Here is a 70,775-nt window from a genome sequence, read left to right as displayed (position 1 = left end):
TAAAACTTGGTAGCGGTGAACTAATCTCAAACAAGAATAATAGACCAAGGATAGCAGATATCTGTTTTCAAACGAAGTTAGGAGTAACAATGACTACTCATTTACCTTACTGTAGTTTCTTCTTTTTTGACATTTTGTATACAAGACCTGTCTTATTTCTCAAAAGGTGAGCTAGCTTTGTGAATTATCACCTAGTATCCTTTTCTGCATGAAACTGGAACAAAGCAAACTATCTCGACGTTGCTTATTGTTTTTTGCACACCAGGTAAAGAACCTGGATTTGGGACATCATAAAACTCCCTCTAGATCACGCGGGAGGATGTGGGTGTCCACCCAAAAAAAGCAAGCAGTATCTCCAAGTTACACAGGACACAGGAAACCAGCAAGCAGGACTGCGACCGTATGTGCTGCTCCATGGACTGAAGCACACTTAGGAAGGCTTCAGCTTCAAAGCTCGTGGTCACACCAGCCGGCCCCCGGATGGGAATTCACAGATTGCATTCGGTTGAAAGGGACCCTCAAAAGTCATCTTATCCAACGCCCCTGCAGTAAGCAGGGATACATTCAAACAGCTCAGGCTGCCCAGTGCCACAGGCTCGGCAGCGGGAACGCGGCACTGCACCGCCAGAGCCGAGTGACAAGGCCATGTCATGGCGGCCCTCCAGGCATGAATCGGTACAGCCCTGGGTGCGGGGAAACCCTGGCTAAGGCTCAACCTGGCGACCGCCTCACTGTGCCGAAGGCGGACGGACCAGTGTATGGCCAGCAGCGGCCAGGATCTCGGAGAGATTCCCCTCGGTCACGTCCCCCGGGACGACGCGCACCAGCGCCTCTATCGTCCCCCCCCCGGCTTCTCCGTCCCCCGTCCCGTTCCTACCTCACGATGAAGTTTGACCTGCGACCCCCGCCGTACCTCTGCACGCCCTCCCTCCTCCGCGCTCACTGTAGAGCAAAAGGGCGCAAGGATGCCCTGTGCGCCCCCTGCGGTGCGCGAGAACGCGCTGCAGCCCTGGCACCGGGCAAGCGCGGGTGCCGAGGGGCCCGGGTCCGGAGGGAGGCAGCTTAGGGTCAGGGCTGGGGCCAAGTACAAACCTGCTGGCGGGGACGCCAGGCTCCGCCGGCAGCCCAGACCCGAGCGCAGGCGGGCGGTGGGACGATGCACAAGCGCCCTGCATTTGGGAGTAGTCTTTCTTCCCAAGCAGCGCCCGCTCAGCTGCCTTTAAAGCGCCGTGCTGCCGCCCCGTAGATGGGGAAATCAAGAGACTACCGGGATTTGGTCAAAGGCAGGAGGCTGAGGTGAGGAGAAGCAGCAAACGAATTGAGCACATATACGTAATTCAGATTTATAATTAAATTAAAAATCAGGTCCTGTGCTGGGAGGTACAGCACAGCCAGTACTTCTATGAGTGTCAGTGTGATTTTTATAAGTATGGAGTTCTTTGCTCATAGCAGATGACAATACTCCAAGAGCACTTTGCCAGCAACAGGTCAGTGTACCCCAAAGTAGCAGTAATGGCCATATAAAGCAAAGTTCAATTAACATCCCATAGGGATAGGATGTTATCCAGAGGGACCTGGAAGTTCAACAAGACTAAGAGCAACATCCTACAGCTGGGCTGGAACAAACCCCATGATCAATACAGGCTGGGGGAGGATGACATAGAACACAGCTCTGTAGAAAAGGATTTCAGGGTACTGGTGAATGAAAAGCTGGACATGAGCCAACAATATGCACTTGCAGCCCAGAAGGCAGAATGCATCCTGGGCTGCATCAAAAGAAGTGTGGCCAGTGGAGGGAGGCCACTCTTCTCTGGTGAGACCTCACCTGGAGTATGATATCCAGATCAGGCACCCTCAACACAAGAAAGACATGGACCTGGTGGAGAGGATCCCAAGGACAGCCACAAAAAGTGATCAGAGGGCTAGAGCACCTCTCCTACTACAACAAGCTGAGTTAGGGCTGTTCAGCCTGGAGAAAAGAAGGCTCCAGGGAGACCTTCTACTACCTGAAGGGAGCCTACCAGAAAGGTGGGAAGGGATTATTTACAAAGGCATGTAGCAATAGGACAAGGGACAATGTCTTATACTAGAAAAGGGTAGACATATTGAACATTAGGAAGAAGTTCTTTACTATGACGGTGGTGGAACACTGGAACAGGTTGCCCAGGAGAGTGGTGGAGGCCCTATCCCTGGACACAAAGTCAGGCTTGATAAGGCTCTAATCAACTTGATGTCCCTGTTTACTGCAAGGGGGTCAGACTAGATGACCTGTAAAGGTCCCTTCCAACCCAATGCATTCTATGATTCTATTTCACCTCTTCCTAAATTTTGCTGCCCGTGACATACATTTACTGCTATGTATCTGACCGACTTAAGACATATGCCATGTGGAGTACAGGCTTGTGGATATATTGCTTACAAAGTACCTTGCACACTGTAAATAATCATGTACCTGACATTTATCAAAAAAACCCAGAGCGTTCAAAATGCAAAAGAAAACCCAACATGAGGTTTAATTTAACCTACCTTCACAAGCCAATGCAGGCCAGATTTTATTAACTATTACCCAGATCTTTTTAATGCTGTAGACTGATACACCCACAATAAAGAAGAGCTATGTGGCAAAGAGACTGCTCCCCTCCCATATGATTTTATTTTGTAACAGATGACTTAATACTCCTCCCAGGACTTGGAATGAGCAAATGAGCATTGGTTGCATGCCCATTCACTTCTCAGCTACAAAGCTAGCCTAGACAAGCCTTAAATTCAGAAACATCAACCTTGTAATTATAGATGTAAAAATCTCTGAAAGCAGTTGTCTGCTTGGATGCATTTTCTGTGCTCCTAGCCAGGACTCTACTATCAGCTCAACCATCCTCAAATTCTATGGCATCATGTCCAAGGCTCGATTACTTGGCTCAGTCCAAATGTTTTCATGAGTAGGCTGCTTTGCCTGGACCTGAAGTCACAACATACACATTTTACCCTGTTTTTCAAGGGGAAAAGTAATGATTCTGTTATAAAAACACATTAATTGTTTTTGTTCTTATTAGTAGCCTAGCCATTTAATATTAGAGGGAATGCTGCATGGTTATCCTATGCCCCTGGATCTAGCCTTGACTCAGAGGTAAGATAAAGTATTTTTCTGTTAACTGCACTGCCTTTCAATCTAAACTAACTTCAATTCTGATTCCTATTTTTTCATACTGAGCTACTTCTAACTTAACTCTATTTTCTTAATGTTGTAGTCTTCAAAAGAGGGTCCGGGTCCTTTGCCTGATGTGAAAAGGCAGTTAACACACAGAGTTGAGATAGCTGCTTTATTTTGGATCTGCAGAATTATGCCCTAGGCAATGAAATCGCAAATCCAGCACACTGTTAGCTCAAACAGCAGTGGTTTATACGCAGTAAATAAATTACGTATTATTGATTGCATGATTTCACATCACAAATCTCTGTATGCACACTCCATGAATTACCTAATTCATTATACTATTACCTTATTCGTTAGATTAAGCTGGACCTACATTTACATTTAAATTCTCCTCCTAGAGGTGTGAGTTTTTAGTACTAAAATTACCACAGGTTATTAAGGGGACACCTCTATCTTCATTCAAATCTTTCTCTGGTTTATGTAATGAAGCCATAATGAGGCATTATCTACAAAAGCAGACAGAATCTTACTGTCTTTAGATACTGCTCTTAATTATTGTGTCTTGTTTATGATTATTTAAACATTCACAGTCATCCCATCTTTTAGTATTAAGGGCCTTTCCATTCTTGTTATCCTGATTTTAGGTCATTCTAAATTTATTCAGCCCAAGCGTTTAACGCTATCCTTCCAACAGCAGCTTGGTCCCATGATTTGGAGGCCTAATGAGAAGCCAGAGACACCTTACTACTCCCAAAACTACCCTCAGCATCCAATTAGCTAAAATCTCTCCAAGCAGCAGCTAATGGTAAGATCAAATACAAGCTCTGAAATTCCAAAGAGGAGTTTTCAACCTGAACTAGTAGCAGAGCAGACTGACTGGCACCTCCTTGGTCCAGCGAGTCTGAAGTACCAGTTACAGGAGTATTACAAAAATCTCTGCAAAGCCTGACTTTTTCAATTCCCTAAGACAAACTGTAGTCTTCTCTCTTGCAGACATGAAACTTCTCAATTTGCTTGGCATTACTGGACCCAAATTTCAGTACTGATTTTAGGAATAATTTAATTGAATCTCATTATAGGTGCTCAGTTCCTTAAAAAATTTAACTCAGTAAGGTATTGATAAATGCAGTTGAAAATGACACTACAGATAATACAGAACAAGTTTATAAATTGTAATTGTGAAGTGATGCTCAGTAAGATAACAGGGTGCTCCAGAATGATAATGTGTGCTAGTCAGTCTAGTATTTTTTTCCAATAAATGGAAGTTGGTTTTAATTCTAAACTCTTAAACACCACAACATATAGGTTCTTTGCTCTCTTTTTTGCCATTCCTCCCTTGAACAGTTTTACTTACTCGTGTAGACAGCAGTTTTAATTAATGATTAGTTATTGGTATCTCGATTCTTCCTTCTTACAAATGCCACTGAAATCTATCACCAGAAACCACCAGGACATCTCCTGTAGACCTCCTTTGAATACAAGGCAAAAAGAAGTTAGACAATATGCTCACATTCTGGCCATTTGCAAAGCTTTTACATATATGCATAACTTCATTAAAAAAATTGCTGTGTTTCTTGGGTTTATGGCTTTTTGAAATCTATCTGGTTTAAAATAATTTTTAAAAACTGATCTAAAGAAAGCAGCAGAATGGAAATGATGTCTAAACCTAAATATGTCTCTTTTCTCTTACTAGGCTGGTAAATAAATAAATTTCAGTTGGTAAAACCAAGTGCTTCACACAAAAACCTGACACTAATGCAAAAAAATGTGGGATTCCTTTTAAATAAGAGGCACAACATATTTGGGCAATAGTATATTCCTCATGGTGATAAATTATTTGGATTTCAACTATGATACAAAACTAGAGGGGAATTTCCTATATACGCACCAATGTTGTAGTTATAAAGTAGAGCACTGTGCCTCTCTGAGTGTCACCCAGTCCGCTGCTTAGGGAACAGGTTGACTATCCATTTTCTCCGCAGTCATTATGTTTTGCTCCCACCAGAAGCAGAAACACGTTTTGCTAGGCATTTTCAAAGAGCAAATTCTTATCACAGTATACTTATTATTGAATTAAGGTCACTGCCAAACCTGATCAACCTTAGGAAAGAAGGAGGAGGAATGGACAACAGTAATGGAAACCAAGACAGTCTTTATACAGCCAATGCTTATTTTGATGACTAGCATAACTGAGCATATTTCCTGAGCCTGTTTAATGGTGCAATCACTCAGAAAATGTCAAGGTGTGGCAGTTAGTTTTAATACACAATTGTACCAAATCACTCCCAGCAGAAATATGTCACTATAGCATCAGTCAGACCTCCTCCCAACCAGCTACTCTTGGTGGCCACTGCTCTAAGTACTATGCGTCAAATGGTGTGTTACCATCTAGCAAATACTTTTCTCAAAAACACAGGCAAAATTTCATCCGAGTATGCAAAAACTGACTGGGTCTTCACATACAAGCCTTTTGATATCATCTAGCCAATAATAAAAAAACACATCTAATGCACGAAACTTCTCCCAGTTTCTAAACAAAATATAAAGGCACAGAAATTTGAGAAATGGAGAATCTTATGAGAACTTTAATTTTTCTGCATTTATTTATTCCTGCATGGATAAGCAAGGGACTCTTAGTAAAACTCAAAAACAAAAAGGAGATTTACAATATGTGGAAAAAAGAACTGGTCAATTGGGAGGATTATAGAGATGTATCCAGAGAATGTAGAGATGCAACAAGGAAAGCCAAGGCCCTCCTGGAACTGAACCTCGCCAGAGGGATGAAAGAGAAGAAGAAGAGTTTTTTCAAATATATCAATGCTAAAAGGAAGAGCAGGCAAAAGGTGGGCACACTGCTGAATGAGAGGGGAGATACAGTAACTGATGATGCAGAGATGGCAGAGTTGATGAATGCCTTCTTTGCCTCATCTTCACTCCTAGGACCAGCCCTCAGGAACCTCAGTCTCCAGAAGCAAGGGAGCAGAACTGGAGAGATATGTATGTTCTGCTGGTCAGTCAGGACAGGGTTAGAGATCTCCTATACCTTCTGAAGACACACAAATCCATGGGGCCTGATGGGATGCATCCATGAGTGCTGAGAGAGCTGGCTGATAGTGTTGCTGAACCTCTCTCCATCATCTTTGAAAAGTCATGGAGAACAGCCTGATGAATGGATGTATTAGTTTGGGGTTAAATTAACAAGGTGGGAATTATAAAAATATAGTTATTTTTATTTTCCCAAAACTACGTACAAAACTGAAAAAATTATTTACAGGTTCTATTCGGTCGTGAATTCTTCCAGGATGCTTACAGCAATTTTGGACACAATTTAGAGAGTTGAGAGACTGGAAAAGGCTGTGACACAAATAGCTTCACCCACGTATAAACCAAAGGCCAACCAATAACCCGCCGGGTTTACTCAGGAGAATCAGAGTAGGAATTTGGAGACAGTCTCTAGCCCTCTCTCTCTGCTGACAGGCTCCAGAAATGGTCAATTTGTGATCCAATTCGAGGCTCAGGCTTTACACAGTCGGTCCCAGGGAGAGGTGAAATGGCAGGCAGGTCCCAGGCAGGTAGGTCCCAGGCAGGCAGACTCAACGGCTTTGCTGTCAGGCTCCCGAGCAGGATCGGTCCCAGGCTGGCGGTGGCAGCCAGGTCCCACGGCTGGTGGGCCGTTCCAGGGAGAAGTGAGCAAGAACGGCGAGAGATGAGCGTCCAAAAATGACAGAGCCGAAATGAGCAGACCCCAAAACACGGGTGAGCCGTGTGAAATTGAGAGCGGCAGAAAGTGAGAGCCCCGACTGCTCTCTGCCCACCCTTTTATATATTCCTAGACAATCTGTTCGAGGCAAAATGTGAAATATCCCCCTTATCACGTTTCCAAATCCCAGCGGGCTTCTCCCCACCGGTAAATACCCGTGGGGCCTCCACCCAGCAGGGACAATAGGTGGTTATTACTGTCATCAGGGCAGGGGAAGAGCGTTTCACACCTTTGTCTCCTCTATTCAGACCTCTGCTGATAAACAATGAGGGAAGGTGGGGGATTTGGAGAACCCTGCAACACTGGAAAAAAGCAAATGTCACTCCAGTCTTCAAAAAAGGCAAGAAGGAGGACCCAGGCAACTACAGACCAGTCAGCCTCACCTCCATCCCTGGAAAGATGATGGAGCAGCTCATCCTGGAGGTCATCTCTAACCACATGGAAGACAAGGAGGTTATCAGGAGTAGCCAACATGGATTTACCAACGGGAAATCTTGTCTAACTAACCTGATAGCCTTCTATGAAGTTATGACCAAGTGGGTAGATGAGGGAAGAGCAGTGGATGTCATGTATCTTGACTTCAGTAAAACTTTTAATACTGTCTCCCATAACATCCTCATAGAAAAGCTCAGGAGATGTGGCATAGATGGTTGGTCAGTGAGGTGGATTGAAAACTGGCTCCACAACAGAATTCAGAAGGTCATCATCAATGGCACAGAGTCAACTTGGAGGCCTGTGGCAAGTGGTGTCCCCCAGGGATTGGTGCTGGGTCCAGTTTTGTTCAATATCTTTATCAATGACCTGGATGAGGACATTGAGAGTACCCTCAGCAAGTTCACTGATGATACAAAACTGGGGGGTTGGCTGACACCCCCTCAGGCTGTGCAGCCATCCAATGTGACCTGGACAGGCTGGAGAGCTGGGTGAAGGCAAACCTCATGAAGTTTAATTAGGACAAGTACAGGGTCCTACATCTGGGGAGGAATAACAACAGGCACCAGTACAGGTTAGGGGCTGCCCTGCTGGAAAGCAGCTCCACAGAGAAAGACCTTGGGGTGCTGGTGGACAGCAAGTTCTCCATGGAACAACAATGTGCTCTTGTGGCCAAGAGAGCCAATGGGATCCTGGGGTGTATCAAGAAAGCTGTGTCCAGCAGGTCTAGGGAAGTTCTTCTGCCTCTCTACTCTGCCCTGGTGAGACCACACCTGCAATACTGTGTCCAGTTTTGGGCTCCCCAGTTCAAGAGAGACAGAGACCTGCTGGAGAGAATCCAACAGACAGCCACGAGGATGGTTAGGGGACTTGAGCATCTCCCCTATGAAGAGAGACTGAGAGCCCTGGGGCTGTTTAGTCTTGAGAAGAGAAGACCGAGAGGGAATCTGATCAATGTCTATAAATATCTGAGGGGTGGGTGTCAAGTGGAGGGGGCCAGGCTCTTTTTGGTGGTACACAACGATAGGACAAGGAACAACGGGTTCAAACTAGAACATAGAATATTTCACCCCAACATGAGGAGAAACTTCTTCACAGTGAGGATGACAGAGCCCTGGAACAGGCTCCCCAGGGGGGTTGTGGAGTCTCCTTCTCTAGAGACTTTTAAAACCCACCTGGATGCGTGCCTGTGCGGACTATCCTAGGTGATCCTGCTCTGGCAGGGGGGTTAGACTTGATGATCTCTTGAGGTCCCTTCCAACCTCTGATATACTGTGATATTTCTACTGCTAGCTCATTTCAGTTAACTGGAAACACTCTTCCTCCTCAATGGAGACAGCCCCCAACAAGAAATGAGAAATGTTTCAAGCTTCACTGTTACCAAAAAACTGGAGTCAAGTAAACTCTCCAAATCAAATGATAGTATAGAAAGCTGACATTGGGTTATTACAGCACTGGGTATGTGGGGAATTTATCCTCCTAACATGTACACCAAAATTTGCTATTTTAATACAATCAAGAAACATACATATTCAACGATTTCCACGATTTCCAAAATACCCATCCATTTCCAAGCCTAATTACTATGTAAATATCTGCCACAATTATCTTAGCTCATGCTCAGGTTTATCTATAAGGGTTTTATGGTGGTCATTTAGGGGAACATACTCTAACTCTTATTTTCCCTTTAGTAATGAGTGTCTGATGGACACAACTCGTGGCTTGGCACCTTTCAGTTCTTTCTTTTCTACCCAAAGTTCTAGCCATACGGCTACAACATCTGGCTATTTCAACCAAAATTCTTGTTTACAGGGACTCCTCGTTTCCTGATAAACCCTGCTGAGTCAGCTAACATGCTGTTTTAGTTCAAATTCCCACTTGATCAAATCCTTGCTTTTTTGCTTAGGTCCACTGAAGCAGTTGATTCACCAGTTTGCTGCTGAACCAATATTGTAAAGTATAGCTATAAAGAAAAAACCCTCTAACGCTTAGCTTTGTGGGGATAGCTTTGAAAACTCAAATCATCACAGCAGCCAGAATTCTTGGTGGATACTCATACAGTAATGTATGTATCAGCTACCCCTCATGCCAACACCTACTAAATATCCATTGGCCAGTTTCTCGCTCATTTTGCATTAAAGGTCCATTACAATCATTGTGCATGCTGACAGGGTGAGGCATTTATTTTGGGCAAGGGTCTTCCTGCCAGGAGGTGTCTTTTCTGACATTATAATGAAGTTACTGTAGTCTAGGGCACTATTTTTGAGCCAAAAGCTGACTACACTATTTAGTAACACTTTTAACATGCTTGTCTAGGATGTTTCCCCTATCAAGGACATCCCGATCAGAAGTCCATATGTTTATTGTTCCAGTTTGTCGTCTAGAAGAGTTTAATCCCAAACATGCATGCTTCTTTAGTACAATTCCTCACTTTGAGGCTTTCAATAATTTCTTTCTTGCCAGTCTCATCTTTGTGCTCTTTATTACTATTATTATCCTCCTCACTGGGGTTTCTGCATAGCTTTGTTAGACACTGATCATTTGAAAACGTTTAATTATAAGATACACACAGCTGTTGTTATTATTACAATGGCCTCGAACATTTCTTTGAGCCACTGCAGGTTTGGCAACCAAGATGCCAATTTCACCAGAATTTGTCTTTTCCCATTCTTGCATTGCCTTCTCAATAGATGATACTGTTGGATCTTAAAACCATCTTCTATGTATGTGCAACATTCTTTTCCAGTTATAGCACACGTACCCCCTTGGCTCGCTAATAAGTAATCTAAGGCTGCTTAGAGGATGTAATAAATCTTTCTACCTATAGTCTGCAGCACCAGAAACAACTGATTTGCGATTCTACTGGTATCATCATCACTTACAGTAGCAGGTACTCAGGTGAGGATAAGAGGCAGATAACAATTCTTCCTTATAGGGTCATCCCAGCTTCCGTCAGCCAAAGCAAGGAAACTTGTTCGGAATTTTCCGAGCTGGAGGCTCACACCAGCATGGCTTCATCGAGCGTCCAAGCATTGTCCTTAAACACATTTCTGCTTAAGGACAACATCCATACCGGAAAGCTCCACAGAACAGTGAGGGAAAATAAACCAACCGAAAAAAGCTCTTCTGCTTTTGGGCTCAACCTAGAGGGTGCCGCCGTCGCCGCAAGCACAACAAGCTGCGGCAAGTCCCGCCCCTCGGCTTCGGCGCTCAGCCTCCGGGAGCCAGAGGACTCCCACGGCCTCCTCAGCTGCTCAGGCGGTACTCCCCCCCTCCTCACCGCCCTCGCCCCGTCCGTTCTAACAAACGGGCGGGCTGAGATAGCACAGCGGGAAGCCTCAGAGTCCAAGCAAACAGGATGGCGCTGCCGAGCGTGTCCCACTCACGCCCACGGGAACCACGCGCGTCTAGAGAGGAAACGACAGCACAACGCTCCTCATGTGACCGCGGCACACAAGCCGCCATTTTGTGCGAGCGTCCCCAAGCAACGCCCCCCGCCCCTCCCCCTCCCGGCCTGGGCTCACCCCGCCCCCCCGTCGGGCCCCGGCGTGCCAGGGTCGGGAGCGCGCGCAGGGCAGCCGGCGGCGCGCACGCGCGGTGGGGTGCAGGGTTGGGGGGTAGCCCCGAGGTGGGGGGCGGGCCAGAGGCGCTGGGGTACCCGCGCAGGCCACCGGGACCCCCGCGCTGCTGGCGCCATCATGTACCGCTCCAGTAGCGGCCGCTCGGGTCCCTCGTTCTCATCTTCCTACCACCGGCTGAAAGAGAGCAGCTCGTCGGGATCTCGCTCCTCCCGTTCCAGTACGTCGGGTCCGGGGCCAGGCCGTGGCCGGCCTCCCCTGCCGCCAACCGCGGCTCCTGTCTCCGCCGCTTCTTCCTCGCCTCCGCGCTCCGCTTCGCCCCGTCCCCCGCCGCGTCGCCACCGCTCTCCGTCAGGCCACCGCGGCGCCTCCCGCCGATCCCCGTCGCCGCACCGCAGCAGAAGGTTACCATCGCCGCCCGGAGGACCGGGACCCGGGGGCACCCGGTGCCGCCGGGGGAGCGAGCACGGAGACGGCAGCAGCAGCCGGGTAACTACTGCCGTGCTCTGAGGCGTCTTGATGCGGGCCTTACCCCCTCCCTCATGAGCTGTCAGGCCGCAGGGGTCCCCGGCGCCTCCGCGGCTCCCGGCGATGGCCGCCGCCGAGTCCCGCGGTTTGACGGAGGGTGTCTTTTCCGGCACGTGCGGTACCCAAACCCCCTGGCTGTGCCCAGGGGTCGACCCGTATCCCCGCCGGCGGAAGAGTGGGAGGCAGTGGGGCCAGGGGTCCTTGCAGAATTGCACCGGCCCCGAGCTCTGCCCGTACAGAGGGAGAAGTTCCGTAGAGAGAGAAATTAAACAATTAATTTTCATGTTAATTAATGTTTTTCCTCTAATTTCCATTACATCTTATTTGTGTTTTATCGGTTACAGCCATTTTAGATAAGGCTCAAAGATATCTTTTGCTAAGGCAAAGGGGTGGAACTAGTCACTTTCCTCCATTTGACACTGATTTGTGTTATTCAATAATTATCACTTACTTTGTGGGAAATTAACTTTTTAAATAGGCTATTTGACGAGTACTTTGAATTCTTCCTGCTGTTACGAGTGTGCAAAGACTGTTAGAGATCTTGTATCTTTGAGAGGTAGGCAGTGTTTTGTGCTGGAGCTGTGCATGAGGTATTACAGTCTTCTCGCTCAGCCTTGGCAAAAATCTGATTTGGGCATGTGAAACTCTAGTTTGACATCTGAACTAATAACATCTTGGATGCAGACACCATTGCACTAAACCAGCGTGTATAACTACTACGTTTTTGAGCAAGTGCCATTCATTGATCTAAATTTTCTCTTGTAACTCCTTAGTGCAATGATTATCTTGCCTGGTAACTGTTACCCATAGTATGTAGTAGGTTCTCTGTGCATTGTATTGCACTGAAAGAAGAAATTTTTATATGGGGATGTTTTAGGCTGTGGTGCCATGGTCACTCAATTCAGCATGTGCACAAATGAAAAGAGTGGTACACTCTTTCCTCTCACTCTGCAGTATACTGTGGCCCCTTCCTTGTGCTCACGCTTTTATTTGTGAAATTGCAAGGTGAGCTGATATGAGAAAATGGTGTGGCAGAAAGTTGATCAAAAATATAGCCTGCTACAATTCATTGCCTGGTGGGACCCCAAGAGAGAATGGGGTCTTTCTTATGGAGATATAGGTTTTCATTAGATTTCTTCGGTACTGTAGCCACAGAGGAGCTCAAAGATGAGTTCAGTGGGGTTAAAATTCAGTTACTGTCACTATTTATTTTTTAAAGGTGAGCTGTCATGAAGGTATGCGAAGATCATGTTATATTTGATAGTTAACCCAAGCCAAGCTGAGAAACTTTCCTCTGACCATTTGTTTTTAGGCTGTATTCCACCAATATCTCAGTCATGTAAGTTGTCTGTGGAGTAGCCCTGCAAATTGCATGCTAGTAAGACAAGGATGAAAATAATTAATTATGTAAAAGGAGATAATTTTAAATCTGATTCATCTCAGTTTGTGTTGTAGCTCAATGGATGGTCACATGGTCACAACTGAGGGGATGACAAACTGGGATACAGGAGCAGAACTTTCTTAAACTGACATCAGTCAGTCTGCCATTTCACTGTATCCATGACAGGGTGTAAAATTGTGCCAGTTGTAATCAATAGAATCATAAAATGACTTAGGTTGGAAAAGGCCATACTTGGCTGCTCAAGGCCTCATCCAACCTGGCCTTGAACACCCCCAGGGAGGAAGCGTCCACAACCTCCCTGGGCCACCTATTCCAGAGTTGTACCACCCTCACATGGAAGAACTTCTTCCAAAGATTCAGTCTAAATCTACTCACCCTCAGCTTAAAACCATTCCCCACCCGCATCAAAGGTCCCTCTCCGGCCTTCCTGTAGGATCTCTTCAGGTATTGGAAGGCAGCTATAAGGTTCCTCTGGAGCCTTCTCTAGGATGGCCAACCCTCAGCCTGTCTTCACAGCAGAGGTGTTCCAGCCCTAGGATCATCTTTGTGACCCTTCTCTGGACTCACTCCAACAGTTCTCTGTCCTTCTTATGAACAACCTTTCAATGCCAAATGTGTTGATGGTTCAGACTTGGAGAAATCTGACCTAGGAATATTTGTCTGGAAGCCTCTGACTCTCCTTTTAGGAGGTAAAATCCCGAACCACCAAAAGCTTCTACTTTACACAGATGTTATTCTTGACAAATGTTATTCTTCCAGTGTTATTTTGCAGCCTTCTGGCTCAAGGTATAGTAGTCATCTAAGCAAATTGTTGCAGATTCTTGGTGTGTTTCTTCCTTATTCTAATTTCAGAGAAGAAAATTACTAATCCTGGAAATAAGGCTTTGGCAAGTTAGATAGTGCTGAAAACTGAGCCAAACAGACTATTTGTTTATTTGCAAGAATACTGCATTGAAGGAAAACCTTTCTGTGGGAAGCAGGTTTCACAAGAGGGATCTTGAGACAAATAGAGCTGTTTAACATGTAGTATACTATGCCATCTCTTGTATGTGTGTAATTCTTAAGAGTGTACATTGTGAACATTTTTTTCATGGAAATTTTTGTCCACCAAAAGGTGTTTGACCAATACTACTACTTCTTTAAAAGTGATGCTATAAATCATAAGCATGTACAGGTTGATTTTACCTTTTAGAAATTTACAAAATTAGAAAAAGGTAAAAGCTGGGATTATGCTGATGTTTTCTAAACAGTGGAACAAAGTGTTACCAAAACAAAGCAGACGACAGATATATTGGTCAACATGATCAGGTAAAGTTTTAAGATTTTTTTTTTTTCAGATTTATATGGTTTAAGACTTCAGCAGAATTTTGAGGATACAGAATGTGGAGAGTTACACAATTTTAGTAAGTGGCACTTTGGATTCAGACACAGGAGTGTAGAAGAGGAATTTAAGCTGCAGCAAGGAAGGAGGACTTGGAAGAAGGGAGCGTGTGTGTAAGGTTGGAAGATGTAGGATGTGGAATGAAGATGCTGATGGAATAAGGGCATGGGTCTAGAATGTAAAAAACTTTTGAGTACAAGCTTTAAGTTATTGTCCCTACCCTTCATATGAATGGGAGTATGGAAAGGAGCAGCCTTAAAAAGTTCTTAGTCCGTTTTTTTTATTCTGAGAGTTGCTTTTTTTGTTGTTCTGTGTTTTATTGGTTTGGTGTGCATGCGTTCCCAAGTTATCAGCATTGTTACCTGTTTTCTCATGCATAAGTGGGATGCTGGTTGTCACTGGAGCTTGACATTGCAAGTATGGATGGTGTTAGTTTCTTAGTAGCTGGGGAAAACTTTGCTGGAATTGGAAGAGCATGAAGTGAGTAATAGAGGAGAGGTGGATCAGGATTATGCAGTAAGAGATTTTGGTGGACTTCATTTGTTCTTGCAAGCCTGACACCTGTTGCTTTTATTTGTTCCTGCTGACCTGGATGCTTGTTCTTTTTTTAGTTTCTCTCAGGTTCTTTGTGGTACTCTGTGAAAATAGTCAGAGCATGAAGGAACGAAAATGCTGTACAATGTTCATAGATAGGAATGACTAGTGGTGCTGCTCAGTAGTCCAAATGAAAAAGCTGTTCAAAGTGGAATTTCTGGAACTGAAAGCAAAAGATTTGTGAAGTTCAAAGGTGTACCACTGTAACTGCTATCTCTGGGCAATCTCTATAGCAGTCATAAGCAAGCTTAACATCCCAAACTTTCTAAAGGTAAACTATTTCTTTCCTTTGCCCAGAGGTTTGTTCTGAGATGTAATCATCACTTCTCTGTCTCCAGTTGCTGGAGATGGTTGTAATTTGTGTGTCCAGCTTGCTGACAGTCTCTTTGGCAAGAAGATGCCCTTTAAGATAATCACTTTTTGAGGCAGCCCTCAAAATTCAGTATTCCAGTGGGCACATGTGAGCCTTCAGAGTGTATTTGTATGAGACACATACACATTGTGTATGTTCTACCTCAGACAGGTTGTTGCGGGATTATATTGTGCTATACAACATAGGTCTTAGAAAGTAATTAAATGTTCTGATAAATGCTGGGATTCAGATTAACGGAGCAAAGCAGAAATAGCTAATAGGTTATCTTAGGACATGGTTATGTACACAATGTACAAAGCAACAACAAATTACTGCAGATTTGTGCTGCAGTTAAGTTTTGTTCAGGCAAAATTTTGAGGGAGTTCTTTTCCTTTGTTAAGGATTATTCTTAGGGTTCTTTTGGTCTGTTGGAGGATTGAGCTGAATCTGTGGCATCTTACAGTGGATGTAGACAACACTGCACCTGCTGCTTGCTACTGCAGTTCTCAACAGTGACAGCAATATGCAGTGTGACTGGTTTGACAGAACTGAAGATAGTTCATTGTTTCATGTTAAGCAGAATCTAAATTGCATTGGGTTAAAATAAACAAATAAGTCTTCAGGCAGTCTCCTCTGTTTCTTATGGAATTCCCCTTTGACGATTTCTATAGTCTAATGCCCTATTATAGAATGATATGAGGTGTAACTACTTGAGCATAATTTCAGTAATGACATTTTCTGTATTGAGTTAGCTTAGGCCTGCTCTGCTGTAGTTTTTTCAAAGGCAACTTTACTTATCTCTGATTTTGCTTTACCAATAATAAATAATGATAATAATTCTATTATAGAAGATGTTTCTATAGTCATTGGTGTGTTTTGTACTGTGTTGTGCTTCTCAGCTGAAAGCAGCAAAAGATGAGAAAAAATAGAAAACACCACTACTAGGAAAATCTTATTTTACACTGGTTCATGTTATTGCAAAAGTTGGAAAAATACAGAAATCCAAATGCTTTTATTAAGAAATCCCTGGCACTATTTTTAATGCAATATTTATTTAGCTGCTTTTCCTCTACAAAGAAGGGAGGACAGCGGCAAATCTGGGACTTCTTGAACTTCTCTTGTTTTTCCACTTTGCTGAATGATGCTTTATGAAATGCATTTATGAGTTGAAAATTTCTGTTCTAGGTAATGTAACTACAGACTGTGTTAATGGCAGCTGGGATGAGATATGAAATGCAGTCAATATCCTCCCACTTCTTTAGTAGCTAAAGACAATTGAAATATTTTGAACAATTGTTCTTCTGGTTTATTTTTTTAATTGATCCATCCACCCCAAGTTTTATATGTTAAGCACAGCTGTCACTTGCCTTTCTGTGAATGAGATTCAAATTCCCTGGTTGATGGGCTTCCACTCTTTCTTCAATTTACAGAGACGTTCACCAAGTCTCCGTTCGGAATCTTCACTGGAACAGAGTTTGCGGATCACAGTGGGTAATGACCGGTACTGCGTTGGCACACCAGAGCGAAGGAGGCTGTCTGATAGACTGGGCTCACCAGTTGATAACCTAAGTGACAGGTATGGTCCTCTGCAGATGGGAATTGAAGTGTTTGAAACAGTAAGAACATGGGAATGGTTGTACTGGGTGAGACCGAACATCTCATTAGCCCAATGAATGCCCAGGGAATGAGGGTAAGAGGGCAAGTATGTAGTGATGCTTCCCTGGAATACTCCTTAGCCTCCAGCAAGTTGTGATGCAGGGGATTCCTGAACAAAAGTCACTGCATGTGTTCATAGTAACTAAGCATATTTCTTTGACTTTTGTCAGCTGCTTCTAAAACCCATATAAACTAAAAGCACCCAGGGAATATTACAGGAAGCAGCTGCTGCTTTTGCCATTTCACAGTTTCAGCTATCTTCTTCTCTTTCTTACAAAGTTGTTTATGGATGGCGTAAAGCTTCAACTTCCTCATTTAATGGGAGGGAAAATCTACTTTCCTGATTTTTGAGAATATTCCATAAGAAAGCTCTAGTGTAGATTGAAGAAAATTTACTACTTTTACAACCTTGCAGAAAAGAAGGGAACATAAGTCAGACAGTTTTATACATGATTAAATAAGTGTTAGAATTCTTCAGGTCCCTTGATGGGAATTTGGGCAACATAGTTAATGAAGAGATGTCTTTTATGTTAAAAACACTACTGTGAACAGCAAAGTATAAGTAATAGTAGATACTGTTTGGAAATCTTTGCCTTCAATAAGGAGAACAGGTATGATCTGTCAAAAGAAATAAAATCAGAAGGCTTCATGGAAATAAAATGGTTCTTATGTCTTGAATTGCAGTTAAAGATGGCATAGTTTGTGTTCCAGAGCATTCAATTTCAGGTTCAGGTCAGAGTTAAGCATCCAGCACCAAAAGAAAGCATTGTAACTTCCATTCGTGATACAAGTATCTCCAGCAGTTAAATGAAGAGGAGTTGAAAAAGAGGGAAGTGAGCTGAGTAAGTCAATTTCTGGTCTTTCTCAACTGTAGAACTGTTAAGCTTTAGCAGGTGCAGAAAACCAAATGACAGTTTAGTTTTCAGTACTGTCACTTCTACACCCTTCCCTCAGTTCTCTTGGGATCATAGAGTCATAGAATCATAGAATGGTCTTGGTTGGAAGGTCTGGAGGTCATCTAGTCCAACCCCCTCTGCAGTAAGCAGGGGCATCCTCAACTAGATCAGGCTGCCCAGAGCCCTGTTGAGCCTCACTCTGAATATCTGCAGGGATGGTGCCTGAACTACTTCTCTGGGCAAACTGTTCCAGTGTTCCACTACCCTCATAGTAAAGAACTTTTTCCAAACATCCAATCTAAATCTGCCTTTCTCCAGTTTGAAGCCATTGCCCCTTGTGCTATCACTACAGGCCTCTGTGAACAGTCTCTCTCCATCCTTCCTGTAGGCCTGCTTCAGGTACTGCAAGGCTGCTATTAAGTCTCTCTGGAGCCTCCTCTTCTCCAGGCTGAACAGCCCCAGCTCCTTCAGCCTGTTTTTGTAGCAGAGGTATTCCAGTCCTCTGATCATTTTCATGGCCCTCCTCTGGACCCTCTCCATCAGGTCCATGTCCTTCCATGCTCCAGACCTGGGTGCAATACTCCAGGTGAGGTCTCACCAGAGCAAAGTGGCAGAATCTCCTCTCTGGATCTGCTGGCCACACATCTTTTGATGCAGCCCAGGATGTGATTGGCCGCCTGGGCTGCAAGCACCTGTGCCTGCTCATGTCCAGCTTCTCTTCCATCAGCACATCCAAGTCCTTTTCCACAGGGCTGCTTTCTATCATCTCATCCCCCAGTCTGTATTGATAGTAATGTTCTGGCCCAGGTGCAAGACCCTGCACTTGCTCTTGTTGAACCTCATGAGGTTCACCTGGACCCACCTCTACAGCTTGTCCAGGTCCCTCTGGATGACATCCCATTCCTCTGGTGTATCAATAGCACCACTCAGCTTGGTGTCATCTGCAAACTTGCTGATGGTGCATTCAGTCCCACTGTCTATATCACTGATAAAAGTATTCAACAGTACAGGTCCCACTTGTCACTGCTCTCCATCTGGACTTCAAGCCATTGAACACTACCCTCTGGACGTAACCATCCAGCCAGTTCCTTATCCACGGAACAGTCCAACCATCAAATTCCTATCTCTCCAACTCAGCAAGTAGGATATTATGGGGGACTGTGTCAAAGGTCTTGCAGAAGTCCAACTAGATCACAACCATAGGTCATACCTTACCTACTGATATAGTCACTTTATCATAGAAAGCCACTAGGTTGGTGAGGCAGGATTTGGCCCTAGCAAAGCCATGTTGGCTGTCTTGAATCACCTCCCTGTCCTCCATGTGCCTCAGCATGGGATCTAGCAGGATCTGTTCCATGATCTTTCCAGACATGGACGTGAGGCTGACAGGTCAGCAGTTCCCAGGGTCCTCCTTTCTACCCTTTTTTGAAATGGCTGTAATGTTCCTTTCTTCCAGTCCCCACGGACTTCACCTGGCTGCCAGGACTTTTCAAATATCATGGAGAGTGGTGTAGCAACTACATCTGCTAATTTCCTCAGGACTCTGGGATGCATTTCGTCAGGTCCCATGGACTTGTATATCTTCAGGTTCCTCAGATGATCATGCACCTTGTCTTCACTTATGGAGGGAGGGATTTTGTCTCCCTGGTCTCCATCTTGTGGGCCATCAACGAGAGAGCCATGAGGAGAGGGGTTGCCAGTGAAGACTGAGGCAAAAAAATTGCTGAGAATCTCAGCCTTCTCCTCGTCCATTGATACAAGTTCCTCACTGTTGCTCATCAGGGCTTTCTTTAACCTTCTTTTTCTAGTTAGTATACCTGTAGAAGCCTTTGTTGTTTTTCTTCACCTCCCTTGCCAAGTTCAGTTCCAGCTGTGCCTTGGCCTTCCTGACCTCATCCCTACACAACTGGGCAACATCCCTCTACTCTTCCCAGGATGCCTGTCCCTTCTTCCATTTCCTGTGTAGTGCCAATTTGCCCTTAAGTTTGACCAGCAGGTCTCAACTTAGCCATGGTGGTCTCTTGCCCTTCTTGCCCAATTTCTTGCATGTGGGGATTGAGATCTCTTGTGCTCTATAGAAAGCATCTTTAAAGATCTGCCAACTGTTTTCCACTCCCTTGTCCCTGAGGACCATTTCCCACATGGTACTATTTACTAACTCCTTGAAGAGCTGGAATTTTGCTGTCCTACAATTTAGAGTCCCAACTGTGCTTCTCAGGGGCTTCGTACCCCTTAGGTCAGTGAACTGCACTAGTGCGTGATCACTGCAGCCCAGGCTGCCTTCGGCTTTGACTTCACTTGCATTTGTGACCAACAGGCCCAACAATGATCTCCTCCTGTTAATTTCTTGTCTTAAGGAGTTGTCATCTACACACTCTAGGAGCCTCCTGGATTGCCTACAACTAGCCATGCTACTTTTCCAACAGATGTCAGGGTGGTTAAAATCCCCTATAAGGATGAGAACCGGTGATCTCAATGTCTCCTCAAGCTAGAGTAAGAAGGCTTCATCAATAGGCTCCGCTTGGTCAGACAGCCTGTATTAGACTCCTAACATAAGGCTCTCTTTGTTGTCCTGATCCAGAATACCTACCCATAAGCTTTTGACGTGCTTCTAACTATTCTTTAGTGACAACTCTTCACACTCTATCCACTTCTTTACATAGAGGACAATACCTCCACCCCTTCTTCCTCCCCTGCCCCTTCTGAACAGCTTGTAGCCATCAGCAGCCAAACTCCAGTCACAGGATTCATCCCACCAGGTTTCCGTAACTGCCACTATGTCACAGTTTTCCTGTAGCAGGGTAGCTTCCAACTTTCCCTGTTTGTGGCCCATGCTGTGTGCATTGGTGTAGAGGTACTTCAGCTGGGCTGTCGGCCATGTCACCTTAGAGGGACACCCCACGGCTCCCAAGGCATTTATGGGAGCTACCTTCCTGTCTCCTATTACCTCAGAGGCCCCTGGCTCAGCTCTGTGAGACCTTGCCTTGCTGCAGAGTTCACAGCATGCTTCAGGGCAACAGGTCAGGATCAGTGTTCAATTTCTAAATCCCCTGTAAGTCTGCAGTCTTCTGAATGAAATGAGTGCATATGCCTGTGGAGAGTAGTGGTTTTAAATAGTATGTAGGAAAACTGGCACTGCTCTGGGAAATTAAGAACATGTGGGATGAGGGGCTGTTTGTCCCATTGCTTCCTTTTCTCCAGTGTGGTTTTATATTTAACCTGGTTTTGTTTATGATGCATGGTTAAGAAGTAATATCAGCTACAGTGAAGTTTATGTTAATGTAAGAATGAAAGTGACAAAGAGCTTCCACTTTGTCTCTGTTACAGGACCCATAGATGTAAAACCAAACGGTCAGAATAGACTCCTGAGAAGGTGTAAAAGGGACAGATTAATCAGAATGAGAGAAAGTGAGACTGTATAGACCACAGTTTTCAAGTGACTTTCCATATATTTGTAGTGTACATATGTGAGAATTTTTTTGAAGGCTTTTTTTTATCCAGTTTGGTTTTGCTGGATGCATTTGTCTGAGTGGTGCACACTCTGTGGAAGCTTAAAGTGTGTAACTAAGCTTTTCCTAAATTTTCGAGGTCCTTCTTCTGGCTTGTAATGTTTAGCTATTTTGATTATTTTTAAAAGACATTTTGTATTTGATCAAGAACATGTATTTGTGTATTTTTCATCTTTTTTTTTTTTTTTTTCCTTTCTCTGAAAGACTACTCTGGTACTAGAACATTGATTATATACCTGCCACTGGGCTTTATAGTAGTCCTTACTGTGAGTCATGATTTGGTTTAATACCGAGCATATCACATTCTTATTTGGCATGTGTTCTCATTCAAGAAAAAAAAATGAAAGAATAATGTTTTCTGAAGATATGTCTTCAAATTTTGAAGTAATTGGAACAAATAATTCTGAATGTAGTCATTGTCAGCTATTTTTGCTTACTAGTCAGAGGTTTCAAGCAATCACTTTTACACATTATTCTCTGTAATTTTCAAGGTCTTGGGATGGTAGAGAGGTTTGTTAGCATATAAAGAAAAAAATACCGAAGGATGAAAATCTGGGATGCGTTTGGATCCTTCTACAGTAGTGGATTTTCAGGATGCCTGTTACAGTTTGAAGGTGGAACTTTAGCCTAGTTCCTAACTGCAAAGATTCTGAGTAAAAAAAAGGTAACTAAATTACTATTGGACACAGAACAATGACGACTGATAAGTATATATCATTCCATTTTTTCATTGAATAGCTCATACTTGGTTGCATGGATAGTTCTTTCTCTTTTTTCTCCTTCTGTTGCTTCTGCTTGCAACTTCTCTCTCTCCTCATGGCTTTGCCAGGATAATCTCTGTTTTGACTACAGTGTGAGGTATTGGGAAGGAGGGAGGGAGGGGAGGAGGTTGTGAACAATGCCCTTGGACTGTCCAGGGGGGTGATTCTGTACAAGGGGATCCTTGTATTTGTGTTTCTCTGAATTGTAAATATATATAAATATGTTTTGTACATATTCATTGCATTTTACACTTCTAGATTTTGCTTGCTTTGTAAATATAGCTTCATTATATTTCCAAACCAACTGAGCTAGTCTGGTGATTTATTTTGGGGGTAATTCTCCATTTTTTGGGGGGGTAATTTCAACCCACCACAATGCCCCAGGTGAACTTCTTAGGGTGTGTGTCCCTGTGCAGGTCCATCATAAAACATCTGTAAGAACTTGCCCTGAGTTTCTTGGGCAGCTGGCCTCCTGCCCTTGTCTTAGTAAGCATACTGAATGCTGCTGGCCTGTGACTGCAAGGTTGCCTAGGCAACTTTAGTGTTCAACAGATTAGTGGGTTTTTGTCTTCCAGAATTTGTCTATCAAAATGAAGAATATATCTTACTCCTCTCCCTGTCTTCTCTTTCCCTCTGTCAGTTTTTTTAAGACATTCCACTATCTGAGCTGGCATAAACTATACAAACCATCTCACCAATTCTTTCATCTGAAGTTAATCCCAATCCCAAAGTCCAGACAATATTTCTGCAGAGACCCTGTGTTAGGGTGATGTCTGTGTAGTCTGTGTTCTGTTCTCTGAAACTGCAGATTCCAGTAATTCATGGGTTCTGTATTGGTGAAAGAATTGGGATGGTCCTTGTGGTACCACGTTGTACCCTCTCTCAAGGACGCAATAGTCTGTAGTGGACATTGCTTGCTAAATGCACCCAAACCAGTTAAGAGGGACGTATCTCTGTTGGACTGTATTGACAAAAAACGTGTTTCAAAGAATCACACTTTCTGTAAGGCAAGTAATCCTTTTCATCACACCTGCATTTAATTTTTAGATTTTTGAATTCTGGTCTTAGCTCTTCAGAGTGTATTTGGATCATATTTTCAGTCATAAATATTGTAGGTTTTCTGTTCCTTTCTTTCCAAAGTACGATTAAATATTCCTTCTGCTTTGTGACTGCAGTCAGAACATTTGAATTGTAGGCGACAACTGGCAAGCATGCATGCAAGTTACTTGCACAAAAATCAGATGGAGGTGTATGGTGAAATACATCCCTTACTCCACCAGGTGTGTTCAGGTAACGTCTATAGGTTTAGCAGGTGAAATTGGAGATAAATGTTACCTTATGTAGGCTGTGAACAGCAACGTTCGTGTATGACATTTAATTCTAACTACTTTTTGGATACATTTGTGCTTTTGAACCGGGTAGATGTGTGTAGTTAGCTGGAAACTTACAAGATCTTTTCAACTGATAACGCATCTAATGTTATTACATGAAATCATTTGCAGTGATGCAGGTTAGAAATAAACTGAGGTTTTGTGTTGGTTTTGTTCTTAAATATGCATGTGTAAACTGAAAATACTCAAGAAAAAGACTGTGTGTGTTTGTGTCTGTAAAAATGGAGACTGTAATTTATCTGTACAATTCTTAAAGATGTTGCCTGGCATAACTTGATTTGTCCCTTCTCAGATCTGTGGAGGGAATTTCTGAGTAGGAGAAGGTGATTTTAGGGGACTCAGACAAATATACAGAATCTGTCTCAAGTCAACATCTTGATGACTCAGGAAAGACATTTCTCTAGGTATTTCTGTCCCATTGATTTCACTTAAGAATACATTTGCTTCCAATTCTTGGAGGATCTTACTACATTTTTTAAATACCTGTGAGTAAAAAAAAAAAAAAAAAAAAGGCAGCTTGTAATTTTAAAGTGGTTTGGTTTGTTTCTGCCTCATCTGGAGAACGGTCCTAGAAAAGCTTTTAGGGATGGGGAAAAAGGCCTTAGTTAAGAGTACTCCTAATTGGAAATGTGCACAGGAATTGGTACAAAAGAAGATACTCCAAGAGATATGTAGCTAGTCATTCTGGTGTTGTGCCAGATGCACATCCACTGTGTGTAATAATGCAGGGGCTGGCACAAAGAAATGATACTGTTACTAGCCATGGTTTGTAAATATAATAAAACATGTACTTTTTGGGTATAGCAGTTCATGTGATTACTGACAGTCCTGTCTACAGATCTGTTGCAATAGAAAATGTTGCTAGAATTTGTCCACAGTGGAAGATTAAAAGAGCATCTGATTGCATTTACCAGTGTGAAACTAAATTGTCCTTTGAATAATTCATAGGAAATGTGACCTTGGTGTCTTGCTGGGAGAGGTGAGATAAAAAGGGATTGTGATCTGAAATATGATATTAAGGTGTTTTTTTTTCTTTTAAATGTTCAATCTATTTCCTTCACAGAAATAAACCAAATCAGTTTTTCAAGGCTCTCCTTCTGCAGTCATCGTTCATGTCGCTGTGTTTGCAGGTGACTTCCTAGAAGGGATGTATCGTACCGTTAGGAATAAGTCTCTCTCTACTTTGTCTTTAAGTACATAAAATATATCCGTTTAGTGATGCAGGTGTTATTTTGAAACTAATTTGGAAATTTCTTACTCTTGAGTGGGAATCAGACTTAGTTTATGCGGGCTTAAGTACTTATGTTTATTCTGTGCTTCTCTTACACAGGGATGATATGGCTGATGGTCCAATATTCAATAGAGGCCTCTCATGTCCTCGAGGCCTTGAGAGATACCCATCGCATGAAGATCCACCGTCAAGTCCCTTCATCATGAGACATGATGAAGACTACCGCAACCGAGATGTCTTCCTTCATCGTTCAGATTACAGTCCACATTATGGTCGTCGAGAAGAGCTGCCTCACAGTTCTGATAGAGATAGTGACAAACTCAGGAAACCCTCCTACCCATCAAGGCCAGAAGAGAGGGGACGAGAAATTAAGCGTCCACGATATGAAAAGGATGAGAAGATGCATGTTACAAGTGGAGAGCATCAGGGTTTCTCATCAGGAACACGAAACTATCGCAGGCGTAGCCACAGCAGAAGCCAGAGCCCATCCTACCTGAATGAAGAATTCCGAGAGCTTGACCGTGCAAGGAGGAAAAGAGAAGAGGAAGAGCGTAGTAGAAATTTGAATCACGATATTTCAGAAAGTGGTTATATGATCCCTGGCCTGACTAACACATTACAGACTTCTGAGCCTCGGTATACATATAGGCCTGAGGAAATCCCATCCATGCCCAAAAAATCTATTTTGAAGAAAAGAGTGGAGATGGAAGTAGAGTCTCCTATTCAGGTTTGATCTCCATCTGTCTATGTGTTTCTGCTTTTCAAACCAGTGTTTTAGTGGTACAGAATGTTAGTTTGATTTCCAAAATAGAAATGACAATTCTCCATTTTCCTGTATTTGAGAGTGCAGATGTCTTTTTGCAAGCCTATACAAGTAAGGATTGCATGAGAAACTTTAAATGGTGAAGCTGTTTAATCAAGAATCATGTATACATGTAAATCTGAATCAGAATAAAATATCCTTGTTGAATTTGAGCCCGAGATGCTGAGATCTTGGTCAGCTTTTATAGGAAAGCTGAGTCTTTCTGTACCACAGGCAGTCAGGACATTGATCAGGAGTAAGTGCTCTGCTGGTCAGAGTGCCCCTTTCTTGTTTCTTAATAGACCTTGAGAGCTGTCCAATCCTGAATACCTGTGGCTGAAAACATGTTCAAGTTTCTTCATTTTTTCCCTTTGGACTGTAGGCTGGGTGTTAACCCTACTTAAGTGCTATCCAAGCTGTACCAACTGAGTCTCAAAATTAGAGCAATAGAAAGATGAATATTTGCAATCATGGTGATAAATTGACTTTCCTCATGTTTCAGTGCATCACTTTTGATCTTCCTATGTTGTACTGATCAGTGTTGATTTGACAGTGACGCTTAATCTCAGGAGCTGCTCTAATACTGAGATCCTTTTCCATACCTATTATTGGAAATCTTATTTAACATGGCATTAATTATGCCTGTCTGAAGAAGTGACTGGGAATAATCTCAGTGCAGTTGGTCTTACTTGTCTTAAGGTGTTGAAATTCTTTGATTAAGCTCAAAGAATAGCCAAAACTATGTTATGGTGTTTCACTTTAAACGCTGTTATGGTTGTAAAAAGGAATTAAATGTAACTGTGATTTTGTGTGTTCTCTGAAATAACCATTCATTGCTGGGTGTGACATTTCAAAATCATTAGGCAACTTGTTTTGTAATTTTCTGTGTTCTCTTTCAAGTTTATATTTTTTTTCTAACTCTTTTTCAGCTGTGAACTCAAGGAGAAATTAACATGTTCCTTTGTTCAATAAGGTGCATAGTTGCCTCAGAAGGTGCTGTAGTAAATAGTAACCTCTCTCTCTCTTTCAGCCTGAGGGCTTTTCAAGCAGTCTGGATCCCAGCAAGGATCTTCCTCTTCTTTCTAGTCATTCATCTTTGCCCCAGAGCAACAACACTGCTCCTTTCGCCTCTGAAGTGGAGAACTTTCTCAAACGGTTTAACAAAGATTCTGTTGTGGAATCTGTGAACAAGGGATTGCATGACAGTTTATATGAGTGGAGTCCGCTTTCTGGGGCTCCCAAAGACAGTTTCACATTTGAAGAGAAGTTTGGGAGCTTCTTAAGTCACAAGGAAAAGGTAGAACCCAAATCAGAGCTTGGTGATCGCCATACTGACTTCCTGCTGCCTCATGAGAGGGCCAGTCAGGATGGCAGTGGTTTCTCCCGAATTCTGGGCATGATGGCTGATTCTGTCAGTGCGCAGGAGAAGAGGAGACGTAGTTTTCCTGACATTGAGGATGAAGAGAAATTTCTTTATGGTGATGAGGATGAAGACACCAAAATTGAATCTTTTCCCCTTCAGAAACCCCCGGTGAGTTGTGACAATGAGATAATAAATCAGAAATTGAGCCCACCTCCTTCTGCTCCAGCTGTCAAGCTGGATCCTTTAGAAGAGCCTAATGCTGAGTATGCGAAGATCCATGACCTACTCAAAACCATTGGACTTGACATTGGTGTTGCTGAAATTGGGAAACTGGCTGTTCGTACCCAGGAGCGCCTTCATGGCAAAAAGTTGGCGTCATCTTCTCCTGATCGTCGCTCTTCAGATCCTCGCAGGCTGGACCCCTGGGACTTACGTCGCAGCCGGAGTGACACGCGTTCTCCTGAGTCAGGCCAACAATGTTCAGCATCACCTCCTGTCTCTTTCCAGCAGTCTAAAGATGTATCTTCTCTTCAGAAATCTGAATATACTACGAACCAGCCAGTGGGACAGGATATGCCTCCACATGCACCAGAACAGCCTCTTCCTTCTGTCTCTTCTGTCTCTCTCATTCCTTCAGTTCCACCAGCTCCTGCGAGTTTGCCACCTACACCGACTTCTGTCTCCCAATACCAAATTCCCAGCTATTCACAGTTCACTGCCGCTCAAATGGCTCAGAACTATCCGCCTCCCACAATGGCTCCTCCAGGATACGATGCATATGGGCACTATATGGCATATGCAGCACCTAGTTGGCCTATGTACCCCCCTGCTCAGCAGCCTAATCCTACACTGCCAGAAGCTCACGGTCTTCTTACAATGGCCATGCCAGCAAACCCCACGCGTCCCAACCTCCGGGTGATTGAGACAGTCTCTATGAGGAAAGATGTTCCTGATTTAAAAAGAGATGGTTCTGTGCTTGTTCATGTCCCTACTACTCCTACTCATTCCAAAGTGCCCCCTCGTCTGTCTTCACATTCTCTCAAAAATACCACAGAAAAGATATCAGATGAAAAAAATCGTGCAACTCAAAAGCAGAAGGTATGTTACCTATTCTGGTACATCAAAATATGTTGGACTGTTTGATTGCTGGGGTAAAAGCTTTTCCTCTTCAGATGTTGTGGTGGTTTGGCCCTGGCTGGGGGACAGATTCCTACCAAAGCTACTCTATCACTCCCCTTCTTAGATGAACAGGGAAGAGAAAAAAATATCACAAGAGGCCTGTGGGTCAAGATAGAAGCAGTTTAATAAGGCAAAAGCAAAGGCTGTGCATGGAAACAATAGCAAACAAAAACATTATTCTGGAGCCACTCGCCGAGAAGCAGAACTTCAGTATGTGTAGCGGTTGCTCCAGAGGATGATTGGCATTAATGAATGGCCTCCACTTCTTTCTTTCTTTCTCTTAGCTTTCATATCTGAGCTGATGTCATATGGTATGGAATACCCCTTTGGTCAGTTTGGGTCAGCTGGCCTGGCCATGTCCCCTCCCAAGATCTAGCCCACCCCTCAGCTTACTGTTGTGGGCAATGTTGGAAAAGCACAGCCTTGGTGCTGTGCGAGCACAGCTCAGCAGCAGCCAAAACACTGGTGTATTATCAACACCCAGCTACCACTACAAAACACTATGAAAGATGGTATGCATAGAATTAACTCCATCTCAGCCAAACCCAGTACAGATATGCATCGTTTTTTTCTTCCTCAGTGGATTCAGTTTAAAAGCAGTTAGACTCAATTTACTTTAGTTAAAGATTTCTAGGCATTCATCTGTATTACTCTGAGACAGTTTTAAAAAATGCATTTTAAATCCCTCAAAGTTGTATGCCCATAGGTTACCAATAAAATCAAGCATGAAATAGAAATTATTTGGGCCAGACAAAATCTTACAGAAAAAATACACCTCTTGGCCACAGATGTAATTTATTCTGCTGAGCTTTAGATATTGAAATACCTGAATATATAAACATGTGAACATATGTGAAGGGACAGAATAAAAATGAAGCTGGGCTTTTGTCAATGGAGTCTATTGGCTGGACAAGAGGCTCCATCTGAACGTGGTACAGTAGTACCATGCTTATATTGGACATTCTTAAATACATACGAAATGGTGTCATCATACACAGTTGCATATAATTTTCTCTCTACTTTTGTCATAGTTATGTCTTAAATCACAAAATCAGAAGAACTTGAGGGAAACAGTTATTTACTTGGTGCTTCTGACACCAGTTTAGGTTATGGATGTTAGCTTACTCCTTTTCTGATTACCTTGATACTTGGAGAGTAGTGGTAAAGAACATATTTTGAAATAGGAAACTGTTGTTATGTAACTGTCAAAGGACTGGACAGTTCCTGAAAGTTGTTTGGGTTTTTGAAGTGGTGTCCAGTCAATCTTTGTTGTTAAAATAAGGTCGTAAAACCATAGAACAATTTGGGTTGGAGGAGATCACCTGATTCCAAGGCCCCTGCTGTGGGCAGGCATGCCTTCCACTAGGCTGCTCAAATCCCCGTCCAGTCTGGCCTTGAACACCTCAAGGGAGAGAGGGCATCTAGTTCCTATGGGCAATCTGTTCCAGTGTCTCACCACCCTTACTGTAAAAAATTTTCTTCATTATGTCCAGTTTAAATCTAGCCTCGTTTAGCTTAAAACTGCTGCTCCTTGTCCTGTCATTATAGTCCCTCTCCATCTTTCTTACAGGCTCCCCTTGAGTACTAAAAGGCCACAGTAAGGTCTCCCCCAGAGCCTTCTCTTCTCCAGACCAAGCAACCACAACTCTCCCAGTCTTCAGAGGAGAGGTGCTTCTAGCTCTCTAATAATTCTCATGACCCCAACAGGTCTATGTCTTGTGCTAGGGCCTCCAGAGCTGGATGTAGTACTCCACATGAGATCTCACCAGAACAGAAGAGGCTGAGAATCACCTCCGTGGACCTGCTGTCCAGGATTTAATTGGCTTTCCGAGCTGCTAGTGAATGTTGTCAGTTTGTAACTACATACCGCTGTTTGCATTATAGACATGCTTTCAGTGTAGTGATAATGATACTTTGTGTCAGTAGGTCTGATACTAGAAGAGCAGCACTTGGCATAGGTTGGGATCTTTTTGCCTACATTACATTCCGTAGAACAAATCAGGCCACTGATGGAAAATAGAAAGGCCACTGAATCCAAGAAAGACTCAGAAGAAGTCACTGTAGAGTTTTAGTCTGAAATAAGCTCTCTGATTTTTTGTTTGAAGTGATGTAAAGAGGAGTACTTGCACAAAGTTCTACATCAACAGATAAGTGAGCTTGCAAATATTGATAATTTCTTCAGTTGACATGGTTGAAATTTTGTTTTTAATGAAACTTGCCAGTTCTGGAATAGGTCTCTTCTTCTGCTTTGACATACGCTCATAGCTCACCTATGCATCTTAGCAGAACTTTTAGGGCTCTGTCTGCACTGCAGATGTCCTTGTCCTGGGCTTAGTGTGCAGGGTTGGGTTTTTTTTGGTGGTTTGTTTGTTTGTTTGTTCGTTTGTTGGGATGGCTTGTAGTATAAAAACTTGCATGTTTCAGTTGATGGTTCTGTGCTGGAAGAAAACCCAGAATGAGAGACTGGCAGATTTGTGAGCTGCCTAAAAGAAAAAAAAGGCATTTATATAGGGTTGAAGTGTGAGCATATGGTATAGCTACCTGCAGATGCAGAGGAAGTGTTGTATTTCTTGTGTTAAAATTCTCAAGAACGTTATGAGAATAGTGAGCAGTGTTCTGTGACTGACAAACTGAGGTCTTGCTGTCATTCTTGCGAGACTGATTAACTTGTGTTGCGAGGAGAAGTAAATCTGGTCTCCTTCCAATTTGTTTAGGTTATAGAAGAGAGAGAAAAACTGAAGAATGAACGAGAAGCACGGCAAAAGAAACTTTATTACCTCAAGACGGAGCTGGACAGGCTTCGTAAACAGCAAGGTACAGTGCATTCCTCACTCCTGGATAATTCTTTTTTCCAGTGGGTTGTATCACAAGTTCTAGTACATGGTAGGAGAAGTGAAGACCAAAATAATAATAGTCTATAGTTTAATATTTTAATACTCTGGGAAATGCAGAATATGAGAAAACACTGACGTAAGTCCTGTATTAAAATTAATTATGTCAAAATGTGACTGTTATGCTGAAGCAAGCAGTTGCTCTTGCATCTTCTTTGGAAGCTTGATAAGTTAAATCTATTGCAATTTGTGCATTTTAGTGCTTTTTAAAAGAAGTGAGAAATAGAAACTGAAGACATGTCATTGTGCCTTTCAATTTTTCATAGATGAATCTTACTTGGAGAAGGAAAAGTCCTCTCTAGACAGAGCTAACTTATTTTTAAAACTTCTGTTCCATACAAGAAAATAGTAATTTATCTCAGCTTTGGAAAATGATACTTTCAGGTTGGAATGCATGATTAATTTTTGCTTGTTTAGTCATACAAGGAAATAGCGATCATTAAATGTGCCTTTGTTAGGGGTGTGTGTTAAAGCAATCCTTACAGAGGTGGATTAGTGCTGCTGTAGCTACAGTCATCTTTACAACTACCTAGTCAAAATTTACGTATAATATTGATATTTTACTAGTTGCTGGAATACTTGTGCAGATCTTGATACTATTTTCCTGTTGCATTTCAACTCTTCTACTTCCTTGAATTGGCTCAGGAGAGATGTTGAGGAAAAAACGTCGTGAGAAGGATGGACACAAAGACCCCTTGTTGGTTGAGGTGAATAGACTGCAAGAGAACATTGTGAAGGAGATTGCAGAGCTGCATAAAGAATCTGATGCAGCTGATAAGAAGCAGTCTGAGCTTGACAAAGTAGCACAAATCCTGGGGATTAACATATTTGAAAAACCCCGGAAACCACCTGTAGAAACCAAAGATTCCTCGGAAAAGAACAACAAGTCAGAAAATGCAAAAGGTCCAGAGAAAACATCTTCCTCCAACAAGGTAAAGTCTCACTTGTGTGCTAATGATTTTCCCACTAAGAGAACAGGGCATTGCAGAGACAACTACTCCCAAACATTAACTAGAGGATTATTTTGGTGTCATTTGTTATCACATCTCATACACTGTTTTTGATGGTGCATGCAGGTGAGAGTCAGTGTATTAATGTTTATAATTTCCCTCAGGGTTTGTGCAGTTCAGTACCACGTGCTGGTTTTGATCTTGGTTTTGATGAGATGACAGTTGAATTGAACAGCATCATGAGTGGTTGTAGCTGTTCAGTCTCAATGCTGTACCATGAGGACAGACTTCTCTGCAATGTTCTTGGCATAGCCTGTCAAAGAGGAATGTTTGTAGCAGCAAACCTTAACACAAGTTTGGAGTGTGTTGATCTCACTGGGTGATAGTATTGACAAATCACAATATTTATGATTGTAATCACCTTAACATGATTATTATGTACATGTTACATGTTCTCACTTAGGAAGTGTCAGTATGTATCAGTATGGTGTCTCTGACCTGGTCTATAGTACTGAGTGCTGGGTATACCAAAACAAGCTTATGGTGTTCCTGAAGATAGTTTTTACTTTGGAAGTAGGGTATGATAGCAACATCTGAATGGTTTTACATGTATTCAGGAGATTAATTATCTTGTTTTTCAGATGTTTATTCAAATATGTAATAGAAATTGCTGATGGGAGATGGTGGATGCTCTTTGTGTATTACTGTGGGTTTTTTTGCAGAGAAGAAAATGTCTCCTACAAGGTCACTCAAATTTGTGTATCCTGTAAACTTTTTCTTATGCTTCATCATGGTCTGGTTCAGAAAACACATTAGATGTCTTTGATTTTAAGTCTTGCTTTTGTGTTTTGTTTTTGTTGTTTCTTAAAACATCACTGAAATTTAGTATTCACTTTTACAAATCATTTGTTTCAGTCACCACATCATGAAACTAAAGTTGGCAACAATGTCTGTTAAACCCTACATTGCATTAAATTATATTGCTTTCCTTTCTTGAGATATGGCATATGTGAATTTATTTTTCATTATTTTACCTTTTGTTGCTTGTATCAACCAAACTCATAGTGATTTGATCCCCTTTTCATAGTTCCGTAATTAACATGGAGAATTCTGAGTTCTGGCCAAGAACGTTTAGTATTTTCTGATACCTATAGGTATGTAGAACACTGCCTTTAGTCTTTTAAGATTCACCTTTTAATTCTGATTGTTAACTTTTCAAAATTAAAAGAAAGGTGGTACAGGTCTTCTGACACTGAGATAGGTTGAGCCTGCCAACCTAAGTGCAGAAATGCCTGTCTTTCTGCTTACGTGCAAACTACCTTGTGGTGCCCTGCTGCTGAACCTAGGTCTGTGTGTTGTAGTGACACAGCGAGTGCAGAGGTAAAGCTAGCCTGGTACCAGGCAGCCAGATTGTCCCTTCTGCGGTCTTAAGTAGTCACAAATTATAAAAGGATTTTTGAGTTGGGGTTGAGCATAAACTGAGGTTAAAGGCTGGCTATCACCTGTCTGTGTATGAAGCATTGTCTTTTTAAAGTTCTGATTGAGAGAGTATTTTTATAGAATATAGTGGGTGCGTGTATGTGTGTAAATAGCATAAACAATGACACTTCTCAGTCATTATGAACATCCTTCCATGCACTTCCTACAGATCATAAGTTGATCTTTTTAAGAGAATGCCAGCTTTGCTATGTTCTTGCAGACAGAATATATACAAATATTCACTGGGTCACTTCCTACTCTGCTACAAAGAACTAGATTGTATTGGGCTATGGGTATCTGTGGCATGTATAGTGGACTAAGTGTCTCTTCATTGTTTGATTTACAATGTATGCTGTGTGGGGTGGTGTTAATAGAAGAGAATTTGTCTCGGTTTATCAAAAGGAATTTCAAGTAACACAGATGTTATTTAACAATACTGAATCTGCTGAAGTAAATTTATTCAGTGCCGATAGTGAATAACTTGGAAATCATGCAACCAATTCAGGACTGCTAAGTTTATATGCACTTCTTTCCAGGCTGCCAGGAAGATTAGAAATGATACCATAAGGGGCTTTCAGCTGTTGAAAATGTAATTCAAAACTCAAAATACATGTAGTACTATTGTAATTTAAAGTAGCAGGGTTCATTCATAATCTATTTCAGGGATTATTTGCTACTCTGCAGTGTTAGTTTAGTATTCATTTTAGCTAGAATTCTGAAATGTCTGTATCACTGCATGGCGTCATTCTGTACAAATCAGTATAAGTGCAAATATCACGTGCTTAAATCACAAGATGCTTACTTAGGTAATTAACACCATCTTTGTATTACTGCTGAGCAACAAGTCTTGTGGAGCAACTCTCAAATAATCTGATAAAGCTGATTGAGTTAAATACTTTTAGTCAACTAATTTTTACTTCCTTTTTCACTCTGCTTTCACTCAAGCTACTTTTACAGTAAATTCTGAATGCTTCTAGGGGACCCATTCTGGGCACTGTTTGGCTAGTATGGTAACGATTCAGATCTTTATGTGAAACCCATAAAGATAAAAGGGTGCATGTCATAGGGAATGTGTTCATTTGGTTCCTTGATAACCTACAACCATCCAGCCATTACATCTGGGAGCCTTATTGGAAGCTCTTCACTGCGGCCACGTAGCGTCTTAGTCGGCAATACCAGCTCTCTGAAACAGTGGAATTAGCCTGGGCGCTGAAAAGCAGGTGATGTATTTTATTTTATTTTTTGTTGTGTGTGGCTTCTTCTGGAGGCAGGTTCTGAGTTCTAGAGCATTATCTCTGTCCTGCTTTGTCTTAGAGAAGTGTTTCCTTTTGTTCAATTTAGGAATCAAAACCTACTAATGAAAAATCCAGAGGTAGAAGCCCGAAGCCAGCAGAGTCATCTTCACAGTCTTCCAAACATCCTTTCCAGCTGGCCAATATTTATGAATATTATGATGCAGGAAACCACTGGTGCAAAGACTGCAACACCATCTGCGGGACCATGTTTGACTTTTTCACACACATGCATAATAAGAAACATAGACAGGTATGTTGCAGGCTTCCTTCACTAAGTGCATTTCATATTGCTAGAAATATTGGCACTAGAACATACACCGGAGAACTACGTTTTACAAGAAAATCTGAAGTAATAACCCAAGAAGTTGCTTATCGAATGCCTTTTCCGTAATGTTGGACTTGAGTAGTTTGTACATCTACCGGTGTGTTCTGACTAGTGTAAATGGGGCCTGTGTTCAGTTTGCTCAGGAACTAGCATTTGATATTTGTGTTTCATATGTTTACCTGTTCTTTGCTGTGATTTACATTTTACACTTCTCACAGGTTATTTTCTCATTGTAAATTGCAAAATGGGAGGGGAAAGAGAGAAAAATGTATTTCCTGTAAATATTTGCACATCAATTTTGATGTTCAGTGTTCTGAAAAGATGTTAAAAAGGGAAAAAACAAGTGTATTTGCCTTGCTAGTGTAATACATGAGCCTGTATGCCTCTGTCACTGTGCAAATAGACCCTGGATCCTTACAACAGACCTTGGGCTTCGAAGACCCAGAGTGAGACCAAACAAGACTCCATAAAACGCATTGATAAGATAACTGTTCCTGCCAAAGGTATGTTAATTCTTTTTAACTTTGGTATCTTCATCCTTTGCCCTTCAGCAGGTTCCAATTGCTTAGAGAAAGGAATTTCAAAATTTTACCTTCTTATAGATATTATATTATTAGGTAAAAGGCAAACAGTTAAATTTCCTCTTTGTTCTTGTGGAAAAAGATCATGAAGCCAGAGTGCAGGAAAACATAGCATGGTTCCTTCTCTTCTTTTTAGAGTTTATTTTTTTATTTTTACTTCTTTACCTAGTGTCATTCTGTGGTGATTTTTGCTAACATACTAGAATTCAGAAAATGACTACAAAAGCTTGGAGTGTCTGGGCAGATTTATGCAGTACTCTGCACACTCCTGCAACAGAGTCTTCCATTCAATACCTTTTTAATAGAGGTGCCCCTGAAAATCACTGATGAGTACCTGACAGAGCATGGATACACATAATCTGAGAAAGTTATTAGTAGGGGGTTGCAAAGTGATTTGAAAGGTAATATAATATTTAAAATCTGAATGTCCAGAAAGGCCTGCCAGCGGTCAATCTCAGTTTATATGTTACATACTTTTAGTAGTTCTCACTAAAAAAGAATCTGCAGTGCTGGATAACTGCAGATGTTTGTGTAGGCACAAAAATGTAGACTTGCTGAACTTCAGTGAAAGTACATGTGTTTTTCTTATAAACTAGATGTTTAGTATTTGAGCAGACAGCACCACAAAGATGTAAAATACATTAAGACTGTAGAAAATGTTAACCTACTTGAATAGAGGTTATCCTTAATGTGATGGAGAGCACTAAAATAATTTTTCGAGTCATAGTAATTGAGTTTTTCACTTTATGTGTTTGTTTCTGGTAGTGGTGTTTCCCATACTGTAAATGTAAGGAAAGCAGCATTAACTGTTCCAAAAGGAACACTGCTGGAGATACTGCTGTTGTTTTTGATATGTTATCTGGCTTTGTTTGGAACTTGGTCTTTATTAAGTTTTGTCTTTCTGATCGTTTTCTTCGGCCTTTTCAGGCTCTGAATTTCTGATTCCCATCACTGGATATTATTGCCAGCTCTGTCATGAATTTTTTGGAGATCAAATCTCAGCAGAGCAGCATGTGAAAAGTCATCCCCACAATGAGAAATATAAGGTTGGTAACTGGTGTACTAGCAGTGAGTCATTCCTTATGTTAGCTTCTATTTGTTTTGCCTTCTTTTCCCGAAGAATGACATTTGACTCCTCAGAGTATATGTATTTGGTTATCTTCAGTACATTCTACAGAACTAAATAAGCAGAACTTTCCATTACAGAGAGACTAATCTTTCATCTGCGTGAGGTTGAAAAGGTGTTTAAGACCCAGTGCTGATTTTCAGACTCTTCGTAAAGTGAAACCACTGCTGCAAGCCACCACTCAATTCACATTAAATTACAGTGTGGAGTTTGTAGCACCTCCTTTTCTTGGTAGGATGAAATTCTCTGCTCTTTTAGCATTGAGGTAGCCTTACTGAACAAGTCAAGAATTTATTTATTTATTTTAACAGAAAAATTGGCTAAAATTGTGCCATTTATTTCCACAGAAATACATAGATGAAAACCCGCTCTATGAAGAGAGGAGAAATCTAGACCGTCAAGCTGGATTGGCTGTAGTTCTGGAAACAGAGCGCAGGCGGCAGAATGAGCTGAAACGGAAGCTCGTTGAGAAACAGAAAGAAGTGAAGGATGAGAAGAAACCAAAAATAATAAAGAAAGATGAAGCAAATTGCACCCCAGAACTGGGAGAAGGGACTAGTGAAACTCAAGGCAAAACAGATTCTTCTGGACAAAAAATGGGTATCAAGCTTAAGCTGAAGAAGGAAGATAAGGAGGAGAAAAAAGAAGAAAAGAAGGAGGAATCCAAAAAGGAATCACCAAGCCAGACTTCCTTTGGGAAATTCAGCTGGAAAAAGACGGAGAGAGAGGATAAAACCCCGGGGGGTGCTATTCCAAAGGAAGAGGCTACAGAAGGAAACAAAGAAGAGAACAAGTGTCAGTCTGGGAAACTGCATGTCAAGCCCATTGAAATCAAGCTGTCTGGGAAAACTGTTATTCCACACACTAGCTCATGGACACCAGTGGTTTCCACATCAACATCAACAAAAATTCTACCCAATCTACCAGTCCCCACCATGATTTTCAGGAAGACTACTGCTACAACAGTTAGCAAACCAGCACCATTGAACACCTTTCTATCCATAAAATCCTCTGGAGCTATCACCAAACCACTACCTGTTGTAAAAGAAACCAATGCAGATCTGCTGCTGCCTCCAGATATCATCTCAAAAGCTTTTGGAGGAGAAGAAGTAATCTTAAAAGGGGCAGAGGAGGATCTGAAAGAAGCAGAGAACAGTAGGTCTTCTCAGACCTCTGATATACCTCCTCCCCCTCCTCATCCACCAGCAGTCCAGCAGGTAGCTGTCATTCCTGCAGATGAAGTAGCGCCAGGTGTATCTGAAAGTGAACAGACAATGCTGGCAACGCCTGTGAGACCTCCTCCACTCCCACCTTCAACTGCTTTCAGTGACCAGGCAAAAAAAGTAGAGAAACGAAACTCTTGCTTGGCCACAGCCAATGCTAAAGATCTCTATGATATTTTCTACAGTAGTGGTGGAAAGAGTTCGGCTGACAGCAAGCTTGCAAGTTCTGTACTTCCGAATGGAGACAACTCTAACCTAACAAAACCTGCAGACTTATCTGCGAACTCTAGAAGAAATAATAGCTCATCCTCCTTGAAAGAGGATTCTCAGAATCTGGTCACTGAAGTTAGCCAAGTCGACTCAGCTGAGAATAGCTCAGAACCGGAGAAAACTGGTATTTCAGAGACTTTAATATGTCATAATGGGATGAACTGTGACACTGAAAATGGTATTCAAAAACATGTAGATAAAAAATTTGAGATTCCTCTTTCAATAGATGTTCAGACTGAATTGAAGGAAGGTTCCTCCCAGTGTAGTAATCAAGGTACAGAAAGTTGTGTTCTTGGTGAGAATCAGGCTGAAATGAACAAGAAATCACTTCAGCCTCAGCTATCAGAAATGTTGGTCACAGAATTTCCAGAAACAAAAACTGTTTCTGATATTGGACTTGTGGATATAGGAGATAGACAGCAAGCAGACATTCAAGAACTCTGTGATTTACAGAAAACAGAGGTCCAAAAGAAAGTTGGACAGGAAGATGCAAATAAAACTGCAGTTGCTAACACAAGTGTTCCTGATTCCTTGAATAAAGATAAAGAGATGAAAGAGTGGGAAGTACAAGCAGTAAAGCCTGAGCTTACCTTACACCCAAAGACTTTGTTACCTGAAACACAGAATGAAATTAAAAATTTGGGAAATGCACATTTGGAGAAGGAAAGGCTAAGTAGAACTCACTTGGAAACTGATAGTCCAGACTTGCTTTGTGATTCTCAAAATGTTTCAAAAGAAAAAGCTTTAGTAGCAGTAATGACAGAGCATAATTCTGTTGATGCCTCCTTAAAAGATGTAAAACTGGAAAGTGTATCTCAGCCAGGAGTCCTTGACAAAACTCCCCGAATTTCAGAAACACAAAATAAGATTTTAGAATTGGCAAGACGTGAATGGGACACTTCCAGAACTAGTAATGGAGAAAACCAGATCATCACAACCTGTTCTTGTTCTGAAAGTAGCTGTGATCTACCAGATACTACAAATGCTGAAATAAAAACTGATTCTAATGAAGTTAGTGCTTCAGAATTGACAGAAGTACAGCCAGACACATATCTTGCCAACACAGAAACTAGAAGCAGTATATTAGAAGCTCAAGAAGCAGTTCAACCTGAACCCTCAGACCATGTACTATTGGATAGCCAAACCCAAAGGCAGGAAGCTGCACAGTTGGGCAATGCCTGCTCTGCAAACATTGTTGAACTCAGATCCAGTGTAGAATTAGAAGTTGAAGTTGATAAAAAATCATTAGGCTGCACTGGATCTGGTGCAACATTAGATAGTGCGTTTATCAAGAGAGATGCAAAAGAGGTAGGGACTGGAGGCTTTCCTAGGATTCACTCTGATCTTGTCCAAGAGCCAGTAGTTGCTTTATCAGCAAATTTCCATAGGAAGCATCTTTCAGAAGAAGCTGTCCACTCCTCAGAAACAAAGCATGAGACTCACGCAGCCAACGACTTTCTTCTGAATACCACTCACTTGGGATTAAACACTGAACAATCTGAAAGTCTCTCTGAAAATGTTCATGTGGATAACAAGAAAGTTTCTTTGACATCAGAAGATGTAAAACGCAGTAAGATTCCTTCCCAGAAAGCAAAGCTTGAGTTTAGAAGCACTGATTTCAGTTTGGAAGATACTGAGGTCAAACAGGAATGTTTCAACATCCTTACAGTGGGACTTGTAAATGAGAATGCAGAAGTTTCAAAACTAGAAACTATTGCATCCGTTAGACTGGAGTCTGATAAACTTAAGAAGTTGGGCACTGGGAAAAAAGTAGATGAAACAGAGATTACTGATTTTGCTACACTGACTTCTGATAGTCAGGAAGATAAATTTTGCACACAGATTTCTCAGACAGCTCTGCCGCAGCTTGGGTTGCAGTCCTCAAATAGTAACACTACAGAAACGGCCATGCCAGTTCTAGAAATGCAGGGCATTTCTCCTGTGTCTGAGATCCTTCTGCAAGTAGAAGAGAACAAAGGTGGTGCTGAACAAATGCCGTCACTGAGTTGTGATGGAGGCGGCACAGAAAGTCAGGCTTCTGGATGTGTGGAAACTGTCCTTCCTGGAGGTAAAGAAACACAGGGAAAGGAAGGTGGCTCAGGAGCCAAGGGAGTATGCACCATCCAGAGCAAGAAGAATGAGCAAACAGAAACTGCTGACAGTAGCTTGGAAGCTACAACAGATTCAGAAATCACTGAAAGCATAGCAGAAAGCCCAGTGGGTTGAGTGGTTAAAGTGAACCCAGCCAGTCCCAATATTTGAGGAGCCTGAGCTGGGATTATGTTTATGTTTAGGGAGGGGGGTGGTTTCCTTTTTTTTTTTTTTTGGGGGGGTGGGGGGGTGGTTTGTTTTGGTTTGGGTTTGGTTTGTTTCGGTTTGTTTTTTCTTGTTTTGTTCTAGTTGAGGGATTTGGGTGTATTTTGCATCCTGTAGTAGGACTTGACTGAAGTCAAACTTACATCATTGGAAGCAGATACATACTTTATTCTGTACATAATTAATCGTGTAAAATGTTTTCTTGTGTGAATTTTTTTGCCAATTTCTTTTCTACACTCTGCTATTAAAATGGAATCTCTCATTTATAATGTGTGCGTCTTTGTTGTTTATTTTGGAAACTTTTATTCTTTCACCGTTCTTGAACAGTTTCCACTCAGTTTGTGTCCATAGCACCACGTAGCCCAGCTCCTGTGACAAGCTCAAGAACAGCAATTTATAACTTGGGAAAATGGAGACTTGCAGAAGAGCTAAAACTGAAAATTTCTTTAAACTGTAATGCATGGTTTTGTTTACTTCCATTGTTTGAAATGCAAGAATGTGATTAGAGTTTATTTTGTTTGTTTATCTGTCTGTGATTTGTAATTACTGTTGTATGACAACTGTACTTAAGCTGTTCCATTGTATTGTATAAGCACATGTATGGATGCCACATCACTAAGCAAGGGGAGAAAATCTGTCCGACTGACTGGAGAAGAAGACTAATCGGTAAGGCTCTGTGGCCTGACACCTGGACCAGACACATTGAGGTCACTTAAATTATTTGAAATAGGCTTTCTTTCATTGTATTGTGATCCAGTAACTATTTGTGTTAAATCATTTAGCAGCTGACCAGCTCTGAAGAAGCAGAAGATCAGAATCTTGGTGTCAGGAATTGGACTCACTTCATGTGATATAGACACATGCATGCCTACCCTGAATGGTCCTTGAGCAATCAAAAGCTCTAATGTGGTGATTCTCATTTGTATAGCTTGTTAAAGACTGAAGTATTAAATGTGTTTGCTTGGATAAATATAACATTTTTATTTGTAAATTGTTAAAAAAATAAACATGGTGGTCAACAAGACTTTATTCTTGATTTTCTTTTTTTTTTTTTGTTAAGGAAAGTGTTTTACTTCAATTAGTTTCTAACTCCTCTAGCACTAATAAAATTGAGAAACTGTAGATGATGAAGATATTCAACAGTTAGCATGATCAGTAAAAAATTGATTTATTCCCAGCTGAAGTCAATGGAAGAACTACTGTCAACATCATCAGTGGAAGTTTGGATCCTCAGTCCTGTGTAAAGTTCAAGGTGGGACATTGGGGGGAAAGAATACAAGCAGAGTTTATATTCTGTAATCATTACCAGCATGTGGACCTCCAGAGAGGGGAAAAAAACTCCACCATTTTTCTTCCATCACTATGCCTCTATCTGAAGAAGGTATGAAACATTTTTCAGAGTCATTATGGTGGTTTTAATATTAGAAATATAAGAACTAAGCTGAATTGGAAATACAGTCTATATGGTCAAGTCACTAAAAAGCTAATTAAGAAGGGAAGAGGGGTTTGAGAAAGGCTTTTTAAGCTGTGATTACAATGTTAAGCATTGAATATTAGAAGTCATTGCCCTGCTTTCTTCAAATAACCATTTGCTGTCAAAACCAAAGAAATCAAGGTTTGACATGCTTTGATACTTTCAAAATCAAGTTGTATAATGAGATTGCTTAAATTCTACTTTATAAAAAAACCTTCGCAGTTGTTTCTCAGTTTTCTTCTGTAAATTATTTTTTTATTATATCTCTCAGTTTAGTTTGTGTACATTTGACGTCTCAATCTTTTTCCTTCCATTTTCTTTTGAATTTATTCAGTGAAGTGCCTGGTGCCATGTAAATCCAGAAGAAGGGAACTGAGTTTCTTGCCTGCCTTGTATTGAGGGGTATCAGTGCAGGGAAGAGATATTAAAGGGAAAGCTGAATTTTTTCACAGTTCTGCATTTTAGATGGTGCTGTTTTGGAATACAGACATGCTTTATGGTTAGTTTAGTTTTGCAGACTTGTTTTCGTGAAGTTCTTGGTGGGTGCACACAATGGCAGACGATAATTCAGACAATCATCTTCAGACAACTTTATTCAATGTTGTGTTATGTGTGTGTTATGCAGGGCATACTCTTGATTTGTTCTAGGGGAAAGGACATCAGTTATCTGCTCTCCTACAGTTGTCTCTAAGAGTAGTGGAGGTGTTAGTGCTGACCCTCTCTGAGCACTAATGGAGAGCAGCTAGCACCCAGGGAGGGCAAGAGCTTTGCAAATGAGAAACAATTGTTACCCCATGTTTGTTGCCAGCTTTCCAGAAGCTGAAGCTTCTTATGGTACAAATGAAGTAGGATTTCTCTTCACACCCTTTATTCAAATAATTGTTCTTCTGTCCTTGAGTGGAGGAGGGCTCTCTGTTCCACACTGGATGAAAGATTAATTTGGTCTTTTCTTGAGGTAGGAGTAAAAGTTACTCCTGGAACCGCTGTAATGGACAAAGATGGAACAGATGGTGTAGATGATGACATCTAGACAGATTGGCAGACAGAGGCTTTAACACTTGCAATTTTATGAAATGGCATATATTTTTTATTTACATATTTTTTCTTTTTGTTTTGTTTTGTTTTGTTTTGTGTGCTGTGGTTTCCAGAGGCATGCAGTATATGATTTATCCACTGTACTGGTCCCCTGTGCTGGCAGAGCTGTAGCATAGTGCACTGACTGGGAAGCCTTAAGTACTAGGCTGGCCTTGGACTCTTGACTCCAGATCCTCAGGAGGAGGGGTGAGTTAATGGAAGGGATTTGCTTGTGTGTTTGAATGGTGCAATGCAGCATTACCTCTCCTTCCTGACCTAGTTCCCTAAAAGCTGTATAAGGCATAAGAAGTTGCCTTTCTCCTGACTTTTAGAAAGCTGCTGATAGAAGGGAAATGAGCCTAGTTTGAATGTTGCTTTCTTTGTGCTACTTCAAACTAGGCATAAACACCTAGTAAGTTCAAAGGACAAAGGATTACAGAATCACAGAACTGTCAAGGTTGGAAGGGACCCCAAGGGTCATCTAGTTCCAACCCTGCTGCCATGGGCAGGGACACCCTCCACTAGATCAGGTTGCCCAGAGCCACATCCAGCCTGGCCTTAAAAACATCCAGAGATGGGGCTTCTACCACCTCCCTGGGCAACCTGTTCCAGTCTCTCACCACCCTCATGGTTCAGAATTTCTTCCTAACATCCAATCTGAATCTACCCATTTCTATTTTTTTTTTCCATTCCCATAGTCCTATCACTACCTGACACCCTAAAAAGTCCTTCCCCAGCTTTCTTGTAGGTCCCCTTAAGATACTGGAAGGCCACAATAAGGTCTCCTCGGACCTTCCACCACTTCCCTGGGCAACCTTCTAAGCCTTCATTTGATGCTGCAGCCTTACGTTTGCCATGATGGTGATTGGCAGAAAGACCTTTCTCCCAGATGAAGTTTGTTACAAAACCAAGTTTTACTAAGAAACAATGAAAGAAGAACCATGGAAAAGTAGCTGGTGTTCTGACAGGTGTTTTTTTAGTGCTTCCAGTTTATTTTAACATCTGTGGCTGCATTTGGAAAGAGAAACAGCCTTCAAATATTTACACTTCACAAAAAAAATTTAAAAGGTAATGTTTTAGACAAAATACAGTAATTTTTTTTCCTGGGTTACTCTTTTGGGCATGTAAATCTTGCTGGAATCTTGTCTAACGAAGCAGCAGATAGGCTTTGGGGGGCATTGTTTCTTTGTTTTACACTTTTAAGTGGCATGTGAGCAGGGAATATATTAAACAGCATTGTTACTATTTTTTCCCCAAACAATAGCAAAAATCTCTTTTTTTAAAAATCAAACACACACACAAAAAACCAACCACAAAACCAACCCCCAAAATTCCCAAGCCCCCAAAACCCACAACCATCCACCAGACTATTGCATCCCAAAGCATGATAAAACTGTTCAGTGCAAAGGGCTCACATGAGACAGATCTTTATGTAGCAGTTGATGTAATACTGTGTTGGTTTATTACTCCTTCAGAACATGACAGAAAGGTAAAGGAAGTAAAATAATTCTCCAAGACAGAATTCGGTCATCTTCTGCATGCTGCATAGAGTAAGTATAAACAGCCTACATGCTACTGCAGTGAGAGTATAAAGCAGCCATACAAATTATTTTGTTTGTTTGTTTTTCTCCTCTGCCTCTTTCTAGCATGAAGAAGGAGAGAGATGCAGGTTGCTAGACCATCCTTTCTGTTAGATATTTTCAGTGTTCCTGCTTGTAACCAACCTGAGCAAAATAATGCATCTGCAGACTGTTACATTCTGCAGACTGTTACATTCTGCCTTAGAGTGGAAACCCAAGGCTCCATAGGAGGGCACAGGCTCTTCTTAGTTGCACCCTGTGATAGGACAAGGGGCAATGGATATAAACTACAGCACAGGAGGTTCCACCTCAACATGAGGAGGAACTTCATCACTGTGAGGGTCACAGAGCACTGGAACAGGCTCCCCAGAGAGGTTGTGGTGTCTCCTTCTCTGGAGACTTTCAAGACCCATCTGGATGCATTCCTGTGTGATCTGTGCTAGATTCTATGGTCCTGCTCTGGCAGGGGGGTTGGACTCGACGATCTCCAGAGGTACCTTCCAACCCCTAACATCCTGTGATCCTGTGATATTTAGTATTAATATCTGGGTTTTGTGATCTTCACCCCACCTCTTCTTGGGCTGTCTTGTTGCTTGCAATGAGAAGACTAATTACTATATGTTAGCAGTTGTAAGCTCTAGTAAAATGATTCAAGCTGCTGTAGTAATTCCCATGAAGCTGCACAGCAACTGGGGGTGCAGAGAGCAGAGCCATCCAAATTGCTGTAGCAGGTGGTGCAGAAAATAAAACCTGTATCTGAGCTGCTTCAAGGAAATTGCTGTTCCCTTTTACTAGTAGGCTGACTGAAGAATCTTCAGTTTACAGGCAGGAAAGCACACACAAGGTTATGTTTTCAGTTCCTAATCAAATACTGTGGAGGAGCTTTAGCCAGACCCTAAGGAACACTGAAAAAGGACCAACTACTTGGGAAACCACCCTGTTTAATTTGAACATAGAAACAAAATAATGCTTTCAGAGCAGTGGTAGCTGTGAAGAATATGAAAAGCTCTGTAATTCTTATCTGGTAAAGAAACAGTAGGAATGATCCTTACATTAATACTTGTGTTAGGCTGTGTTCATCTCCTGTCAGATAGGAAAAAATCTGAAAGTAGAAGTAAATTAGGTAAAGGCTTATGTAGCCATGCACCTGAAAGATGAATATTTAGAAATGCTTGATTAGTGGTGGAAAAAAAGGAACAAGAAAAAGAACAAAGTCTATTAGCAAAGGAGTTTCAGTCACTACTTTTTCTCCTAGGAACTGAAGGCTTAGTGAAGTAAAACCCATTTATATGGTGCTTCTCAGGTACTGTTTAAGCTTCAGGCCCTCAGCCACTTAGATTTACAGGTTATATTGCCTTACCAAGTGTATAAGAAAGGCTTGAAACCAGTAAAACTTTGCACTGGTATTTCATTCAGTGCAATGAATTTATGCAATGGATTCAGGATTCAGTTTGGCCAGAGGAAAAAACATTAATCCCCTATCTACATTTGTTACAGTACTTTATAATTCACCTTTGATCTATCTGGCATTTGATACAAGATACAGTCATAGAAAGCCTGCTTCTGGCTGGCTACAATGTCTACAGAAGAGGGATAATCCAAGACACTAATGACCTGTAATTATTCCTCTGAGAGTTGATTCTGTGTTTCAGAATGCAAGAAAAGCTTACAGGTTGGAAATGAATGTCATGTTTCTAAGGTGAAACCCTCTGCTTTATAATGTTAGCATCCTAGACTGAAGCATCAAATACATAGCCTTTAGTTATCATAGTTCTTGCAAATCCCTTCTAGTGTGCTACCCAAACTCCCAGTATGGTCAAATACATTCTGCATCAAGATTGCTCGATTTCTTCCAGGCTACATCAAAAGCTTTTGGTATTGAAAGCATTTGATGCAGAAGGGAAAACAATCAAAAGGGCCTCAGATTTGGGAATGTAGCAATCAAATCCACCAGATGCTCTGCAAGCAGGGTTTTAGGATGAACATCGAATTTGCTGTAACAAGCCCACTCTCTTTGCTGCCTTTTGGTTAATTTCCACAGGAGCTAAGAAAATGCTATGTGGAACTGCTGGACTTCTGGAATCCTGTTCAGAAGGTGGGTGCAGATTTGCATGACAGGAATGGTATCTCATTCTCTTCGGTATGAGGGCACATTCTCTTCATTATTCTTAATGTGATTAATTGGTGAGGCTTTTTCTATATTTGTAATAGTTAAAGATACTATTCATGGGTATGTCTGTAACTTTTAAGTTTGTGCACCAGCATCCAAGAAGGCTGTGCATGTGTAGATGTTTCCTTGATTGAACAATATTATTTTTAAAACAAGCATTAAACTTTTATGAAATAACACTGGATCCTGAGTGCTATTTATTTAAAAATTATTCTCTAAAGAGGATTTTAAAAGTACAGGCTACTTCAAGCTATTAATGGTGGCAAGTGATTGTGCTAGATTCCGAAGCTTCTTGGTTCATAGAGCCTTCATGGCCCTACAGTAATGTAGTTTCTATATCTCCTGGAAAAGCTGCTTAAAGTAGGAGAAAAGACTTTCTAAAACTCCCATCTGGAATCTTCCATCTTTTTTTAAACTCAGCTACCAAGTTAAATTATTCATGCATTTTTTTTCTGTCATATGTTCACAGATGTCCCTTGTTAACTCTTTTTGCAATTATTTCACCTGAGGGAGATGGTGCTGCATTTCACCAACAAAAATGCCCTGACAGCAGCTACCAAGCATGTGAAAAATAAGAACAAAAGCCAGCCTGCTTTTTTGCACAGATTTATCATAGCTGTTTGTTATTCTAGAAAATCATGTGTAAGAGTTTGCTTTACAGTATGTAGATAGGTTCATCTTGCTTTATATATGATGAAAAAAACACAACAAGGAAAGGAAGTTCTTTATTGTCAGATAGAACTCAGATTATGCTGGATGCTAAACCAAATCAATCCCAAAACACAGATATGCAGGAAACTTGTCTTTGTTAAATGGCAACTGGCATCAGAGCAGTGGAGCACCTCACACCTCTCAGGATAAGTATTTCTGGCCACTGCACAGCCTCAGACCATGCAGAGGATGCCAACTTCCTTAACTTGTATGTCACGGCCTGAGAGCATCCGACCAGGAGGTGTCATATACATCCACATTCCTCCAAGACTGGAAAGGCTTTACAGGGGTCCAACAGAGTGCAGAAGCAGCCTGGGCTACTTTGGTTCTTCTCATAGGGGAAATTGGTATTACATGGCTTTTCCAGTGCTGGCACAGTGCAGGGAATCATGCACAGCTCCAGTCATGATGCTGCAGTGAAGCTGCACGCAGCGCCATGTGGAGTCCCAGAGCTACAGCTTGTCATGACTGAGGAGGGAAGGAGCCATAAAAAGCCCAGCCAGGGAGAGAATAAGTGTGAGGAGAGCTGAGTTTGGTTCTACAGTTTGACAAGTCTTCTGCAGAGCCTTGGGTAGCCCATGGAAATCAGCAACCACAGTTATAGCCCTGATGTGAGGTGACAGCCCAAGTGGCTGCTACTCCCAGAAGTAACTGTTCTGCAAAGCCATGGACCTTACTGTACAACAGCAAACTGCTTGGAAGCAACAAGATTAGATTGTTTGAGAAGCACTTGTATGGAAAAAGAAACTGCACAACGTTCAAGTGAATTTCTTCTAGAGGGGCCAGGATGCTACACATCTCCTATACCTCCAAAATTTTGGTGATGAAAAACTATGTAGCTAGGAAGAAAAAAACAATCACAACTGATAAAAGACACAATCACAAAACAAAGCTCTCTTCCCTCTCCTTTGAGGAAGCTGTAGCTGCCTGCTTCAGGTTAGTATGATACCTCAACCTGTTCTTCTCTCCAACCACAAGATCCATGCTGTTTTCAAGGAACTGCTGGTTTCCACAGCACAGGCAGGAAAACAAGGCAGTTGTAGAACTGAGTGATAGACTGGAGAGGATGCCTTCTGTCTTGTCCTTACCTTGCAGCATTGCCACAACTGAATCAAAGAGAGAGAGAAACAAAAGGCAAATGTCATTAGCTAAGCACCAAGACGAATACAACCTCTCTCTTATCTAAATCATCTACATAGTGTCAATATAGTTTGCCTTCATTAAATGTAGGACAGCAAATGTTTCCATGCACTTAGCACAAAATCCTTGCTTCTGTGCAGATTCAGGGCACAGAAACAGTTTCCATATGAGAAAACTCTTTCATGTACTGCTTGCTACTATGAATGCTTTTAAGCAAGCCCTAGTTTAGTCCTTGTCCAAGTGCAAGAGAAAAAACAGAAGTTTCAGAAATATGAGCTAAACACAAAGACCAGAAACAGCAACTGAGGAGCAGGAGCAGACCGTGGACATACTGCCCTGCTTTGTACACTTCAGCAAGCAAGGTAAACCCAGCTCTTACATCAAAAAGTGTCACAAAGTGTCACAAGCCTTCAGCTGACATGTTGAATTTAGGAGTGAAAAAAAACCCCAGTCCCCAAAACTCCCAATTTGAGACTGTTCACCCAGGCAAGGCTCCCAGGCAGAACATCTGAGATGCTTTGAACAAAAATGAATGGACTAAAGGAAGGTGAGAAATTCCTACAGCCAAGTTTACCCCAATAGTGATAAGGCATCTTGCCACATCCCTGGTTTTTGTTGTTTTTTTTTTTTTTTTAATTGAAATAGTCTACAAAGAAACAGGAATGCCCACCTTTTTTTTTCTCTTCACATCAAGTTTTCAGACTTTAGGAGGTAATTTTGCCCTCAAATTATAGATTGATCTGTCTTATAATAGCAGATCTGTCTGCTAATTAAAAATGTCTTCTTTCTAGCCCTTTGAGGTACTGGCTTGTTGTCCTTCAAGGCTACAAGATCCTTCCTTATTTGACCACAGCTTTTCCTCTCTATTTGACAAGGACAATTTGATCAAGTACAGGCAAGACAGGACTTCCCTGTTAGAGGATCAACTCACCGCTGGTGACTGGGATTATTTTTGGCACAGGAGCTTTTGGATTTCTCTGACGTGGCCTAGCTGTTTCAACATACTCTGCTCTAGTAGCCATGCTTCCTTTTTAGTACTGATGTGCTTTCTGAAGGCCTGCTGTGTTCCAGGCAATGTGGCAATGCTGCCTAGAGAACGAGAAAGAGAAAGCACAGTTATCCCCCATAACCCTGTAATTGATTTTCCTATTATTACTAATGCATCTCTATCCACGTGCATGGCTCTCCTTTCTCTAGATGCTGGCAATGACACAACTGAAAGAGGGGAACAGTGTGACACTGTTCCCTGGCCCTGATGTTTAAAAAAAAAAAAAAAATCTGCCAGAGCATTGCCGGGAGAAGTTTCGCTGCCAGCACAAAGTCGGGCAGGCTCCAGTACGGCCAGCACTGCTTCAGCATCTTCTAAAGCCACATCAGCAATAGAACACGGGCACTGCTGCAGCCAGCGCCGCCGGGGCATAACAGCCCTCCGACTTCGCGGCCTCCTAGCCGCCTCGGCAGGGACAGGCCATCATCCAGCGGTTCGCGCAAACCCGCTTAGGGAGGAACGAGACCCGCGGAAGTAGCGATTGTAATTTATTAATTTTATTTCCTGCCGCAACCGAGACGCTTATTGCAAACCCTACGCACCCAGGCAGCTCTACGGCGGCCGCAACAGGTCCCGCCCGCGCCATGGCATGCTGGGATTTTTGGCCCCGGTGGTGTAGCGGGGTCCTTGACTTAGGGAAGCACTCGTACGCAGCTGTAGTTTGACCCTTCTGTCGCACCGTACCCTCCCTCCTTTCCCGCGATACCGCTCGCCACAGTATATTCCAACGCGGGCTCTGCAGCAGGTGGGGGAAGTGGTGTGTTCTTTGTAGGGCATGCCCGAAGTTCTGCCTGAACAGAAACGTGGGATTCTTTGCTCGTCCCGAACCTCTTCTCACATAAATACTTCGGTATGTGTCCTCGTATTTACCTCTCTGTTTAGTAACGCTGCCTGGCATAACGAGTAGGCGAGAATCACCGCGGAAGGTGGCCGCACCGATAAGGCGTAGTACGTGGGCAGCCCGAGAGAAGCCGGGTGAGGGGTCAGGCTGGGGACCTGTTCCTCTTTCCCTCCCCACCCTGACATGCCAACCCGGCAGTCGGCGGTGCAGCAGTGTGTGAGCAGTATACGTGGGGCCGCCGGGGTGGGGACGGGCTGTGCTGGGCCGCGCGTTCACTGGGAGCTCCGCACTCTCCCTTCACGCCAAGGCAGGGGCAGAGTGTGATCGTTGAGGCCGCCGTAGGGCCGGGCTGGCGCGGGAGCGGACGACGGGTGGTGGGCTGCTGGTATCGGGGGCACTGAGTCCCGTTGTCTCGCAGGTTCGTCCCCCGTGCCCCTCCGCAGGATGGAGTTTGAGCTTCTAGAAAACGACGTGCTGGAGTCGCTGGAAGACCTGGGGTAGGTGCCCGGGGCCGAGCGACGCCCTGTTCCGGGGTCGAAGGGGCAACTTGGGAGGCCGGTGATGGGGCCGTGGCGTCCCCGGAGGGCCAGTGTGGGCCGGGAGCAGGAGAGCGGCGCCGTTGTCCCCCGCAATGAGTCGCGACACAGGGCAAAGCTGCGCCAGGGTCAACAATTAGAGTGGTTCCTTCTCATCAGCTGCGCTGCCGCTCCTATAGCGAGGCTAAGGATAGTACCGAGTGGACTTGAGAAAAGCGCTAAGACAAACATGCAGGTTTTTAGCTGTTCGGCCTTTGCAAACGTTTTACCTCTTACTGCGTGCGGATCACCTTGATTCTTGTGATGCCGTCGTATTGGTAAGGCCTTTGTTCAATAGAGCAGCCCTAGTGGAGGGTGAGGAAGGGAGAAAGAAAAGTTTTTAAAGAGGCCCGAAGAGAAAAGCAACTTTAAGGTTTTGTACTCAGTCAAAAATTATGGACCGCAAAAAAATTGTAAATGACAGTATTTTTTCCCACTTCACTTCTTAAACAACATAATAGAACATAGAAAACTTTTGTTGTTTAAATCTGTTTCTCTGACAGGGTCTTTAAAGGTTATATAAATACGAAAGGGAGAGCAAGGAGAACGTGCTTTATAGTAAGCTTGCACGTTTATAAACTGTTGAAAGTTCAGACAAGAGGCCCTCACACTTTTGCTGCTGCTGGTTCTATGCAGACATCTGTATTTACACACAGTGGCCGCATTCCCATAAACCACTTTGTGGGTAGAGTCATTATGCTCCAACAAAGATTATATTTCCTGGGTAAGTTGGTGATGATAGTTCCAAAGCTTGACAGATAGGTTTTTGTTTTGGCAATGACTGAAACGTGAAAAGGTCTCTGCTATGACATACATACTATGATCAATTCTTCTTTTTGCTGCGTGGCAGTAAATTAGTGGCTTGAAGGAGTTACGGTTTTTGCTCCTTACCAGTGTAATTATAGACAAAGTATTGTTATTCTTTTTTGACATAAGCAAACAATGAAAGCACATTAAAAAAGAAGTCATATCAACCAAGATTGGCAGCATTGGAGGAAAAAGACATGGTGCTTCAACAGTATTCTCAACAACTGGGAAAGCTGCTGCATGTGACTAAATGACTTATGTTTCCTTGTCTGGGAAGACTGGGATGTTTTAGTTGGGGTTTAAGCTTTGGCAGTAGCTCTGTGGTCCTTTACAGTTCATCTTATTTTTTTCAGGATCTAACCAGATACCCAAATACTGCTGATGTTTCTAATATATTATGCTTTCCCCATCCTTCCTCCTCTGCCAAGAGCATAGCATGTCAAAGACTTGTTTCTTTTTGGTTTTGCACTCAAGCAGTGGCCTCTTGTCTTGTAAGTCAGTTTCTTGAACTACTGAAGCTGCAAACAACTTGGACAGCATAACGTTACCAAAAGAGGAGTGAAACACTAGAACACATGCTATTGGCAGGAATTGGGAGTGAAAAGCCGCTCCCAATCAGGAATGCCTGAGTTTTAATGGCCCAATAGACGTGCAGCTGAAGTTGTAGTTATCAGAGATAGCACAGTCAAGATGTCATATCCCTCAGAGAAAAATTCTAGAAAAGAGGCCTCAGACCAGACCAGTGACTTAAATCCGGATCCTGCCAAGACAAAAGCTTGTCATCACTTCACTTCTACTTTGATCTGTAACTGGGTGTTTCTATTCAAAGTCCCAGATGTTCCTATACACATGTAGATCTGAAACATCTGTGGAGCGGGCTTAAAATTGCTCTAATTAGCCTGTTGGAATTGTTTAGCCTACTGTAGTAATGTCGTAGGTTTGTAGTACATCAGATTACAGCTTCCCACTGGCTGTACACTAACTCTGTGTCACTAATCGAGCTGCTCTGTGAGGTAAAAGTTCTTTTTGAGTGTGGCTTTTTCTTTGTGGTTGAATAAAGTAGCAAGCTGTTACAGTGGAGACGAAATCCTTTGTAAGTGATGTTAAGCAGAACAACAAAATGTGGAGAAGATCAGTTTAATTTGCTTTTTAAGAGATGATTGGGGGTTTTTCTTGATTTTTTTTTTTTTTTTTTTTGTTTGTTTGTTTTTCCCTTCTGAGGTTTACCAAGAGCTGACTGGAGTCAATGCAGTATATCAAAGTACTTTTGGGTGCGGTATATCAAAATAACGTGGTGCATTTTTTTTCTTAAAATACTTCAGTACATTCTGACTTTGTGCTTCTCCCTGATTAATAAGGCAGTCTTCTCCCTGTACACAGATGTCTTCTCTCAGTACACAAATGTTATGAAAACTATCTTCTAGGACCTGATCTATGGACTTACGCTTTCTTGGACTAGGCTTGATTTTAGCTTAGTTTCTTCATGCAAAGAATGAATTGTATTTTTTGTACCTCTTTGAGAAGGTTATTTTGCAGAAGAGGATATTGTTTTGCAGAAAAGATGCACTAGTTAAGCAGTATTTACTCCACTTGGTGCAAAACAGTGCTCAAGAATGAAACTTCGAAACTGCAGTTGCCCTAGATAGGTCTATGGTAAGAAACATCTTCAAGAGACAGTGGCAGAGAAGTTGCTGCTTTACACGGGAACATTTTCCAGGATGAAAACTTTAATGATAATATTTTGTAACGTGGTCTCTTTGGCAGTAAGATAATGTGCATGGAAATGCTGAGGTTTACTTATGTTTTTAGTGTACTTTTTCTTACAATTCAATGCAGGAATACTACCAGTTTAGATGTTCAGTATTGCAGATGTGATGAGAGTGTAGCTTTCAATATATCTATCACAGAACGTCACCATACCAAGTGTTAATAAACTGTGGTTTTGTTTTACTTGTCAGTTACAAAGGTCCATTGTTAGATGACAAAGCGCTGACTCAGGCAGTCTCCGGTGGAGCCAGTTCCCCTGAATTCACCAAACTTTGTGCTTGGTTGGTATCTGAGTTACGGCTGTTTTGTAAACTTGAGGAAAACGTACAGGCAACTAACAGTAAGTAGCCATAACTCTAGCACAAATGTGCCCTTAATGTGTATTCATGCCGGCCAAAAATATTTGGACTGACAGTTGCTGAATCTGTTGTATAAGGGAGGATTGACTGCATGCTGACAGTTTTTGGATATTTTCCACCTCAAGCTTGCCTAATGAATGGCTAGTAGAGGTTGAAATAATAGTGAGGATCAAACAGTCCTCCTTCTGAAATCAGCTTTTTCTTTTAATTGTTCAACTGTGGAGTGTTTTTGGTTGGTTGTTTTTTTTTTTTTTTTTAAAGTTCTTGCATGGATTTAAGGAAACATTAGTGGGGATTTTTTTTTTAAATTAGACCATGAGATTACTTCTATTTCAACACTTCTGTTTGTAATTTTGATTTAAGAAATACTTACTGTCCCAGGAAGCATTCTCATGACTACAGTAACCATATTGTCATTTTATTGTTCATTGCTTTAACTCCATGCTTTACTGTCTCTTTTTCCCTCTTTATGAAACACTGTGAGAAGGAGCCTTAAAATACTTGTTTATTGTTTTGGTGGAGCAAGCACACCTTAGTTTTTTTTAAAAAAAATACTTTTAGGTCAATTCTAGAGATTAAATTGTTAATTCAGTATGGTAACCTGTACTTCTGAATATCTAATGTGTATTAACTCCTAATGCCTTTGTGAACTTATTTTTCAATAAACTCAGTAGCCAAAGATTACTGCCTTTAACCTCAACATCTGTTCTTTTCCTCTTATTCTATTTTTGACTTGTCCATCCTTCTTCTTTGAGTGTATGTGTCTTGCTTTCTTTGTTAACAATAAAGCATCTTGCTTATTCTAGAAGTACAAGGTTCCTACTATGTTTTGTATAAAAATACAATCCAGAAGCATTCTAACACCTGTTTCAAATTCTTTAAACACAGTGTTAAAAACATTTTATCTGTATCAAGTCTGACAATCATTTTGTGTTGAAGTCACTTCTCAAAAGAAGAAAAACTGTTACCTCTCATTAATCACTATTCAAATTAGTTTTAATAAGTTCTGACACAAATACCAGTCTAAGCTTTGGTTTACATGACTTAATTATTAAGGATGTTGTTAGGAAATAAGATCAATTGGCAAATGTGAGTTTACAGGGAGAAGGAGGAAAAATGTGAGAGCTTATTAACAGTGTTATTCATGATGTTAATAGAACTATCGAGTACATTTGTAGTGGAAAGAGTTAGTTGATACTCAAAATCCTGTAAAATTGGTGGGTTTTAATGTCACTTTTCATTGTAGATGTTGCCAGTGGCTGTCTGTTGTAGCTGGGTAAAGCTTCCAGTGAAATGTAATTTTACAATAATGAGGGACATCATGGCTCCGAACAGGTTGTGCTGTGATTTAGGAAATCCAAAGAAGGCATTTGGCCTGCATTAAAACCACGGTTTTAATGTTAAATAGCAACTGAAGCAAAACATCATTTACTTTCTTCTTTAAAGTGGCTAATTAATTCTAATTACAGCCAGAGATACATATATTGGCTATGAACAAGTTGCTTTTTTTTCTTTTCTCTTCTAAGGTCCAAGTGAAGCAGAAGAATTTCAACTTGAAATGAGTGGATTGCTGGCTGAAATGAACTGTCCATATGCATCATTAACATCAGGAGATGTAACAAAACGCCTTCATAATCAAAAGAACTGTCTCTTGCTGCTTAGTAAGTTAAAATGGTGCTTGCAAGCAAATCAGGCATCATGGTATTTTTTTCTTACACTCGATGAGTTTTGTTTACCACAATGTATAAAATAATTACCTAAAATCAGGAATTTTTTCCCTGTAATTTACAGTGTCAAGTGTATTATCAGTTTGGGTCTCATAAACTTAATCTTTCTGTAGCCAATGTATAACAGAATGTATTCTGAGTATTAACCTTTTTCACAATCACTAGCAAAAAGCCCATCCTGTTAATTTTCAAACGTACTCTGAAGAGGAAATAATGTGAAGATATCTGCCAGGACTTAGCCACTGAGTTTTGTTTAGAAAGGTTGTAAAAATGACCCAAAACACCAAATGCATTTTCATTTTCAGCCCAAAAGAACTCACAGTACTTTTGATGTTCTCTCTTATTAAATAGCTTCAACGTTGTTTTCTGCTGGTTGAAATTAGCAATAGCAATGGTGATGTCCTCCCTTCGGTTTTCCACCCAGCAGATCTCAGTATCTAAATTCCTACTTAGGAAATACTAAAGGAGAAGATACATTATTTCAGTTTGGCAAAAGTATGTGATGTTAATTCACATTTTAAAAATAAAAAATCTTTGCAAGTGTCTGAGTTAGAAATTGTAATACTAATTTTAATATGATCTTAAATCCAAAATAGATGTATGTTCTGTTTGCTTCCTCAATCGTTGCTGGTTCTTTAGCTTTTCAAAACAAATTTAGTTTGCCTTCAGCTGAGATGTAAGAGTTTAATACAAGGTTTCCTGTACTTCAGCAGTAGGAGAAAGATGAATAATAAGACTTAATCTGATTTTCTTTTGATAGTATGTTCAGAAACGTCAGATAAAGTGAGGTAATTGTTGCATTTAAAATATTTCGTGGCTCTAACAATCTGCTGTTCAGCTTATTCTCTATAAGCCAAGCCATTCCATAAATTTGGCTTGTCTGTGACAGACAGTTTATCCCAGAGGTCCTCTCTGATGCATTCTTTGGTAACACGAGGACATGCTCAGAAGCTGAACTCTGGTATCCCGTCTGTCAGGAATATTATATTTGCTGTCAAATAGGAAATTGAAATAGACAGCAAACTTTTTTTTTGTGTACCAAGATAATTGCATAGCTTTCTTTACCTACATTAAGATAATTTATTAGGTGTCCTGTGTTATATGAACCATAAAATCATATCTATCAGAACAAGCAGAATAACCCTCTTTAATGGAATGCTAGGTTATTTTGCATTTTAACAAAATGCAACAGAGTTTATGTCAGTTGGAAGATGTAGCAGTATTGCTTGGAGAGGAAATCAACGAATAAACATGAGTAGTTAGAATTGTTCTAGTGTGCACCATCACTAGAGTACAATATTAAGTACTGGCATCTGCAAAACTGAAATAAGGGAGCTTCTTGTTGTTTTGGAAACCTCTGCAAAAAAGAATCACAATCTGGAGAGCACTTACGGACTCAATTTCAGTTTTTGTTAGAGGAGGTTGAAGTTAGCTTGAATGGGATCTCTGAATTCTTGAAACAAATTTCTGCTGCTGGTTTCTCTTTCATGAGGTCCTAACAGGGTGTAAATAATTAAAAATTGAATGTAAGAAAAAATTTGTATAAATTACCATTGAAAGAACTTACAAAAAATTCTTCACTGCTTTACAAATTTTAAGAGTTTTATAATATGTTGTGTGTCTTCAGCGGACAACATTTTAGAGAGCTAGAAAAAATTCTAGAGGTTATTCAAATGCTATGATTTTTATGTCTTTTGACCTGTCTCAATTTTATAGGTAGTAAGCTGCATTTGTATAGCCATGGGTTTGCATCCCTGCTCACAAGTGTCTTTATCAGTGCTGTATCTGTTTTTTCAATTCTTATTTTCATTAGTTTTATGGTAACTCAGTATGATTTATGATAAAAGTATCACTGAACTTGTGCATTTTTTTTTCAGTTCAAATTTTAAAGTTGTGACAATTGCAAGCAAAGGCCATGTGCTAAATCTATATCATCGTAGCTGGCACCTAATGCTGAAATTTTGGGTATATAACATGTTCAGAAATTGTGATTTTAATGTATTTTGTTTGTTTGATAAAGGAGTTATAATGTGATGGTAGACATGCAGTTCTGATACTGAAAAGCATTGCAGGCATCCTGGCTTCTATCAGTTACTGCTTTCCTTTCTGTAGTCATTATAAACTTGAGTTCTCAGTAGTACTTTTTAAAGTGGGGTTATTTTTCCACTCTGCATCTTGCTTGGGGAAGTAGAGGATGTTCATCTAACATTTCATTTGTGTCTACTCATTTCCTTGCTTTGTTTCCTACATCTTCAAGGATGCTTGCTTGTCTAGCTTTAAGTGTGTTCCAGTCCTTCATCCTGCTTATTTCCATGTTCCTAGTCTCCTGTCTTTGCTTGGCAAAGCCTGAAGGAACAGAGCTGTGCTTTGTTGAACTCTGATTACTACTTGTTGGAATTGGGGATTTTTTCCAGGTTTTAAGTGGTTGCATTAAACCTTTCTATCAGTGGGCTCAGTGATTATTAGAAATATGAGTGTTCTGTGAATACCAAAATTACAGCCCTCACTCTTTCTGAAGCAGTTCATTTGCACATTTGTTGGCTGTAACCACATTTGTTGGTTCTAAAATAATTTAACTTGGCTATATTTGATGCTGAAATCTAATTTTTCTTACCCTAGCATACCTCATCTCAGAACTGGAAGCTGCCAGAATGCTGTGTGTGAACACCCCTCCTAAAAAAGCACAGGAAGGAGGTGGCAGTGAAGTCTTTCAGGAGCTAAAAGGCATATGTATTGCTTTAGGCATGTCCAAGCCTCCAGCCAACATAACGATGTTCCAGTTCTTCAGTGGAATTGAAAAAAAAGTAAGATCCATAGGAAAAAACCTAGACTATTTATGATGTTGCTGTTTTGATTTTAAAAAAAAATTCTACTGCCATGAAGATATTTACCTCTTGTGAAACTCCAGTGTTTGAATTGTGAAGGAGAGTTAGCATGGTTTGCTGAGTGTGCCGAGAGTCAGCATTTTGAAAATCAAAGGCTTTTTCCACACCAGGGCATGAGGTCAAGGACTACTGCTATCATTGCCTTCCTGGGTGGGTTATTTCTTACTCTACTCTGGATTTTAATGTCATCACCTGTTGCAGAAGACATGGGAAATGCTGAGCTTAGGCCTCAGGAAGAACATTAAGGAGAAATGTATTCCAAGAAATACACCTAAAGATTATTTTTTTTTTTTTACAGAAACCTACTGTTTTTAAAATATTTTAAGTTAAAAGGAGATCTTGTAGATAAAGTCAGGTTTACACATTTTCTTCAGTTCTTGTGGTTCCATTTATTTTTGTTCTTTAGATGTATGTGTTCTCCAGATTATTGTGTTTGGGTTTTTTAAAAAAAAAAAATTACTTCACAGCAATATTTATAAAACAGAGAAATGAAGTGGCATGGACTGTCCAGTGCACCAGACCAAAGGTGGGGGGACAGAAAGCTTTTAAATTGTGTTGAGTAACTTAACTTGCAGGATGGGAAGAGCAGAAGAGAACCTTTGTGAATTTTAGAGAAGAGAGAGAAATACAAAGCTCCTCATAATGCTTTCCTAGAAGTTTGTGGACTAACCTTTTAGTTACATTGTACTTGAACAACTCCAAAAAATTGAAAATAGTGCTTCGGTTTTTTGCAAGAAATCAGTTTGGACTGATGTAAGAGGAGGAGGATGGTTTTCCATCAGAAGTCCAAGAAGTAGAATGGAAACGTTTTGTTTTCCAATTTTAGGGTTGTCATGGGTGTTAAGTAGTTGGATATGTAAGAAATCTGTGCTTCCATACTCTGTAAAGGTAGAAACTATAATAATGAACAGTCCTAGCAGGCTTTGCTGGTGAAAGAGACTCTATAAAAATGCAGAAGTAGATCAAAATCTGGAAATTATGTTTTACTAATTGACTTTTCTTTTACAATGTCTTGCAAGATTAAATGAATGTTATCTTAATTATTTATAATCATAGGTGGCTATACTTAAAAAAAAAAACCAAAACAAAAAACTGAACAGTCCTTACAGCTTAATAAAATCCATCAGGAATTTTTTAACCTAAAGATATTTTTTGCAATTATACATAGCTGTGGTGCTTGTAGTCCAAACACTTCCATTGTTGGTAAAATCTGAGAAAGTAGTGCTGCCTAATAACTGAAAAACTTACTCACTTTGCAAATAAAAATTTATCACAAAGTTGAGCAAAATGTGAAAACGTAGTCAGGAGTAAAAATCTCACTCTGTAAGATTATAGTTATAACAAGTGATTACTCTAAAATTTTCTTGTTTTTAAAAAGGGAGGCTTAGAATGGCAGTAGGTAGCATGTGAAGTCAAACACCTTTTACTTTGCATATACATTGTACAGCTTGGAGTAGAATTTTTGTGTAATCAACTCTTTGTTAATGGTCTACCACACTGAAAAAAAGAAACTGATGATGCTTGAATGAAATGCTGCCTCTGCTTTTCTGAAACCACTTGGTTTTAAAATCTTCAATTTAAACAAAATTGGCTCAGCACCTTTGGAAAACCAGGTCGCTTAAGTGCATTAAATCAACTGCTGGAATCAACAGCCAAGAAAGCTGAATAATGCGGTTCACAGCAGTGGAAAAGTGAAGTTTCATAACTCTGTCTTGCTTTGATCCAAGTTCTTGTCACTGCTACTCCATTTCTTCCCCCTCAGAAATTTTGGGATGAGAAAGATAACCTAAGTTGTGCCCAGACTTCTGAAATGCAAGTTAAATTTTAATTGAAGATTCTCTCCTTTTGATTCCAAATAGGGGTTCTTCTTTACATCCTGTTATATTTCACACAGTGCTAAATACTACCTGTTTGATAGAAGTGTGGGGGTTTTCCTGAATTGAAGAGGTGATGTGTAGAATAATCTTTTGGTTTTCAGAGGGAGATGAAATTCATGGAATTTTTATATTTTAGCTGTAGATTTACCTTATAGTTCCTTTTTTAACTTTTAAATATAGCAGAGACAATTGATTTTTATATTTTTAGTAATTTTTCAAATGTGCTTGGTTCTCTGTCCCTGAGAAAACAACTTGCTCTTGGAGCTTTTTCTGTCATGCCTATGACTGTCCAGGAGTCTTCTCCTGTACTTTAAATCTTTACAAGCTTTTTTTTTTTTTTTTGCTGATCCTTACAGTTTTATATGTCTCCTAACAGCTGAAGGAAACTCTAGCAAAGGTTCCACCTAATCATGTTGGAAAACCTTTATTGAAGAAACAACTGGGTCCAGCTCACTGGGTAAGTAGTTATTAGGTATTAGAGCCTGTTTCCCATTTTCAGGCATGTAAAGTATGATCTTGATTCTATGTATAATGCTGCCAAATAATTTTTCTCATCTTTTTCTAAAAAAAAAAAAAAAGGCATTTTTTTCAGTATTTTACAAATGTGTTGGTACAACAAAAGTTCAGCAACTGATGATATCTTAGGATTGTGAATTTGTATGTCCAGATGCTGGCAGAAGTTTTCCAAACTGAAGGAGATGTACAGCAGTAGTGCTGACCTGTGTGCAGTAGCATCATCCTTCCTCTCCCTTGCCAGCTCTGTGTCGCATCTTTCCAGCTCATCTGTGGGGTCTTCCCATCATTTCCTCCTCTCTTTCCAGCCTGTTGGAATAGTCTGCTTCTGTTACAGACTGTTCTCCAACAAGCAGTGTACAGGTGGAAGGTGGGAGAGGCTGTACACCCAGGCAACAGAGTCACAATCATTTCCAGCTGTATTTTTGCCATCTGCTGTTGTAGACGGATCATGCCTGGGTTAGATACTGGTGTTGCGCCAGCACAAAACTGTGGCTACTGCTCCAAGACTATGACTCTCCTTTGTGAACCTTGCTTAAAAGTTCAACCTCATCCACTCCCAGCAGTGCTTCCTTCAGCCCTTGTACTGTTGAGGCTTAAAGGGCCCCACTGGCTACCTCCATCCAGACTTCAATTAATACATACATAATTTCCATAATGGTACATATCTCAGCTACAGCTCTGACTAGGCTGCTTTCTGCTACCAGATGTGTTTTTACTGAATTTTTTTTTCTGGTAGGGCACTTTGTTGTGTTGTCTTTATGCAGATTTTGCTTTAATCAAGATCCTCTTAACAGTACCTTACTTTCTTCTAGTCCTTTATCTTTGCACTGTCTTTATCCTTAAGCTTACTACTTTTAAGGATGACAAGGACACCCTGCTCCCTAGGGTTTATATATGTCCTTGCATATCCTTCAGCTTGTTGCATGTAGAATTTTCTCTGTTTTGCTTCTCTGTCCTAGTGGGTGCTGAGAAGTGACTCAGCAGTGCAGGCAGGTTTTATGTCCCTTTGGAAATAAGACTGTTGGAAATGGTAAAAGGCTGAATGTGAGGATGACAGCTTTGGAGCCTTCAGGAAAATGGTGTCAGCAGGTGTAGCATGCTTGACCCCAATTGGCAAGGTCAATAATGGTGGGCTTAGGCCCTGTTTAATATCTCTCTGTGTCTTACTCTCTTCCACCCCCATAGTTTATTATCTTAAATAGAAATGTTTTATTTATAATCTATAGGCTATGTTTGCATATTTTTTTTCAGGAAAAGATTGAAGCAATTAATCAAGCCATAGTCAATGAATATGAAGTCCGAAGAAAACTCTTAGTCAAACGCTTGGATGTTACTGTGCAGTCCTTTGGCTGGTCAGATAGAGCTAAGGTACAAACAACTTGCTGTGATGTTCTGGTTGATGGTAATGCTTAATTTGAAGTATCTCTGGAAAACTGCTTTACTGTTTCATTCTTCATGAATACAAAATAACCACAGAAACTGTCTGATTCTCGTTTGAGTTTCTAGAGAAGTTTGTGACCCTGTAAGATGGCTAAAAAAAGTTTTACTTGAAACCAATGTGTTGGATTTTAAAACTATGTAAAATGTGAAGATAGAGACTGTGTGTAAATGTACACTACAGCCAAAACATACAGTTAAGTAGGCCACTAGAGAAAAATAGTAATAGGAGATTACTGATCTAGCCATTTGTGTTCAGAGTACCACAGTGTGAATCTTTAAGTGCTTTGTCTGGGTTGCTAGAAAAGCATCTTTCTATTGACCATCCCTTAACTTACTTTGCTGTCTACAGTGATCAGATTTCCTTCACTCAAAATGTATCTGTAAGCACTAGTTCACAGATACACATGAGAAAAGCTGCTAAGGCACTAATGCTAGACAGGGTAATATTCTGTGTGGTTCTTTTGGAATGGGTGTGGGTCAGGGTGCAGGTGGAGGAGGTCTGGAGACTGAATACAGATGTGTCACCTTCAGTATCTTTTAAACATTAGCAGTAATTTATGTAACTGCATGACACACTTCCATTCTGTGTTTGCCTAAAAGTGATACAGTCTGCATGTTTGTATCTTGTTAATCTTAAAACTGTCAGAAGATCAGTGTCTTGGCAGTTCAGTCAGAATAGTGTTTCCTGTATTATGTATGAAATTAATTTGGTAAATGCTAGCTTCGCTGTAGTGTTTTCTTACTTATAAAGTGATTCTCACTGCTTGTTTTGTTTTTTATTAATTTTTGCTCTACTTACAGTAGTATCTTGTTCATCAGTGTTGATTTGGCTCTTCTGGTGAGGTGTCCTGTTGCTTTCCTATTACTTTAGCATACTGGGTTTTATTCTTCTTCTCTCCAACAGAGTCAAACAGAAAAACTGGCTAAAGTCTACCAGCCAAAACGTGCCCTCTTATCTACTAAGTGCACTGTTTCCATTGCAAATCTCTTGGCAGCTCGGCAGGATCTATCAAAGATTATGAGAACAAGCAGTGGATCCATCCGAGAGAAGACTGCATGTGCCATTAATAAGGTACCTTTGGTGACAAATGACTTGTTCTGTTATGGATATTAAAGTATTTTGAATGTAGTAATAAATCCAATTTTGGACAGAATGGTGGTGTGCTGATTTGACCACACCCTCTCCACCTCAAATAATCTTGGCACCTTTTTAATGTAGTTGGAGTGTAGAATGTAAGAAATTAAGCAGGAAGAGCAGGCATGACTGTATTGTCAGACTGTATGTATGTTTTACTAGGAATGTAATACCACCCTGTTCTGTACCTCCCTTATCAATATTGAATGTTTACCAGAAGAGTAACACAAAGTAACAAAATGACCTGCTTCCATTGAAGTTTTTCTGTTACATCATTTTAAAATTTGAAGCAAGGCAAATGTCCCATTTCAAGTCTTATTAACTTCTTAATGTCACAGCATTCACAGACAGCTAAAGGCCTCTAGTCTTGCTCAGCTGTGGTCAGTGCTGTCTGACACCTGTTTATTGGTTTGCAAATTTTTGCATGTGCTAAAGAACAAAAATCTTGTCACTTTGTTTATCAAGCCAAAGGCTTCTACAGTAATTCAGAGTACTAGTTAGGAGGGAGATGGTGTTGCACTATACTTGAGCCTGTTTGAAATGAGCAGTAGTAAACAGTTTAGTGAAAGATTATTGATGCTGCCTCTACTGGTGAGCCTGCTGTTCAAACATAAACCCCAGATCTCCTGACTTCTCTTGCTAGCAGCACCTGGAGTACTAGATAAGCCCCATCTAGTTTCTGTCCATTGGAGACAAAGGTCTGTGGCATTCAACCAGGCAAAAGTTGTAAGAACCCTTGAGTCGCTGCTGTTTGCAGTGTGTATCAGCAAATGTGCCTCTTCTGTGAAGTATTACATCTCCTTTGGCAGTTCTCCTTTTCCCTTTGCAGGTGCTCATGGGCAGGGTGCCTGACAGAGGAGGAAGGCCCAATGAAATTGAACCACCACCTCCTGAGATGCCACCGTGGCAGAAAAGACCAGAGGCTGGTTCACAACAAGGTGGTGGCAGAGGAGGAAGAGGTGGCTATGAATCCTCTTACGGAGGACGAGGAGGTTATGACCATGGGGGTCACGACCGAGGAGGAAGAGGAGGCTATGACTCTTCATATGGAGGGCGAGGAGGTCATGAACAAGGCGGCCATGATCGAGGGGGACGAGGAGGACGTGGCGGTTATGAATATGGTGGCAGAGGAGGTGGAAGAGGAAACAAGCTTCAAGGAGGTTGGACAGATGGTGGTGGTGGCTACCAGGATGGCAGCTACAGGGAGAACAACTACAGAGATACAGGTTTTCAAACAAGTAGCTACCATGGTGGTGGTGGTGGCTACCAAGGAGGAGGCTATGGTGGCTACCAGTCATCTTCATATTCAGGAAGTGGCTACCAAGGGGGTGGTGGCGGTGGCTACCAGCAAGACAACAGATACCAAGATGGTGGGTCCCACAGTGACCGAGGGGGTGGGCGTGGAGGAGGAAGGGGTGGCCGTGGTGGAAGGGGTGGCCGTGGAGGTCAAGGAGGAGGCTGGGGGGGCAGAGGTGGACAGAACTTTAATCAAGGTGGGCAGTTTGAGCAGCACTTCCAGCACGGAGGTTATCAGTATAATCAATCTGGCTTTGGACAAGGAAGACACTTCACGAGTTGAGGCTGCTCAAAACTTTTGCTTCAGCAGAGCTCACGTAATAGAAACCCAATTTCAGAGGCCTGGTTTATTCGCTGCTTGAATCAGAAGAGGTTTGTATGTGACAAGTAGAATCTCTTTGGTTGGGATGCTTTGCATTGAGCAAAGGGCAACTCTCCACCCACCCCCAGCCTGTCTGAAATAAATGCATCATCACTACCCACAGCACCCTATACATCAACTAACAGCCATGGTTTTTAGATGTTGGGACTGGTTCCCTTTCCACAAAACACTTCTGTGTTCAGAAACTACCTTCTGCTTTGATTTAGAGAAGTAATAAGACCTGGCCAAATTTTTCTAATACAATGCACAACAGAACTTGGCATTTCCCCCTCCCCCCAGATGAATTGTTCAATTACACGTTCTAAAGCCAGTTCTGAGTATTGCTTTTTGGCTTGCTGACCTCTTGTTTCAGTCACAAAGTCGTTACAGGCACGTGTGCGCGCACACGGTGACCTTCCTCTGACAAACAGGTTTTTGTGTATTACGTGTGTTCTACTGTGGATGCCATGTTCAGTAGCCTTACCTCCTGCTAAACGAAGTTTTCCTACCTGCTCAACAGTGGAGACTGACTGCCGCCAAAATCTGCAAAGGTCATTTAAAACTAAGCTAATTTGTGACCTGATAGTGTGTGTATCAGATAGGCCTGTAGTTAGGTGTAGCAATTGAAACTGACCTACATCCATCCAAAACAAATTGCTCCTTCTCCAAACCTAATTTTTACTTGAAGTCAGCTAGAAGAAATGGTAAACTGAAATCTCTCCATTTGCAAGTTAGTACCACTGACTCAGCAAATCTAGGGCAATTTGTTTTGGGGGTTGTCTTTCTAAAGAAATGCACTACGGCCTGGGAAGATTAGTTCCTGCCTGGAGGAAGCCCTTTTATTATTGCTGCAGAAAACAAAGCCTGGCTGAGTTTGATGTTCTAATGTCATTTGTTTTGTTTTGTTTTCTTTACTGAAAGCCACATAATGCTTCTTGCTGGGTTTGTTGTGTACATAAACATTTGTCAAGCTGTGAAAGAAAATGGCTGAAGGTGTGCTGTTGTATAAAAGGTGAGCAATAAAAGTATCTGTACCTTCCCTTTTGCTTTTAGTTTTTTTTCATTCTTGGTAGTAAAAAGCAGTTGTTACAGTAGCTGGGAATTTGTCTAATCTATTTTACATTTTAATCTATTTTAGATGTTCCTTTTGTCCTAGCTGTACTGTGCATTCTGCCCCCCTGACAAGCTATCAGAATAGCATCAGACAGGAGGATTTGGTCTTGCTCAGTTTTGTTCTATTCCTCCTGAACTGGTGTAGCAGCATTCAGTGCTCTCTCGGGGGTCACAGTGTAAAGTTACTCTTAGGCTGTGAGAGCACTCATTTCTCAGGTTATGCCCCTGTGTGCCATGTGAACATGGTGCGCTGCTTCTGGGAGCTCTCCAGTCTGTGGAAAATGCAGATTCCTGCTGCTGTTCTTGGAACACTGCAGCAGAAGCTATGGTGATAGCATTCTCTGGCTACTTTTAAGTGCCCTTGGGGCCAAATCCAGGTTGATGCAGGCAGTCCCTTGGATTCCAGAAATAACACTCGAGAGGATCTTTGTAACGCTGGTGTTGCTGTAATTCAAGCTAATTATGTACATAAGCTGACAAATGTTGTTTAGAACCAATTTTCCTGTATTTGATTTCATGATCAACATGACAATCTCCTGTTTAATTTGCTGTGGCCACTGGGTGCTGCTAGTGATTCACAGGTTGGAAGCAAAGGTTCCTGTGAAAGGCACTTCTGAATCTGACTTATTATCTCTCCTTGTTTTGTAGCTTTTCAAACAATTTATGAAGCCTGATGAGGTAAAAGTTTTTTTTGTATTGACTCCAGATTTATGAGGATCACTGATAGACATCCATGTCAACAAAGTACAATTCAAGTTACGAACATCTAAAAATCAACGTTGCTACTTCACAAAGATCTTGATCACAAAGATCTTACAGTGGGATGCTCCAGAGTAGATACCTTCCTTGTGGAAGAGTTGTACCTTCTTGTGAGCATTAGCTGGTGACAAGCTGCATTAATACAAAAATAATTAATGGATTTCTGAAGAATTAAGCTTTCTACAACTGGATCAGTCCTGAATTGGTAGAAGTAGAGAGACTGACACAGTATAGAACTCTTTGTTGGGAATCTTGAAATTGACAGCTTCTGCTTTTCTTCACTGCTGCTCCTTTGTAAAGAGGCTGGTGTTTTCTTTCAATGCGTTAGAGTGCTGCCAACTTGTTCCTAGCAAGAGGAAACCCAGGAGGCTCTTCGGAGAATCTCTGGTTGAGTAGCATCAGCACCTTTAGAGGCTTCTTTCTGTGCTAGAGCTGCCAGGTTTTGTGCAAGGTTATGACTGTAGTCTCATTTTTACACACTGACATGGTGAAATGATCCTGGAATGGGGCAGGATCATGGAGCTTCCCTTTCCCTCTTATTCCAGACAGCTTTTTTTTCCATTAAAATAGGTTGCTTCTCCTCCTCCCTCTTGCAGGATTTAGGGTAAGCTAAGTCTCACTTTATTGCTGTTTGAGGGGGAAAGCATGTTTTGGGTTTTTGTTTTAAATCAGGCAGCAAAACAGGAGCTTTTACTCTTCCAGGAGGAAAGAAAACATTTTGCTTCTGCCAGATGTTGTTGTTTTTCCTTACTCTATTGTTTCTTCCTAGTGTGCTGTGACTTCTTTGTTCTCCAGAGAAAACAAGCTTTGTGTATGTGGAGAGAACAGCTTTGATTAATGAAAGCAAACAGCCACTGTGGTGTTACTGTCTGCGTGATACTCTGATACTTACTGTGTTCCAAACATGATTCCTGCTGCACTGGAAGGAATCTCTTAACTGGATGCTGGGAGAGAAGAGATCAGTTGTGGAAATGATTATGCTTGTGGTGGATCAGATATTTGTGTTTGATTTCTTTGTGCATCATGATTGAAAGCAGAACTCCCGTGGATCAATTAAGTAAGCACTTATACAAGGGAACAGTGTTCTTTTTAACCATGGTTGTTCTTGCTGCTCTTTGTCCCTGTGCTTTAGACATTTTGTTCTGGTTTTCTATTTGCCTTTCTTTCTCTAGCAACATTGGTTTCCTAAGGACCTTGCTTGTGTTGCTCTTTCATTCCATCTATTAGGTTCACCCTGTCTCAAGTATTGTCATTGTGCAGTAAAATAACTGTAGGGAGTGGGGACACACTTGCTTCCCATGTCAGGCACATCAGTATGTGACTTACAATACCATGATTTGCATGCACAGTGGCTGTGGTTGGGTTTTCCTTGCATGTCTAAGGACTTGATAAAAATTTATTCCTTACTGTGTGCAAAATGAGGGAAAGGGCACCACACAGGACTTTTTGCCATGCATCACTCACCCCAGGAAGCCTTTTTGGTTGTAGCCATTTCCCCAAGTAGTTTGTCATCTTTAGGACTGGTGTTGGCTGGTAATCCCTAGATTGATCTACTCTTGTAGTCAAACCTCTGAAGTGTGCATCTTCAAGGTGATGTGCCATTACAGTTGGTGGCGTTCAGAAGGGCTTCTCAAGCTATGAGTTAGACTTCTCAGCCAGAGCATGTTGGTAGTCTGCTTTAATGTGATGGGAGCTTTGACTGTGTGTCTCCATTAAACTGCTATTCACATCTGAATTGATGTAAGTGGCAAGTGCCCCAACCAACCTCTGACGTAATGAGAAAGGAAACACTTAGAAGTCATGTACCTAAGACAAAACTGGGAATAAGGAAAGCAAGGTTCTTGTCAGTATGTAGTTATAAGTAGTGTCTGGTGCTTGGAAATTACTGTGGCGTAGAGATATTCCCATAATGGGTTATACACCTGGGAAATAATTATTGTGAAGTGAGAAGAGTGGGCCATAGAGGATTCTCACTAGCATGTGATGATTCTCTTGGGTGTCCAAAAAGTTCATGTTGGTTCTTAAGAGTACTAGAAGTTAATCCATCTCCTTGGTAGGTTAATGAAGGCCAGCACACAAAAGCCTTCGACTGCTCATTGCACATGATTTTTTCTTAGTTCTGCCATATTTAGGACTGCAGTAGAGTCTCTGTTGTTGCTGCTAAAGACTGACAGGCTTGTGATTCTGCTGCTTCTTTGAATGTATTGATTTTTCTTGGAAAACGGGGATGCTACAGAAGTATATATGCATTTTTAAAATGCTGAGCATGATTTATCAGTCCCAAACAAGATGACTCAGGCAAAACTGCAAGCTTGCTTCATCAGCCTTCTAGCATATTCATAGGTTAGACTCACAGCAGTGTTATCAGAGAGCAGTACACCAAGGTGGATGTGAATTTCTGTTTCCCCTGTGTAGGCTCTCAAAATTCTCATGTGCTTATTTGTTCCAAGTTGTGCGTTTCCAAAGGGACACAAACTGAAAAAGCAAGTGCTATTACCAGCTGTAAACATTACCTTCTCTCTTTGGCTGAAAATAAATTGCATCTCTAATGGCTTAACAAACAAGGGTAGAAGGGAAAAACTATTTTCCTTTGTTTAGTTTGTGCTTTTTACAGCTCTGAGTGCTGTCAGTGTCATTGTTTCCCCTTTATTGTCCAGTAGTTTCCCCTCTTGTCCACGTGGGTCTTGCCCACAACAGAGGGGAGAAAAACAAGTACAAAAAGTAGGAAAACACTATTGTAAAGGCAAAGAAAGAGGGAGTCTGCCTGTGCTGTGGTCAGGTGGAAGGTCAGAAGTCATTTTCACACATGCAACAGTGATGAAGGTGATAAGGAGATTCTAAACTTCCCAGCAGTAGCTTTACTCATGGAAAAAGCAACCTTTTTGGCTAAATTTCATACTGCCCCAGTGGCAGCCTTTTGCTGATGACTTTTCTGTTTCCTAAGATCAGATTGTCAACAGCTGTAAACAGCACTTCAGAGTTCAGCACACAGATTTTCCAGTGACTTTACCCTGTTGGCTGCAATGCTTATTTTGTAAATCCAGTACAGATCAGTGCTGATAACTCAAAAACCTGTTCCAAAATTACATCTGTTTCTCCAGTGTCCCTGGGTGGGCCAACTCTGGTGTCAAGACTCTCTTGAGAAGTACATGGAGCTATTTTATGTGCTGTACAGAAGCCTGTCAGTTAACAGGTTGATGCTGAACAAAGCAAACCTTGGTTCCATTTTTTTTCCATGATGATCATGGAACAACAAGCCCTTGCTTCTCCTGCCTCTTGTGTCTCCATAAAATCTGCATTCAATCTCCTTCCTTCCTTTCTTCCTTCCTCTGCTTGGTCTCCATGGGGATCCCCTTCCATTATTGGTGTCAAGCAGGGAGGGAGAGCTCTCTTACTGTACTTCCCACACTCACTCCCCATCTGTCTGTTATTTATTCTTCAGGGTTTTTTCTTGTTGGGTTGGCTGGGTTGTTCCACCCATGTCCAGGATCTTTCACATGCAGCTATTTCACTTTCAGATGCCTAAAGTTTCTGGTACTAGTGTCCCAGGCTGCAGGGACCCTCCTGTGGCTGCTCAGACTGTCTCAGCCAAAGGCTGCCAGTCTGCCAGTGTGGAAAACCTTTGGGGCTGCATTAGGGTATGCTTTCACTTTGATTTCCAGAGAGGAATCCCTCCGTAACGGTCCACAGAGGTG

General features: G+C 41.5%; 2 protein-coding genes across 2 annotated transcripts; both read left to right on the top strand.

Moving 5' to 3' along the window:
• Positions 1 to 11,044: 11,044 nt before the first annotated feature.
• On the top strand, positions 11,045 to 40,335 carry ZNF318 (zinc finger protein 318). The gene is made up of 10 exons (XM_054399136.1): positions 11,045 to 11,413; positions 16,612 to 16,757; positions 24,725 to 25,352; positions 26,458 to 27,888; positions 30,684 to 30,783; positions 31,506 to 31,792; positions 34,631 to 34,834; positions 35,313 to 35,412; positions 36,418 to 36,536; positions 36,964 to 40,335. Exons 1-10 carry the CDS (start codon positions 11,045 to 11,047, stop codon positions 40,333 to 40,335), a joined length of 6,756 nt encoding a protein of 2,251 aa, XP_054255111.1.
• Positions 40,336 to 50,907: 10,572 nt separating this feature from the next.
• On the top strand, positions 50,908 to 66,228 carry FAM98A (family with sequence similarity 98 member A). The gene is made up of 8 exons (XM_054394959.1): positions 50,908 to 50,960; positions 53,804 to 53,952; positions 55,498 to 55,632; positions 58,318 to 58,502; positions 60,837 to 60,917; positions 62,228 to 62,344; positions 63,321 to 63,488; positions 64,381 to 66,228. Exons 1-8 carry the CDS (start codon positions 50,908 to 50,910, stop codon positions 65,128 to 65,130), a joined length of 1,638 nt encoding a protein of 545 aa, XP_054250934.1. The 3' UTR covers positions 65,131 to 66,228.
• Positions 66,229 to 70,775: the final 4,547 nt, after the last annotated feature.

This window comes from Indicator indicator, chromosome 2, assembly GCF_027791375.1.
Source record: "Indicator indicator isolate 239-I01 chromosome 2, UM_Iind_1.1, whole genome shotgun sequence".
Lineage (NCBI taxonomy): Eukaryota > Metazoa > Chordata > Aves > Piciformes > Indicatoridae > Indicator > Indicator indicator.
Note: the sequence above shows the minus strand (reverse complement) of the source record. Positions and strands in the feature narration are given on the sequence as shown.

Coding starts and splice junctions, on each gene's coding strand:
- ZNF318 (XM_054399136.1), top strand. CDS start 11,045: ATGTACCGCTCCAGTAGCGGCCGCTCGGGTCCCTCGTTCTCATCTTCC. Junction 16,758..24,724: donor GTTGATAACCTAAGTGACAG/GTATGGTCCTCT, acceptor TCTCTTACACAG/GGATGATATGGCTGATGGTC. Junction 27,889..30,683: donor GTGCAACTCAAAAGCAGAAG/GTATGTTACCTA, acceptor CAATTTGTTTAG/GTTATAGAAGAGAGAGAAAA.
- FAM98A (XM_054394959.1), top strand. CDS start 50,908: ATGGAGTTTGAGCTTCTAGAAAACGACGTGCTGGAGTCGCTGGAAGAC. Junction 60,918..62,227: donor AACTGGGTCCAGCTCACTGG/GTAAGTAGTTAT, acceptor ATTTTTTTTCAG/GAAAAGATTGAAGCAATTAA. Junction 62,345..63,320: donor GCTGGTCAGATAGAGCTAAG/GTACAAACAACT, acceptor TCTCTCCAACAG/AGTCAAACAGAAAAACTGGC.